General features: G+C 33.7%; 4 protein-coding genes and 1 pseudogene across 9 annotated transcripts; 2 read left to right on the forward strand and 3 right to left on the reverse strand.

Moving 5' to 3' along the window:
• Positions 1-1,013: 1,013 nt before the first annotated feature.
• LOC148205097 (casein kinase 1-like protein 3) lies at positions 1,014-16,505 on the forward strand. The gene is made up of 14 exons (XM_088109828.1): positions 1,014-1,089; positions 1,686-1,726; positions 5,582-5,651; positions 5,727-5,875; positions 6,037-6,132; positions 6,248-6,318; positions 6,708-6,769; positions 6,851-6,914; positions 7,034-7,118; positions 7,332-7,458; positions 14,858-14,940; positions 15,232-15,286; positions 15,612-15,733; positions 16,401-16,505. The coding sequence occupies exons 1-14, from the start codon at positions 1,014-1,016 to the stop codon at positions 16,503-16,505; spliced, it is 1,206 nt and encodes a 401-aa protein (XP_087965954.1).
• Positions 16,506-32,487: 15,982 nt separating this feature from the next.
• LOC148205098 (putative RING-H2 finger protein ATL12) lies at positions 32,488-34,010 on the reverse strand. The gene has a single exon (XM_088109833.1). It carries the CDS (start codon positions 33,780-33,782, stop codon positions 32,583-32,585), a length of 1,200 nt encoding a protein of 399 aa, XP_087965959.1. The 5' UTR covers positions 33,783-34,010; the 3' UTR covers positions 32,488-32,582.
• Positions 34,011-44,045: 10,035 nt separating this feature from the next.
• On the forward strand, positions 44,046-56,136 carry LOC148205099 (putative glycosyltransferase At5g03795). 6 transcript variants are annotated; one of them, XM_088102703.1, is made up of 8 exons: positions 44,046-44,455; positions 45,346-46,670; positions 46,738-46,846; positions 47,029-47,214; positions 53,758-54,558; positions 54,661-54,791; positions 54,886-55,234; positions 55,306-56,136. In XM_088102703.1, the coding sequence occupies exons 5-8, from the start codon at positions 53,809-53,811 to the stop codon at positions 55,978-55,980; spliced, it is 1,905 nt and encodes a 634-aa protein (XP_087958829.1). In that variant the 5' UTR covers positions 44,046-44,455; positions 45,346-46,670; positions 46,738-46,846; positions 47,029-47,214; positions 53,758-53,808; the 3' UTR covers positions 55,981-56,136. The 6 variants fall into 6 exon arrangements, with proteins under 6 accessions (XP_087958829.1, XP_087958830.1, XP_087958840.1 ...); XM_088102704.1 differs by lacking the exon at positions 44,046-44,455 and having other exon boundaries at positions 44,652-45,915; positions 46,610-46,670; XM_088102714.1 differs by lacking the exon at positions 44,046-44,455 and having other exon boundaries at positions 44,652-45,915; positions 46,610-46,663.
• Positions 56,137-66,669: 10,533 nt separating this feature from the next.
• LOC148205100 (uncharacterized) lies at positions 66,670-71,100 on the reverse strand. Its single transcript, XM_088102905.1, has 4 exons — positions 70,770-71,100; positions 67,668-67,753; positions 67,306-67,581; positions 66,670-67,164 (listed from the first exon to the last, which is right to left on the reverse strand). The coding sequence occupies exons 1-4, from the start codon at positions 71,098-71,100 to the stop codon at positions 66,670-66,672; spliced, it is 1,188 nt and encodes a 395-aa protein (XP_087959031.1).
• Positions 71,101-71,294: 194 nt separating this feature from the next.
• The window catches only part of LOC148205101 (uncharacterized), an 11,365-nt pseudogene continuing 10,570 nt past the window's right edge, over positions 71,295-72,089 (reverse strand).

The following is a 72,089-nucleotide window of genomic DNA, read 5'->3' on the forward strand; positions in this document are numbered from 1 at the left end:
GAACAACCTATAATAGATCTATTGAAAGTATATTCACAAATTAATGACAATCATAATTAATTTCACCAGTTTGATATTATAGTTATTATTTATGGTAAAGTATCACTTTATTATTATTATCTACTTAAGGTAAGTATCATTTTCAAGATAGTATTCAATATCACAACATAAGTTCATGGTCCATGTTAATCCTATAAATACAACTAGTATTTTCTAAGAAATACTCTATCACTCTAATAATCACACTCAATCTGGTACACATTCTCCAATATTCACTTTTATAGATTTAAACTCTCTTATTAACAAGTGTCGGAATATCTTTTACAAATTGATTTTTTCGCATTTCAACCCTTAAAAACACGTTAGAAACTTAAAGCTATTCAGATCACATCATCTCTCAAAAAAATCCCATTAACCCTCTTAAAAACAAAACTCAATAAAATTTAATTTTCAGCAGGAAAATCAAAACAAAAGCACACGTTGCCTTCGATATTTAAGACTTCTGGAAGCCGATTTTCTATCTTCAACAAGTTTCTTTTCCTAACAAATATTGGTCTATTAAGGGATTTTATTTTGAATTAACGAAGGAAAAATTCATCTGGTGAAAATATTAATATTAGAGTTATGCTAATCATTTTCTAAGATTAGAAAATTTAATATCCAAATCATAGCATGAAAAGGTTCAATTAATTAAAAAAAAATCATAAAACCATAAAATATGCATTTGGACAAAATGACTCACGGCTGATTTTAGGGACAAGGAATTGAAAAGTGATGCGACTGATGCACGCTACGTTGCCTTGTTGGATATATTTCTTGTCCACCTACGTCATCAACAAACTTTTAAATGTAAAACTGTAATTCCCAAACTAACCCTGCTATGGAATCTATTCTCCTCTCTCTCCTCTTCTCTTCTTCATATATTCCAAACCGATTCAGCCTCTCACAGCAAACCTCGATTTTGGCATTCCCTCTGTTTGTGTATCAGTAAAACGTTGTCGTTTAGAGTTTCAATGGCGAGAATCCTTGGAGGAAAGTATAAAATCGGTGAAAAAATTGGGAGCGGATCATTTGGTGAAATTTACATTGGTAGGAAACTTTTTGCTATTACTTTTTCTTTGTTAAATAGTTTTTTTAATGATACATGATAGTTTTTTTATTTCATTTTACTATTTTTTTATACTTTTAATTTGGTCCTAGTTTTTTTAAAAACGAAATAACATGATTCTTAAGGTTAAATTTATGGTAATAGTTGAATGTTATATGACATTTGTTGATCATGTTACTTTGGCTTACAGTTTAACTTTAATTGATATTATTTATGTCACATGTTACCATTTTCGTGATTACAATCAATTTAGGGAAGATACTATACTTATGTTAAAAAAATAGATTAAATTAAAAAAATCAAATAATGGATTGAAACTAAAAAGTTACTCGTAATATTGAGATAATAAAGAACTTAACCCTTTATTTCTTAAAGAATTTAGTTAATAAAATACTTTCTGACATAAAATATTTACAGAATTAAAATAAAATAAAATTTATTTTTAAAGAACTAATTCAGTAAATAATATTTTAGAAAATATATCCCTTAACTTATATAGTTTTGGTTTATTATTATTATTATTATTATTATTATTATTATAAATTATCTTTTTAACTTGTGTATGTTTTATTCCCAGGATCACATATAGATACTTCTGAAATCGTAGCCATCAAAATGGTGAGTCTTATTTCCTTTGTCTCGTCGTCGCAAATTTATTGACTTCCATTTCCGGCATAATTTGTTTTTAATTTCTTATTTATTATTCGTAAGGGTTGGTGCTAAGAACCGACATAAAACATGCCCAAAGGCACAATTAGTATTTAAATCAATTAAAGTAAATTTTTTATTTAGACTTTGTTTACTTGAATGTATTTGGGAGAGGCTGATTGAGAGAGGATTTGAAGGTAAATTTTGTTGTTGTTTATTTGAGTAGATTTGGAAATAAGTGAGAGTGAATTTAGAAATAAAGTTTATAAGAATTAGTGTAGGATTTGATTTATGTGATAGATTAAAAAAATTTACTTCAGAATCCACTCTCACTTATCTCTAAATCTACTCAAATAAACAACAACAAAATTTACTTTAAAACCTCTCAAACTCTTCCAAATTCATTCAAACGAACAAAGCCTTAAGGATTTAGGATTAAACTCTGAACCAAAATTTTATTAAAAAGTATTTAGTAAAATAACTTTTCCTTCTCGTAAAACAGAAGTGTTTTATTTCAATTTCTAATATTAATCCATTTCCTTTAAGACAAATGAAAATGTAACCCCTTTCTTGCTTCCTTGTGTTGAACACCATAAGGGTATTTATGTTAACCCAATCATTTGTTTAAGAAATGGCTAAATTAGTCAATTTTAGCATTAATATAATTTATCAATTTTTTCATTTAATGTAAAGATTCGGCATACTTTGATTTTTCTTCAAGTTAAGGTGATTCATGACCATTAGTGTTATTAGTTTCTAACTGTAGATATTCCTGGTTGCAAAATGATTAGATTTTTCAGTAATTATTGTTATTTTTTTTAGTATGGTAAATACTTGACTTTTCTAAAAAAAAAAGTGACTTTTGTTTCTGATCTTTGTAAATATATTGGTTTTTTTCTTTTGGTTTTGAGAAAGTTAGTCATTTTTATTTTCATCCCCAATAAATATTTAATTTTTAATTTTAGTTTCTCTAAATATGTAATTTTGCAGTCGTCACAACTTTGTTATTTTTTTCTTAGAAGTATACCATTCTTCATCCTAGTCCATGATAGTGTTATAGATTGATGTTTTACTTGAGATGGCGTAACATTGCTAAATTTAATCAAACAAATTAACAACAGATAGCAAAAGAAAAAAAATCAAAAAGAAAAATAACAAAATCGAAACATTATTGTATTACTAAGTATTCATGTTCAAATCTTTTATTCTTTTTATTATGCTTTTTATAAAAAAATCATGCGTCTAAATATAATGGTTGATCCAGTTTAACTAGCATATTGATAGCCGAAAATTGATCTGGCCGACTGATTTCTAATTTCAAAACAAGCTAAAAGAGTTGGTGTGTTTGGGTAAAATAATAAAAGTAAAAGAAAAAAAGAGAAAATTAAATTATTCACTTTATACAAATAATTTAAATAAATATTTCGTTTAAATGATATAAAATAAATTAATAATTTAGCTTGCTAAAGTATTAGAAAAGTTAAAGCTATAAAATAATAATAATAATAATAATTTAATAATACGGAACTGACCAATTAAAATGACAAACCTGATCAATATTTTTTCCATCGATTGGCAAAACATTTTGTACCAAGTCCGAATTCTTTGTTAATTAACTTTGAAAGTTGTCTTCATGCTATTATTAGAATGGACCAAAATATTTTGATAAGATTTCTTTTACAACATTTTGGTATAATATATGAACTATTTATTTATTTATTTATTATTATGTGACATGTTTAATTAAAATGTTGTAAAAAAAATTTGTCACATATCATTAGAATTTCAAATTATAAACTGAACTTTGACCGAAGAGTTGGTCCTTGCTTTGTCCAAAATTTAAGTTGGATGTTTTATTTTATTAATTGATTTCAGTTCATTTGTTTCGTCAAATTATTCTAAACACTAATACACCAAATTTTGAAGGACTAAAAGTGGATTAAGATGTTTCGTCAACCTATTTTCTTTTAAATTAAAAATTAAAATAAAAAATTAATTATTTTATAAATATAAAATATACAATAATGTTATAACTTAAATTATAAAATATACAATAATGAGTTGAAAATAATTAAAATTTGATTGAAACTTGAATTATATAATATGAAATGCTTGATAGAACTTTATAAAAACAAATAAGTTTACCCTTCATTTCTTTCGTTATATTTTGGTACCCACTTTAATGATCACATATTATATGTAAGCAAAAGACTAGGTAGATGTATTTATAGATGACCAACAATAAGACTACTAAGTATGAGACTGGTAACTTGGGATTATATATATATTTGACAATAATTTATCTAATTGAATAGTGAAAATCAATTGTTAACATTAGTAATAGGAAATAAAATTACTTGGGGACCTTGCATTTGAGACATTGCTAGAGTCATTATAAGATGTTGCTTCTACTTGGGATTTCACACTTTCATAGATATTAGGGTAGAAGAAATCAATTAGGGCTTGCAAACAGGGAAAGGGGATTGTGTTTCAATAGATAGGGAAAATGGTAACGTCTATAAGTGAAGGAAGGATGGATAAAAAAAATTAACGTTTGATTGAGGATAGGCTAACACAAATATGATTGAACATTGGAGAGAAGATGTGGAATTAGCACTGGAGGTTACATGAATTGGGAATTTTAGTGAGATGGAGGCAAACTAAAACGTTTTAGGGGAAAACTTTAATTTAATAACAAAACAAGAATGGGTCACTGATTTACTAGTTTGCTTTATTTTTGTGACTGAAACAAAATGCGTTGCTAAGTAGATGAATATTTCGCTCTCAATCACTAACAATCTCCCTTTATTTCAAAGTTTTTAGAACACATAATATTACTCGTTAAATACTCTTGTATGACTAACTTTTCATTCAATTGCAAATTTGTCACTTATGAAAAATAGGTGACTAGATAGCTCATTATCATATGACACCTATATTTTGAACACTAAAATCGATGGCTAAATAATAAATTTCTAACCGTGAAAAAGAAAATGATTAAAGTAAAAAAGATCGACATTAAATAGAATCCCATAAGTATTTTTGATAGGAGTGAGTTTTTATTTAATTTTATATTTTTAAAATTTGTTATGTCATTGGAAACAAAGTGTACTTATGTGAACGTCTATCCATTTTTTATTACAATAAAAAAATTAATTTTTATCCTAATTATTAAAAAGTATATAAAATAAATTATTGCTAATTTTTTTATTGAAGGGAGCTTTTATTTTTAGTATTTAATTAATTTAAGAAAATATATAAAAATTAAAAATTTAAATCATTTATAAAAATATAAAATTGTAACGAAATGCGTACACTAAAATAATTAGAGAAACTAATCCTCTTTATTAATATATATATATATATATATATATATATATATATATATATATATATATATATATATATATATGTTAAGAGTACATTGTAGGTATTTTTTAAGTTTTAATTGATTATTTGATAAAATAAATTAAAATAATTATAATCATGTTATTAAATTATTTTATTATAATTAATTGATATATACATCTTAAAAGCAATATAATACAAAATATTAATTTTTTAAATTATTCTATTTAATTTTATTTAAAAAGAAGAAAAAAAACTGGTTGTCACACTTTGTCAAGATGGAGCAGCGGATTAAAAACTCAAATCCAATCTGTTAAAGTTTGAGAGGCTGACAAGTTAGCTTACCTATACAAGTTACTTACCTATACTTGTTTGCATTCCACTTTCCATCCATTTTTATGAAATATAGATGAATTCTAATATTTCAAAAGTATAGATATTTCAATTTCTAAAAGCAATATTTTGCTTGTTTTATAGGAGAGCAAGAAAACCAATCAACCACAGCTATTGTACGAGTGCAATTTATATAGTATTCTTCAAGGAGGAAGTAAGTTAACAGAAACTCAAATGCTGTTGGAATATTTTCTATATAGATTGATTCCACATTGTTATGGAATTGAAGGTGGAATTCCAAGAATGAAATGGTGTGGCACTGATGCGGACAATAATGTTCTTGTCATCGAACTTCTGGGACCAAGTCTTGAAGATCTCTTTTACTTCTGTGGCAATAAATTATCTCTCAAAACAGTTTTGATGTTGGCTGATCAGATGGTAATCACTGATTCCTTTTCACGCTCCAGTTTCTTACTTTTCTATGCAGATTCACAATTTAGAAATTAAAAACATAATTATAATTTTTTATTCATTTATAAAAAGAATATATAAATACATGGAAATTAAAGATAAATCTGCTTTTGTTTAATTGACCACAGCTTACACGGATAGAATATATACATTCCAAAGGATTTTTGCATAGAGACATCAAACCCGATAACTTCCTTATGGGTCTCGGAAAGAAAGCAAATCAGGTATTGCTTCATTAGTATTTTTGTTCTTTCAGTTTCTATGTGGATAAAAAGATTATTTAGTATTTTCTTTAGCTTTCAACTTTTAATATATAATGTTGTAATGTAACACTCTCAGATTTACATGATTGACTTTGGACTAGCAAAAAGATACAGGGATCCCATCACAAATAAGCATATCCCTTACAGGTACATATATTTTTCTGTCTAGTTTTGCTATTTTATCTAATCTCTTATTATTACAGATTATATTTCAGGTTCATTAATTATGGAATATGTAATTTCAGTACAATGTATATGAGAAACGATAATAAATTAAAATTAAAGATATTTTATTCTTGGCAACTCCTTTATCTCTGTATGGTATAATATTCGTCATTTTATATACACTATTTAGTATAACTAAGAAGTTTTTAAGTGTTAGGACTTTTCCATACTTGTCCCTATAGTAATGTTGCAAAAAATCTGTTTATAGGTAGATGCATTATTGCTAAAAATGAGAAACCAAAATCAAGTTTATATTTCGTGTCAGATTATTGTTGCTTAAAGCTTGTTCTTACATTGATAAATTCATCCAGAGAAAACAAAGGTTTAACAGGGACTGCCCGTTATGCAAGTTGCAATACTCACTCAGGAATTGGTAAGTACAAAGAATTTTTCCTTTTTTCTCCTCCATAGATTGTAACCTATAATGTCCCTCATTTTTTTTACTTCTTATTAGAGCAAAGTCGTCGAGATGATTTGGAGTCTCTTGGCTATGTTTTAATGTACTTTTTAAGAGGAAGGTATGTGCAATCCCATCGAATGTAATCTTAAAATGAATCTTGATTAATATAAAATTTTGAGTATTATTGCACATATTTTTCAACATGTGGCTTGATATTTGGTTCTTGAATTCTTTCAGTCTTCCATGGCAAGGTTTGCAAGCTGCCACCAAAAGACAAAAGTATGATCAAATTTGCAAAAAGAAGTTATCAACGCCCATTGAGGTCTGTTTATAAACAATTTTCACTTTTACTTGCTCTGATAATAAGAATTAGAAAAACATGGGTAACTTGGTTTGAAGGCTTGAATCCTTGACTTCATAATAAAAAATTATGTTTTCAAAAAATGGTATCGATGATTTATTCAATGTTTAACTCATCATTATCCTAAGAGAGATTTCACTATTAAGCTTAATATACTGCATGTTATCTTCTTAGGTACTTTGCAAGTCATATCCTGTGGAGTTTGCCTCTTACTTTCATTATTGTCGCTCTTTGACATTTGATCAACGACCAGATTATGGTCTTTTGAAGCGTTTGTTTCGTAATCTGTTCACTCGTGCAGGTATTAATTTTTTTATTTCTCGCATGCTAGTTATCCCTCATTGTAGAAGTTAATTTTCTTGTTAGTTTATTATTCCCACCAATATTAATTGTAGCCGTGCATGATATATATTGTTATTGATAAATGATCAACAACAATAATTTATTATTAATGAGTTTTGATTTAGTTATAATGGTTAAGAGATATTTCAGGAACATATTAGGAGATATTCCAAGAATCACTGATAACATATATCTCTTCTTATTATGTAGTGCTCATCTTGTATAAATACTGCATTCATATACATAATAAACTGAATCAATTCATCTATATATATACTTATCTTAAATGAAATGATTGTATAATATTGTTAAGAAATAAACTTTAAACATAATTCAACTTCATAAAATTAGTTTGTATGAGGTTTGTACTTACTATATATACTATAAAATTGACTTATTTCTAATTGAATTGATATGTGACTTGTTGGAAGTCTCACATCGACTAGAGATAAGACCAAATAATAATATATAAGTGGGGTGCAAACCTCACCTTACAAGCCAGTTTTGTGAGGTTGAGTTAGGCTTAAACTCACTTTCTAATATGACTTTCAGTTAATAGTTTAGAAAAAATAATAGGAGAAAATAGAAATTAAGTTGATTATGAAAATTTCCTAATCCTAGCTATCAAAGGTTTGATAAACTAACTCGTTTGGTCATGCAAAGCTAATTGACAAAGAAAAAGTTATGAGTGATTAAGTCCTACGAGGCATTAGGTTGAATGAAGTTATCTAATTACTAATTAAAAGAAAACAAATCATGTTCAAAGGAACTTATAACACTTTTTATCCAAATAAATTAGCTACACGTATTAAAAGAAACAAATAATGAAGTTAAAATGTTCACTAGAAAAATAAAAAGGAAATACTAATACTTTCCTCCATTGCTTTGTAGAGTTTGTCTTTCATCTTTCCAAGAGACGATGGAAAAACAAACGTAACTAAAAGTATGTTCCAATAAAAGTATGTGTTAGATTAAAGACTATAAATAAAACAAATTGTGGGTTTGAGCCTTGATATAACTTAAGATGACTATGTTGGTTCAAGATGTAATTAAAAGAGAGTTTTTGCTAATCATATCCAAAATTCAAAGAAACTAACTTAAAATTAAACTAATGAAGTAATAATTTGTTCCTAGCACTAAAGTTTTTAACTTTTTTTTTCTCCATTTTATTGATTTAGTGGTGAGCTCACTAGTACAAAATAGGGATAAGAACACGGGTCATACGTCTCGATTTTTAGAAAACCGAAGCATATGTAGAAGCGGTGGCATTTTCGTAATTTCGACAAACTTATATGCCTCGGTTGTAAAAAACCCGAAGCATAAAAACCAAATTAACTCGGTTAAAAATAAAATCGAGACCTGATGTTCTGCCACGTCCCACCTAAAACTGGTTAATTTTTTACTACCTCGGTCCTCTAACCCAACCGAGGCATAAACGTTCCAAATACCTCGGTCCTCTGACCCGAGGCATAAACCTTCCGAAATGCAAAACGGAGTATCCTCTACTACTCCCTCACTTGCAACATCCAGAGCACGCATCCAAATTCACTTTCCCCTTGCTTATCCATCCATGCGAAATCCAGAAGCAACTTAACGTTGGCGGCGAGTGCGGCGAGGCATGGCGAGGTGGCGGCGAGGCATGGTGAGGTCGTGGCGAGGTCAGAGCAAGGTGGCGGTGAGATCTCTTCTTCCCTTGTTTCTTTTCAGGTTCAGATGCGATTTATCGTAGGTAGGGGCGGCCGCCGCGACTTGATCTCCGCGGCGTGACGATCCGTGTTTGTGGAGGTGGGAGGTTGTCCGCGGCGTGACGGTCCCTGTCCGCGGCTTCGATTTAGGGTTTCGATTTAGGGCTTGGCGACACTTTGGGAGGCGCGACTCAGGCTTCGTTGGTGGCGGCCGGCGGTTGGCGGTGGATCTCGCCTTCGTAGGGGATGAACCGAAGGGCGAGGTGATGGAAAACCAAAGGCGCGACGATGGACCGACAAGGGCGAGCTGATGGTACGACAACGGTGGCGCGGCGAGGGTTTCGTTGGCAGCAAGGGTTTCGTTTTTGGCAGCGAGGGCTTCTGCGTTTTTGGGTTCTCTGCGTTTTTGGGTTCTCTGCGTTTTTGGGTTCTCTGCCTTCAGTTTCAAAACTCATCATTCAATTTTATTTTTGTAAATTTTGCCTGCAATTGGAATGCATGTTGGAGTGATGAGAAGGGGCGAGAGAAGGCACCACGGAGGAAGCCATGGAAGCTTTGGAGATCCTGCAGGAAGCACTGAATAATGAGAAGAGGTTCTTTGGTCTCTAGACGCACTTCTGCTTGTGTAACCACTCTCTCTGGTCTCTGGACGCACTTCTGCTTCCTCATGCTCCACAAGGTGTGGCAGAAAAAAAAAACCACTTTACTGCCTCGGTTCATGTTTCAACTAAGACAATATAAGACAAGATACTAACTCGGTTTACAACCGAGGCATAAGAGGAAGACTTTTTACCTCGTCTGGATATACCTCGGTTTCTCAACCGAGGCCTATGACCAAAAACAACCGAGGCCATTTCCTTCACCTGTACTAGTGGCTCAAACATTTTGTTAGACGTTTCATTTACTTTATGATTTTGTTATATTTATACCCTTATAGAGAGTTTGAACTTAGGTGCCATCACATCCTCTAATGTTATTGAATTATGGTCTCTTAAGAGATATATGGATTTCAACAATCACATTATTTTACAATTTCCTTTTTTATATAAATACTGAAATATAAACAATATTTAAAAACCTATTCACTAGGAACTATATTTCAATGTAAAGAAAAATGAGGTTAAAAACCCACATGAAGTAAGAAAATATATATATTTATACAAGGATTAGAAAAGTTGGGGTTTTACAATCCAAAAATCATATAATTCATTTGTCACATCTCATACCACATAAAACATGAAATATGAGAACGACTTTTATATATCTAAGTAAGTTTTAATCAATAGAAATTGAAAACGAGGAAAAAAAAGGTGATAAAGATGAAGGAAGGAAGGAACTTGTGATTTTTGTGCCTGCAAGTGGTATTTTTCTTCTCACAGTTCTCAAATTTGTTTCAAACCAAATGAAAAAAAGTAAAAAAAAATTACAATATTTTTTTAATAACATTTTAATTATCTAATTTTTTACTAATTCATTATTTATTTATTATTGTATTTATGTAATTCTAAACTTAACAAGAAAATGACACCACAATGTTGTTAAAAAATTTATATTAATATATCATTATCCAATATATATATATATATATATATATATATATATATATATATATATATATATATATATATATATATATATATATCTTTGTATGTATGTATATATATTAAGGTTATTTATTCTTAACAAGTAGGATAACTTGAGAAAATTACCATTTTGCTGATCAAAATTTTGAAACACACGTCGTCATACAGCCTTAAATTCGTGAAGCAGATCTTAAACGGTTGAGAGAAATCACTCCAAAGAACAAACTTTAAAAGTATGAAATTTAACATTTTTTGCTTAGCAAAGTGGCATTTGTTGGGTGAATGTGTTACATTCATTGGGTGGAGAACTCAAATTCGCTTTTTGGCAAAGGCAAATGATTGAGCAAATTATGTAGAAGCCTTCAATATTCATTTTTTTGCATGATTTTACTAAGAAAAAAAATTCAAATTAGTTGACAAACTTTCTCCATAAAATACATTAAGGGTGTGTTCGTTTGAAGGGAATTGACTATTCACGGTGATTGGCGAGGATGGATTTGGAAAACGAGCGTTGTTCTCTTGCGATGATTTGTGACGATTTGCGACGATGGACCTTCGATGATTTGCGAGATAGCACTGTTGAAGTGATCTCTCTAATTTGCGAGGATTTGCGTTGATTTAGTACACAAAAGACTCATATGCCCTGTACGGTGGATGGCGATGGTTCCGCTGCTCGGGTTTCGGGCTGGGTGTGTGGGGTTTGTTGGCAGGGAGTTCTGGGTGGTGGGAGGGTACGGCGTGTCGCAGACCATATCCGGGGGGTTTTTCCGGTGGATGAGTATTACATGGATGCAGTGGTGATTTTGAGAAGAAAATCCCTAAACTCAAACGAAAAACAGAGGAAAATGAAGGAGAAGAAAATGTGCGCCGTGAATCCGAACGTCCAACGTCCTCGCGTAGTCGTCACGACCTCGTCGCACCGTCACTCCGTCATCGCTGCGCCTCCGCCGCAACCTCGTCGCATCTCGCTGCAACCTCGTTGCATCTCGCCGCAACCTTGTCGCGTCTCTCTCCTCCATCACTGCATTCTCACTTTTGCTCGCGAGAAAGAGAGAAGAGAAGGAAAGAAGCTTCGCTTCTACCGTGCGCGTTTGAGGACAAGGAAAAAGGGCAAAATGAGCCACTAAGAGCGTGACCCCCTTCCAAAGGAATGAGAGTTGGACCCTTAATTGGGTCCATGGATTTAAGCCCATTCTTAATCAAACTGAACAGAAATCTGGGTTTCTCATAAAGCAATAATTTACACTCTGATTAAGGTTCTAATAAACCAAAACTTTTGTTAACCAAACCCTAAACCTAATCAACCCCTGATTTTGAGGCCCCCAAATTGGACCGTGTTGCATTGTTTAATTAGAAGTTTTTGATTGGTGCTTCTGGTATCAACAACGAAGATTCGTGTGTGCTGATTGCAAAGTAATGCAGAAATTGATGTTGTAATAGATGTTGTTTGCAGATTACTTCTAAGCATTGCAAATTACTTTTAAGCATTATAACTTTTTTACTAAATTTATTTTACTTCTAAAAATTATAATTTTTTTAATAAATTCATTTTACTAAATTATAATTTTTTACTTTTAAAAAATTAATTTTAATTATTATTTTTAATTTTTTACTTTTTATAAACATTTTTACAATTAAATATAACATTAACAAATAACATTTTATTTTACTAGGGACATTTTGGTAATTTTAAAATTTTACCAATTAAACAAATTTTTTAAATCTATCACCTCAATCAAATCTTACACTAATTCTTACAAACTTTACTTCTAAATCCGCTCTCAATTACCAAGAAATCCACTAAAAAAAACAACTAAAAAATTACCCTCAAATCCACTCAAATTCATTCAAATCATCTCCCCCAAATCATCTCCCTCAAATTCACCAAAAAGAACAAAGCCTAAAAGACTACATTCAAAAGAGGTTAAGCTATTTTCCAACATAACGTCCTAGACAAGACTCTGCATGCTACAATGTTGATAATAATGATTTTGGAGTAAATAATTTAGGAGAAAGTGATTGAATGGATTTGAGGATAAAATTTTTGTTGTTTATTTGAGTGGATGTGGAGGTAAGTGAAAGTGGATTTGAAAGTAAAGTTTGTAAGAATTAGCGTAGAATTTGATTGATGTGATAGATAAAATAAATTTGTTTAATTGGTAGAAATTAAAGATTACCAAAATGTTCTTAGTTATTAAAGTTATATAAAATGATAATTGTTAATGTTATATTTAATTGTAAAAATGATTATAAAGAATAACAAATTAAAATTAATTATTAAAATTAATTTTTAATTGGTATTTTGTTTCTTAGATACTTTCAAGAAGTTTAACTACTGGTGTAATACTTATATAGTTAAAAAGACATTTTTCTAAATTTTATTAAATAGTTTAACCATTAACATAGAAAAATATTTTGGAATACAGACCTAGAATGATATTGTTCATAATTGTAAGAAATAAATGAGTAATTAAACCTGGTAAAGTAGAGAGAAAATGGACGAGAATAGGTAATTTCAATCCATATGAGAGAATTCACCCTATACTTTATTTTTATTATTAATTAAAACCAAAAAACCACTTCATTATTGTTATAACCTTCATCATCATCTTCTAAATCTAACTCCTCTTCATCTAAGTCATCCTTCCCAATCTAATCACAACTCTCGATAGTGTGTGAAGCGTGGTCATCACCAAAAGCAGGAACGTGGTCTTTGAGGGATCTCTTGTGCTTGAAATCAGAGCTGCAAATGCAGAACCAAAGCCTACCATAATTTTTCTCGTGTGTCCTCTAATCCCCTCTCACAGCAAAAGGCTTGCCACACTTTCTACACCCAGAAGGCTTGCCACATCTTCGACTCCCACTACTGTACACGTTAATGGACCTATGCATCTCCTTCACGGTTCACAGTGCGCCACCAAGCTTGTAAAGCATTACCGCATGGAGGAAAGCATCAACAAAACTTTTACAGGCTTGTGGAACCGAATAAGGGAATCGAATTCCCAAATACATGTGAGAGGAATATGAGAGGGGAACCACAACTATGGGGAACCGAGTACAACCATTCACCGCACTTCTTCTCTCTAGTGTAACCGAATACGAGAAGATGGAGCAGAAGTTTATTTCTTCAATCAACTGGAACCGAATACGAATAGGTGGGAACCAAATACAACCATTCTTGCATTTCTTCGAATACGGTAATTTAAATGTGTATTTTCTCAAATTATGGAGGGTAAAAACGAGATTTCTATGTAAATCATCTCAAATCTATGCATATTTGCGGATGACCACAAAAGTGAGAAACTCGCAAATTCACTCAAATCATTCCTTCCAAATTAGAACAAACGAACATAATGCGTCCCGTAAATCCACGTTCACATTCTCTCACAGTGTAATCCACTCGAGTGAAAGCACCCTAAGTTTTGCTAATTAACATCCGTAACAAAGATGTTCAATTTGAATAGTTCAAAATACATTAATTAACCTTTTGTTCTTCAGTAATTTTAAATATGAACAATAAAAATATAATTCATTGTGCATAATAAACAAACAAAAATTGTTAGTTTATTTAATGATTTTGTTATATATATATATATATATATATATATATATATATATATATATATATATATATATAAAATCCAAAATTGTTAACACAAATTGATTCGTATGTATCAATTTGTGACTCCTTAATTATGTTCCAATTTACTTATATTCTTCATGCAATTCATTATAGTAATGAACCACTTCACATTGTAATGACTGTTTGAAAATGATCTGTAATATCACTAGTTACACTCATTCTCAGCTAACAAGCGACAGAGAAAAACATTCTTAAAATTGTATTATTGATATCCCCTGAATTACCTAAGGGTGTTTATTTATAACCCTTGATCCCCAAAAAGCCCCTAGCTTCACATTGTATATATATTTTTAGTTACATCTTGATTGTTAGTTGTTGCTAAAAATAAGTTACAAAAGTATCATTAATGTGTTTGTGTACTTCATTGATTGCAGTATTGGTGTTTGATTGTACATTGTGGTCTAATATTTGTGTTCTGTGCTAATGTTATAAAATCTTCTTTACCAGGATATGATTCTGACTATTTATTTGATTGGACTATTCTAAAATATCAACAGATGCAACAACAGAAGACACAAAGTCAACCAAATGTCAGTCATTCCTTTCCTTTCCTTCAGTAATTTTAAAACCTTATACATGACTTAATTTAAGTGTTTGAAGTCTTTAATTTTTCTTTCTTAAAAGTGTTTCACAGAAAATTAATCCAATAGTTCGTAGTACTTTTTTTTTTCGTAACTTTGAATCTCGATAGATTTGCTTTTAATTATGATTTTCTCAATTTCATTTACAGGATAATGAAATTTACGTGGGTTTTTTGCATAGCATGCTTTAAATCTGTACTAGTTTATTGAATATCTCACTTGTCTATTTTGGAATTGTAGGCTCCACTAGCTGTGCCTACTAGTCTTGAACCACTGGAGGAGGATAATAATAAAGGTAATGTCATGCTTGTATTAGGTATCTGAAGAATCAATTATTATAATTTTGATATTCTCACAAAAACTCATGATGTTTTTTATTTAATTATGCAATTTTCATAGTTAAAAATATGAGGTGATATTTTATAATGACCGTTTAAGAAAGAAAAAGAAACCAAAACAACTTTTGAAAATATTTGTTGTTGAAAATGGAAAAGTATGTCATTTGATATACAAAGATTTTTGTTAATATGGTTATTTGTTTCATATAGCATCATAGAGATAATTCTCTGCAATAGAATGTTGTTGTTTGAACACATCTGATGCATTATTTCCTTTTTCAGGAGTCAATGGTTCAACTCAACTTGATGCGGAAAGACCATTAATCAGTGTTGATCATCAACGGGTTTTCAAAACAACATCTAATATTCAGAATCATAAAACCAAAATTCAACCAGAGAAACATGTATACTCCTGATGAAAGTTTTACCATTGTTTTCTTGGCTCTGTCATAATTAACGAGTTAGCTAGTTATTAATTTGACCAATTTTGTTGTTCTTTTGAGTGGATTTGAGGGAGTGGATTTGAGGGAATTTGAGAGGATATGAAGATAAATTTTTTAGTCGTTTATTTGAGTGAATTTGGAGGTAAATGAGAGTGAATTTGGAAATAAATTTTTTTAATTTGTCACGTCAATACAATTTTATACTAATTCTCACAAATTTTATTTCCAAATTCACTCTCATTTAACTCCAAATTCACTCAAATAAACGACAAAAAAAAGTTATCTACAAATCCTCTACAAATTCTCTCAAATCCACTCAAAAAAACATGTTAGAGAAAGAGCAACAACGAAGGAATTTGAATAATTTGACAACTATGCCATGTACATAATTTATTTTGGGATTAAATTGTGAGTGAAATACATTCTCAAGGAACAAATTCCCATTTTACAAACTTGATAGAGGTGGCATAGTGGTTAAGACTTAAACATCTTGCATTCACACATTATGATTTATTTAATGAAAAGTCCAATATTCAATTATTTGTGTGATTATAGTTGTTGATTTAACTATATCCATCCACATATTTGACTGAAGTATCACACTCTGACAGTAATAAAATTGTTGCAGACTGTGAACAATGGTTCATCTATGCCCACTGCTATGCCCAGAGTCTCAGCAGAAAATGTCTCAAAACCAGTAAGGCTTCGCCGAGTTTCATCAACAAAACAATAGGTAAGGGAACAACACAAACTAGAATGTTGAAGCTTCTACCTAACTTTTACTATTATACTTTGTCCTTTTTAGAAATTTAAATGATGTAAAAGTTCACATTCAATATAAATAAAAGAAATGTAATGAGTTATAGAAAAGAAAATTTTAAATATGTTTCTAATACTTGAATTTTGATTCATATTAAATTTTGATATATTTTAATGGGTTAAATATGTTTTTAGTCTCTAAACTATTAGCCGTTTCTGGTTTTCATCCCTCTTTCAAAATAAGGTACAATTTGGTCCTCATTCTTTTTGAAACGTTCATTTTAGTCCTCGGAATTTTGGTTTTAGTCCTCATTTGTTGCTAAATGAGGACCAAATTTTTAAACAGTGTTTAGTTTTCGAGGACTAAAACGAACGTTTCGAAAAGAATGAGGACCAAATTGTACCTTACTTTGAAAGAGGGACGAAAACCAGAAAGGACCAATAGTTTAAGGACTAAAAACATATTTAACCCTATTTTAATTTTTAAAATTTTAAATATATTTTAATACTTGAATATAATCTTTTTAATATAATAATGTTAATTTTTTATATGTTAAATGTATTTATTCGGGCTGTAAAAGAAAAACAAACAATTCAAATACTAACCTATAATATATTTGACACAAAAATATTTAATTTAATTATGTTAAAAGAATTATATTAATTTATTTTTAAAGTTTGAAAATTAAAATGTATCAAATATTTGGATACAAACAAATCTCAATTTTACTTTAAAAATTTAAAGACTAAAAATATATTTAACAAAATAAAATAATCAATAAACATTAAACCTTAAAATTTTATGTTGAAATTAATATATAATCTCTTATATGAACAACTTCTACCTTAAAGTCAAATATGATCAATAACAAGATAATTAATAACTCGTGATTAATCTCCTTAGTCTATCACTATTAAAGAAAAACTTATGGACATTCCTTAAATGTTGTTTTTGGTCTTATTCTTTTACAAATGCTAAGCACTACTAAATGTGGAGTCTTTTGGTGAGTCACTATGCTTATTTATGAGACAAGGATTTTGAAGTGTGACATGTGTTTCTAACTCTGTCAAATGTTAAGGAAGATGACATTAGCAATTTTGCTGAGCATGACACAAGCCTATCAAATGCATTGGTGGACATAACATGCTTATAAAGTGAAGAAATGAACCCATTAAATATTTTTGGAATAGTGAAAATAAGCTGTGAAGATATACTTGAAGCGCAATGCATGATTGAAGGTGTTCATTGGTTTCATGCCACAAGAAATGTAGCCATTATGAGAGAGATTAAACTTAAACAAACAAACTAACCATTAACTAGTTGAGAGGATGTTATTTGTTCAATATTTATTGTTGGATTGAGTTAAATATAAATCTATTTATTAAAAATTTGTGGTTAAGCATGCATGGGTGAAGGATGTGACAATCATTCTTTTGGAGTTGATTAATCAATATTTGCTTTTGTTTGAAGCATTTGTTACAAAGGGACAGCTAGCATTGCTTATTTCTTTTTTTCCTTCTTTTTTTTTGACTTAAACGTATTTAATTTTTTTTACTACATAAAGACAATTTATTTAAATGAATATCAAAAATTATAAACCACAAAAAGTGATAAATTGATCCTAAGTTTACAAATTTATCCATCTAGGGTTCTCATCTCTTTAATACTAAAAAAAAAGCAAATACATTTTTACTGAGTCCTTGGAGCATAGCATCATGGGAGTAAGGTGCTTTGAACCTAGATTTTTCAATTTTTGTGTATTCAAATAAAAATTTAGGAAAATTAAATTAGGTAAGATTTTATTTTATTTTTGTTATAAAACATGTCTTTTAATGTTAATAAATATTAAAACAAAAAATTAAATATAATAAAAAATATAATTATTATGATTTTTTTTCTTCTCATTATCTTTTCAATTATTTAAGACACGTGTTTGTTTGTCTCTCATATATTCTCTTTTTGTTTCTAAAAACGAAAAAAAAAATTAAAAGCAAACTCATTATTGTTTTCATTTTTCTTCTATTTTGTTCCATTCTTGTCCTATTTGATGATAAAATATTATTTTTACAATATATTTTGTTTTTTATTTCATGAATCTTTTGTATAATAATATTTTATGAATATAGAAAAAAATTAATTGATATGTGTTTTTTCATAACTATTTTTCTAATTTTTTATTCAAATAATTTATTTTTTAAATATTGAACTTTTTAAATAGGTCCATTGAATAAAATAATGGAATTAGAGATTTCAATATTAAATACATTTTCAAAATTATTTTTTTTATATAGAAACCTATAAGGAGATTTCAATATTAAATCTTGTATTTTTATTATATCAGTGATAATAATTAAATATGTAAATTTAAATATTTTATTTTAAGTTTTTCAAAATTGTTGGTCATCAAAATCCTTAATCCACATGGAATTATCGTTTGAAAAGTTCATAATGTCAAATATTTTTGTAATATTGACGGAATATTCCTTTAAAATGTGTAAAGTACAGATTGGACAATTATGTCTTTTAATTTTTTTTTCTCATTAGATTATGTATATTTGAAAATGTTTTCGCTTTTCTAATATGAAATAAATTACTTTGTTTTAGTTTAAACAAATTCCAAGTTCTTAAATATGACTAAATTTTGTATTGAGCAAATTATAACATATATATATATATATATATATATATATATATATATATATATATATATATTTAAATTAGCTATATTTTATAAATAAAAAGATGGTTTATGTAAGAATTGATAAATTTAGAGAAAGTGGAGAAGACGGTAGTATATAAATAAATTTTTCAAAATTTCGGATCATTTTTTACTTCTTTTCTTCAAATTTTTGAGCTTTTCTTTTCTCCTCCTTCTCTCTACAAATTTTCTCTAGAAATTCTCACCTTTTCTCTAGATTTGGGGAGTATTATGCAGAAAAAGTGTTCGACCAGTGTCAAATTGAGGAAGTGAGAGGGTGAAAATGAGAGTTTGAGATTGGGAGTAATTTTTGGGCAGTGAGATGAGTTTGAACAAGTGCATTGTGACCTATTAGAATCAGGTTTGGAGGATTAGATGAAAAATATTTGGTTTTGGGTAAATTTTAGTGTTCTTCGTAATTCTATAGTTATGCTAGTGTTAGCGCTCGGTCATATACTAGCAGTTATGTTAGTGTTAGCGCTCGGTCTTATACTAGCAGTTATGCTAGTGTTAATGCTCGGTCTTACACTAACAGTTATTCTAGTGTCAGCGCTCGGTATTATATTAGTATTTGGTTTAGTTTTGGTATTTAACCTAGTTTTAGTACTCAACTTTAATATAGTGTTAGGCTTTCCCTAGTAGTTGGCCTTTGCCAATGTTCGGTCAATTGTTAGGTCTTGTCTGTTATAGACCGTTCGGTTCTGTCCTGGGGTGGTGACAAACTGTTCGGTCTCCAACGTTCACAGAGTTCTCGGTCTTGTGAGTGAGGATATGATTGTTGAATGAAATTATATGTTAAGTGATGAAAATTATGTTTTTAAGTACTGTGGAAGAGAATTCCAAGGCGGAATGTCTCGTGGATGGTTATTGAATTATAAAGTATGAATGTGGATATCGTGCTAAGCTGGTGTTTATCTTGATATTCTATGATTACTCATTCTCAAGTAGAGAGGAGTAACTCATGTGTGAGAATGACAAGGGTCCTTTAACCTCAGGGTATCGAGGTAAAGAGGAGTAACTCCTGCCATTCTCACACATGAGTTACTCCTCTCTACTTGAGAATGAGTAATCATAGAATATCAGGATAAACACCAGCTTAACACGATATCCACATTCATACTTTACGATTCAATAACCATCCACGAGACATTCCGCCTTGGAATTCTCTTCCACAGTACTTAAAAAAGTAATTCTCATCACTTAACATATAATTTCATTCAACAATCATATCCTCACTCACAAGACCGAGAACTCTATGAACGTTGGAGACCGAATAGTTTCTCACCACCCCAGGACAGAACCGAACGGTCTATAACAGACAAGACCTAACAATTGACCGAACACTCGCAAAGGTCGACTACTAGGGAAAGCCTAACACTATATTAAAGTTGAGTACTAAAACTAGGTTAAATACCAAAACTAAACCAAATACTAATATAATACCGAGCGCTAACACTAGAATAACTGCTAGTGTAAGACCGAGCGCTAACACTAGCATAACTGCTAGTGTAAGACCGAGCGCTAACACTAGCATAACTAATAGTATAAGACCGAGCGCTAAGACTAGTATAACTGCTAGTATAAGACCGATCGCTTGACCAAGACCGAACGACCAAACGTGCACACTCCGCTTTCTGCATAATTCTGCAAAATTTTGCAGAATTACGAAGAACACTAAAATTTACCCCAAACTAAATATTTTTCTTCTAATCCTCCAAACCTGATTCTAATAGGTCACAATGAACTTGTTCAAACTCATCTCACTGCCCAAAAATTACTCCCAACCTCAAGCTCTTATTTTCACCCTCTCACTTCCTCAATTTGACATTGGCCGAACACTTTTTCTGCATAATACTCCCCAAGTCTAGTTCACAGAGTTCAATCCTCACATCCAATCGAAAACAAAAGAAATTTAACATGCATTTCAATCAATCATACAATTCATTACAAACATATAAACATACAAGTTAAATTATTTAGCTTCCCTTACCTCGAATGAACCATACAAATTCTACACTTCCACTGTCTTGCCTAACCCGTAAGTGACTAACTTCTAAGGCAACCTACAAATTTATGATCGGTGAAAAGGAACCAACCAGAGGATCAAGACATAAAACAGATTCAGAGGAGTAGTTGATGAACACATGCAAGCTGAATAGGGCTTGCATGTAATAGAAAATGCAGGAACCTCAAAGGATGAAGGAATTGAACTTACCAACTCCAAAACAGGAACTTGATCGGTGAAAAGAGAAGCTGTTGGCACCACGAAAGCTCAGGCATGACCTGATTGATGATCAGATGCAGAAAATGTGAGAATTTCTAGAGAGAATTTGTAAAGAGAAGGAGGAGAAAGGAAAAACTCAGAATTTTGGAGAGAAGAAGTGCATGTAGAGAATGACACAAAATTTTGAAAAGTTCATTTATATACTACCGTCAAAACCGATCGGTCCACTCAAATGCATACACCTGTCTTCCCCACTTTCTCTGAATTTCTCAATTCTTACATTCTCCCTAACAACAAAAGAAATTTCGTCTTCGAAAATTGAACTTACTAGAGAATAGGTGAGGATACAATTCCCTCATGACATCTTCCAATTCCCAAGTAAAGTCACCTGTTCTCTTCTCTCATACCACTTTAACTAAAGTGATGGATTTTCCTCTAAGTATCTTAGTTAGGCTCTCGGCAATGTTGATTGGCTGCATTTTGACCGAACGGTCTTCTCTAACTTGAACATCTTCTACTTCCAGCACATGAGAAGGATCCGACACATACTTTCTGAGTTGTGATACATGGAAAATCGAGTGAAGGTTGGCTAGTTGAGGAGGTAAGACTATCTCGTAAGCAACTGGTTCTATACGCCTTAAAATTTGATAAGGACCAATAAACTTAGGAGATAACTTCTTAGACCGAACGAATCTTCCAACACCCGTAGTAGGATTCAATCTGAGGAAGACGTGATCTCCAACAACAAATTCTAAAGGTCTTCTTCTTCGATCAGCATAGGACTTCTGCCTACTTTGAGACACTTTCAACCTTTCTTGAATTAATTTCACCTTTTCTGCAGTCTGCTGAATCACTTCAGGTTAATTAACACCACTTTTGCTTCCTGAAACCAACAAAGATGAGTCCTACACCTTCTTCCATACAAAGCTTCAAACGGTGTCATTTCAAAGCTTGTCTAAAAACTATTATTGTAGGTGAATTCTACTAAAGGCAAAACTTCATCCTAGACTCCCAAATGATCCAAGACACACGTCCTTAAAAGATCCTTAAGTGTTTGGATCGTCCTTTCTGACTGACCGTCCGTCTGCGGATGATAGGACGAACTCATTTGTAACCGACTGTTCATCAGACTCTATAGAGACTTCCAAAATTGAGACGTAAGCCGAGGATCCCGGTCAGATATAATACTGGACGACACTCCATGTAACCGAACCACTTCTTTGATGTAGAGTTGAGCTAACTTTTCCATTGACATCTTCAAGTTAATGGCAAGGAAATGAGCACTTTTAGTTAACCTGTCCACTATCACCCATATAACATCATGACTTTTGATCATTTGGGGTAAATGGGTAACAAAATCCATAACAATGCTATCCCATTTCCACTTAGGAATTTCTAATTGTTGTAACAAATCTCCTGGTCTTTGATGCTCCACTTTATCTCTTTGACAAGTTAAGTATGAAGACACAAACCGAGCCACATCACCCTTCATGCCGGACCACCAAAACGATTCTTTAAGGTCTTGATACATATTAGTCATGCATGGATGCATGCTAAAACGACTTTGATGCCCTTTCTCAAGAATTGATCTTTTCAACTCTCCGTCATTGGGCACACAAACCCTTCCTCTAAACCTTAAGAGACCGTCCGTCCCTATACTGAAATATTTTCCCTTATCTGAACCGACCAACTCCCTAGTCTTCTGTATTTCCACATCAGCCGACTACTTCTCTCTGACTCGGTCTAACAAGTCACTTGTCAACTTAAGACTGCAACACCTTATACCGTTCGGTTCCAACTCAAAATGTAGTCTTAAGTCTCTAAAGCTCTCAACCAAACTCAACTCTCAGACCATCATCACAGAAACATGAACAATCTTTCTGCTCAATGCGTCAGCCACAACATTGGCCTTTCTCGGGTGGTATAACAGCTCAAACTCATAATCTTTCAAGAATTCCATCCACCTCCTTTGCCACATGTTCGATTCCTTCTGCTCGAACAGATATTTCAGACTTTTATGATCACTGAACACTTGGAACTGTGCACCATAAAAATAATGTCTCCATATCTTCAATGCAAACACCACTGCTGCCAACTCCAAGTCATGAGTGGGGTAATTCTTCTCATGAACTTTAAGTTGTCTTGAAGCATATGCAACCACCTTCCCTTCTTGCATTAGTACATAGCCCAACCCTTGGTAAGAGGCATCACAGAAAACTTCAAAAGATTTTCCTGTGTCCAGAATTACTAACACGGGAGCACTTGTCAACCTTTGCCTTAGCTCTTGAAAGCTAATTTCACACCGATCGGTCCATGCAAAAGGCTGATCTTTCCTAGTCAATTGTGTCAACGTCGCTATTATCTTAGAAAATCCTTCAATGAACTACCTATAGTAGCCCGCCAATCCCACAAAACTCCTTATCTCAATGGCCGACTAAGGTCTCTTCCACTGAAGCACCGCCTGCACCTTTGTAGGATCCATATAGATACCTCCTGTTGAGATTACATGTCTTAAAAACTGCACCTCTTCCATCTATAATTCACACTTAGACAGTTTGGCATACAACTTCTTCTCCCTCAATACACCGAGTACTGTTCTAAGGTGATCCTCATGCTCTTCATGAGTTTTAGAATAAATAAGTATGTCATCTATAAAGACAACAATGAATTTATCTAAGAATGGTCTGAAGATACATTTCATGTAATCCATGAATATAGCCGGAGCATTAGTAACACTGAACGACATTACTACATACTCATAATGGTCATACCGAGACCTGAAGGCTGTCTTCTGCACATCACCCTCCTTAACCAAAATTTGATGGTATCCTGACCTCAAGTCTATCTTGGAAAACACAATAGCCCCATACAACTGATCCATCAAGTCATCATTCCTAGGCAATGGATACTTGTTCTTGATGGTTAACTTATTCAATTGTCTTTATTAATATAATATATATAAATAATTTTTGAGTTAAATATATTTTTATTCTCTAAACACATAAAATTAGAATTCTTCTCTCAAACTTTGGTACATTCTAATATCTAAATTTTATAAATGAATAAATGTAGTTTCCTTAACTTAACTACGTTAAACTTTTTTAACGTGTTAAACACATTTTAGACTAATATTTGAATCGTTTACACTGTTTAACATATTTCACTTTAAATGTCAATGTTGAATATTGTTTAATAAGCCTGAAAAATTAGAAGTGTTGGATTAGAAAAACTATATTTATTCATATTTTTATAGCTTAACCCAACTGTATCAAAATTTATGGCAATAATAAATTTCAAATTTCGCATCGAAGTTTAGAAACTAAAAACATATATAACCTAATTTTTTTAGGTAAAACTATGTAAATAGAGAAAATAAATCAATTTAAACATATTTATAATGGCATCAACACAAATAAAGCTACTTTTAAAATTGTACATATAATTCACCAAGGAAATAAAGAAATCCTAAGAGATTTATTCTATTTGATAATATTTTTTATATTTGTTCTTATAATGTCCTTATAAAATGTTTCTTCAAGCTTCTTTGATCTAAGATCAATGTATCCTCTCTAACCAGAATGCTAAGGTGGGGTACTTATAAAGACACTCCAATTCTTAAGTTAATCATTCATTAGATATAGAAATTTAAAATATGATAAAAAAATTGAATGAACAGTTTTATCTCATAAACAATCACCTTTTCTTATACTTATTTTATAGGTCTTTACTTGAGAGAATCTACATAAGGTAAGTTGCCTAAGACTATTTAGGGTATTCTAACTTGAATGTTAATTATTTGGTTACTTTAATAATGTTCCTTAATTAAGGTCGAGATGATGTTTATCTTAGGAGATGATGTCATCTGGATCTTATCCTGTACAATAGTGCCCTAGACTCGTAATCATATTGAGAGTCTTGATTTGTATGGAAAATTTTTCGTTTCTCTAACTTTCCTCTTGTCATATCCTAGTCTTTAGGAACGTAGAGAGATTAAGACTTAAAGGAAAGCAATTGTCAAATATATGGGCAAAAGTGTAGGAATTGGTATCGCGCAGTGGAATGTTTAAAAGCGTGTTCAGACACAAAACCAAGAGGGGAGGGATAAATTGGTTATATTAAAATTTTAGTTTTCCCTTTTAATTTTTTTTTTCGATGAAGGGATAGAGAATGTCGCAACCGGAATCGCGACGGGACGACGATCCAAAATAAGAACGAGTTTCGAGAAGAGATTTGGAGTCGCCACCATAGTTTATTATGGGAGACTACGGAAAAACCATAAAACGATAAAGCACGGTCCACGAAAACCAGATTCTGGGTTCGGGAGTCGGTTACGCGTGAGGAAGGTGTTAGCACCCCACAACGCCTGCCCTAAGGCAGTACCTTTAACTAAATGCACGAATATGATGTGATTTTCAAAATGTTTAACTATCCCCTAAAATAAAATTCTAAAATAAACAAAACATATTTTTTAGTTTTTTGGGCCCGACAAGGATTGACCTTGCTCCTACGTATTCTCATTTTTGGAGATTGGAAAGCTTGTTTGAGAAATTCTTTAGAAAATTTGTTTGGAAAATGATTACGGATAAATTTGGATTTTTGGGAAAGTGAACCTGACAAGGTCTAGCCTTGCTCCTACGTATCTCCACTTTTGGTGGAGAATCAAGGATCACGTAGTTCTGGCTGAAAGACGGTTTGTTTCCTTGAAAGTGTTGATGTTTTTAGTTTTTGAAGATTTTATATTTTTTTGGCATTTTTTGTAAAAAAGAAGGTGAAAAGGGTTTTAGCACAAGGACGATGCGAGCGATCACACATGCGCTTAACCTTTAAAACATATTTTTATAATTTTATTTGAGAAAGAAGAAAAAGTTTTTAGCACAAGGACGATGCGAGCGATCACACATGCGCTTAACCCTTTAAGATATATTTTTATAATTTATTTGAGAAAGAGAAAAGGTTTTTAGCACAAGGACGATGCGAGCGATCACACATGTGCCTAACCTTAAAAGTATTTTTTTGGTATTTTTTATAAAAGAAAGAGAAAAGGTTTCCAGCACAAGGACGATGCGAGCGATCACACATGTGTTTGACCTTTAAAATATATTTTTGCATTTTTATGAAAGAAAGAGAAAAGGTTTCTAGCACAAGGACGATGCGTGCGATCACACATGTGCCTAAACCTTTAAAATATATTTTTTATCATTTTTTATAAAAGTGCATTTAAAAAGTAGATAAATATTTAAAATGGGAACAAAAGAGAGAGAGAAATAATATAAAAATAAAAATAAAAATAAAATAAAATAAAAAAAAAGAAAAAGATAAATAATGAAAATAAAGTAAAAAGTAAAAGGATAAAATAAAATAAAAGTAAAATAATAAGTAAATAAAAGAAAAAATGGGTGCGGAGGTGCTAAATAAGAAACATGGGTGCTTAAACAAAAAAAAACGAACTGGGCCAAAGCCCAGGCGGGGAGGGGTGCGATAATGAGAATAAGGGGCGTAGGAAAGAAATTCGTTTTTTAATTTTTAGACACAGAATGGGCCTGAGCCCAGACCAAGGGAATGGATAGAGGGTGCGCGGGTGAGAAAACAGGGGGTGCGCGAAGGAGAGAAATGTTTTTTTTTTATTATATACATATGAATATTTTTAAGCTGGATCAGGCCCAGGGCCCTTTTCACTTCTCAGATTTGGAAAAAACCCTAGGGGTTCTCATGTCCCAACTCATTTCAGACGTGCACTCCAGAGATTCAAGCTTCTCCCCACGGACGAGAAACCCTAGAGGCACTCCACGTACTCTGCCCAACCTCCGTTCAAACGGCCGGCCACCGTGACGGACCCCCGCTCAGCCCAAGGCGTCACCGGCGACCAGGCACCACCAGAGCCGCCGCCAACTCTTTCCCCCTTCTTATTCGCGCGCGGGAAGTTCTCTCCCTTCTCCGTCGAACACCGCCTGAGCGAGCCCAGACGCCTCGAACCAAGAAACCACCGGCGTCGCACGTCACGGCCAAGGTTGCTGCCGGACATCGCCCTCACTGAAACTGGCCGCCGCCGCTTCCGGACCAAGCTTCGCTCTTCCTCTACTCCTCGCGCACAAGAGAGATGGTACTCTCCTTCGTGAATCGCCCCTTGGGCGAGCTCAGACGCCGCGCCTGTAAGGGCTCCCGTTAACATCACCGGTTGTCGCCAGGGTTGCCTCCGGTCACCACCTCGACGTCTCCTTCTCTTATTTGTCTATTTTCTATTTCTGTGTTTGGGTTTTGTTTTGTGTATGTATGTTGTGCTGTAACCAGTGTCTGATTCTGGTTCTCTGCAATGGGTCTCTCGAATTTTCCAAGTGCATCTGAAGGGGTGATCCCTGTGATAAACACGGTTCTCTCTGTGGCTTGCGAGGGAGGGAGACGAAGGTTGGAGTCTCTGTTGTTACCGTGGGCAAAGACTAGGAAAATGAAGATATAAGTTGAGGAATGGTAGGTTTCCGGTGATGTGCGTGATAGAGGGAATTGGTTAAACAGATGGGTTGTGTTACTGGTTAAACATTAAGCATGAAGTCTGAAAAGTCAATCTGCCGTCCTTCTTTGAATGCACTGGACACGACAGAGTAGAGGATGAGTTGTTTCAAAAGGCAAGCTTCAAACCATGAGACTTGTGACTTGGCCGGTTTTGATACAAGTGAAAAAAGCGGCCCCGATATTAAAGCTAGCTACGACAAAGGTTGCCACCCAGATTGAGGGAGACCTACAGTTTGCTGGGAAAAAAAAACTTATGTTTTGTGCTTTGATATGAGAACTGCATCTGCTTCTGCGGTTTGTTTTTTATTTACATGTTTTCTCGGTGCAAGCATTACTTATAACTGATGAATCTTACATTTTGAGTGCGATTTTGATGAACAGGTGAAGTCACAAAAGAGGCAAACGACTATGTACTGATCAAACGTCCTTCATACATATCCAACAGACAACATCATTCATTCATACCCAACATCATTCATGCATATCTAGACACACAACAGAGGGCATACATTCACATAAGGCAAAGCCAAGAGCTTAGACAGAGAAGCTTACCTTCGCAGCTTCAAACAAAAATCGTTCTTTTGGTTCTAGCTTCCTCTGCCCTCTTCGAGTGATCTTCCTTTTTGGTTGTCTCACCCTCTTCCAAGCTTAAGAAGGTTGAAGGCGAATCCCATTCGGATGGGTCTTCTCTTGACTACTAAGTAGCGGTGATGGCCATGAGAGTAAATCTCTGATGTTCTCTTATGGTGAAGTCTCTCCCTCCATGGTGATGATGAAAACCAATTTTTTAAAAACCACCAATACTCCTCCTGCTGCCCTCTTCCTGGAGATCAGGGCATATCTTTTGACCTGTGATTTTCTTCTTGTCTTTTTCCTTTCTTTATGTTTAGAATAGATCAGTTGAGAAAAGCTGTTCAGATACCCTTTCCTTCTACGATGCATGATTGTATGAGGCAGCTCTGCATTAGAATTTTTAGCAAGAGGAACAAAAGTTTTCTTTCACTGCAGGAACATTTTAAGCATTACGGTATAATAATGTTGCAGGTTGGTAAGCATTGCCTAATGCTTTTCGGGTTGCAGGCAGCTCAGTTGACCTTTGCGTTTAGTTTTTTTTCTTTTCTTTTTGCAAAACGTTAGAAATGCATCAAATATATTATTTAAGAAAATCTTCAATAAAGGAAAACTTTGATAATTAAAACAAATAAAAAAAAATAAAAAAAAAATAAATAAGTAAATAAACACAATAAATATATACGTAGATTAAGAAAATGATAAAAATACTAAACAACAAGAGAAAACCTATAAAATAAAACAAAGGCAAGAACCAGGGATAAAACATAACAATAAATAAAGGAGAAGAAAAAATACAAAAATACAAAAAATAGAAAAATAAAAGAATAATAATAATAATAATAATAACAGTAACAAATATAAATAATCCAAAAAAGGAAAAGAAAATAAAAACAAAAACGTTTTTTTTTTTTTATATTTCTTTCCAAAAAATAGATGTATATGAAATTTGTCTTTCTCTTCTAATATTTTATTTTATTATCTCTTCTTAATTCTAGAGGTCTTCATCTATTCCGACGAAATTGGGTATTGACAGAGAAAATCACACAAATAATTTTTATATTAGTTCGAATCAAAAGATTCTACATCCAGTTGTTAATCACTTTAAAATAAGTAATCAACCTTTCACTAAAATTGGTTTAACAATACAATATAAGTAATGAACAAAGTGAAGTAGAAAACACCTCTCTTAATCGATAAGAGATGAAAGTAACACCTTCCTTCGACACATGATGGAATAAAGAACAACTTGAAACAACTTGGTAGAGAACCACTTCCGTAACGCCCCAAATTTTCAGGATGTCACGGGTTAATCAAAAACTAGTAAAAATTTAAACATAACTTTGCGCGAAAATGTATTTTCAAAAATCTCAACATTTAACATCATAATTTATTTCAAAACATAATAGTTCTAAAAACATTTGTCCAATAGAAATAACGAAGGAAATAAAACAACTTTAATTACTTTGTCTAAAATTCAAATGCAATAACTTTGAATAAAACCCCAAGTTTGTACCTCGTCATCTCCCAAATCTATCATGCTTCAACACCATCTACAACATCATCAGTTCATGTGTAACGTATTATTTGATCATCACCGATAATTCCATTCATAAACACATAACACAAACACGTATGGAGTAAGCTACCGCTAAAACAATCATAATAACATGACATAAACATACTGATTAAATCAACAATAATCAAACACCCCATATATTTTAGTAATAACAATAGGATCTCTAATCCTCTAACAGAACAATTCTATCAAAACGAATTACTTGATCATCGATCCTTGATCTCTAATCCTTGATTTCCTCACTAACATTGCACATACACCCTTGGTCTATCCACTCATTAGCACCTACACTAACTACTTACTATAACTATTATAGTAACATCGCTATCACATCACATCATCTGGAGCATCTCAACCACTATGATCACCATCATAGATACACCACCTTCATGACTATCCTAGTCATGAAAACACCATGAGTATCACCATATCATAAACACCACAGTGGAAAGAATCAGTCACACTCTTGTACCCTACTTCACTGACTATAGTCGTTCCTACAACCCCAATACTTTACTTGGAAAATAATATTAAATTGATTGACTACTAAAGAAAATATAACAAAGAGGGATAGTAATTTAGGAAATGATCTATGTGTTTGTGTGCGGAAAGTGTGGAAACAACTAGTCACTTATTTTTTTAGTGTAAGATAGCTAGCACAATATGGAACATGTGTGATGTTTGGATAAGAGTTAGTAATGTAAACCATAATCAAGCAAGGACACACTTCAAACAATTCTACCTAATGGAATTAAGTTTAGAAAGGAAACATGATTTCGATGGGGGTGTGGATAGCCATTATATGGTGTATATGGAATGAAAGAAATGACATTATATTTAGAAATGAGAGGGTTGATGTATTGGAAATATTATGTATGACGCAGATAAGATTTTAGGCATAGAAAAGGAGTAAAAATAAATAATCTATATTTTTATACTCCGATTAATACTTTGACCTGTGTAATGGATCAAAACACTGGTGTGAAGAGCAATATTATAGTGGTCACAAAGAGAAAAACATTACACATATATACATAAATAAGGACATTTGTATATGGTTTTCAAGTTGTTACTTTGTCTTCACTTTGCCTCCAATAACATGAACGTTACATGTAAGACAAAGTCATTTAATAGAAGACAAGCTAATAAAAAAGTAACCCATAACTCAGACTATTTAGCTCAGAGATTTATTTTGTTTTTGTATATGAAAATTAAATGTGAGAAAAAATGGATGAGGAGAGCATCCTAGGAAAGCAAAGTTGTTGGCTATTGACATAAAACAAAACAAAAAGAAGTATCTTCAACTCCTAATGTTGCAACAAACTTGAGCTAACTAACAATGGGTTGCTACAATGTACAACCAGATGATCATGGGATTTACTATGTCTAAAGCTACCAAACTCATTTCTTATGTTAGGCCAGATTGTAATATGTTAATACGAACAATCTGAAGCGTTGGTAGCAACATCTTGAAGTATGATCCTGCACATTAATGTTTCATGTATGTGACAATAATAGACTATATGGTATAAGATAGAGATATTTTGATGTCAAATGTAAATGTTTTAATCATGCTTATAGAGACGTAAAGTAAATAACAATGTAAATATCTTTTGTATAAGGGTTAGAGCACCTTAAGTTTCAAATATATATAGTATATATACTTTACTGATAAAAAAAGACTAACTGCTATTTAGCATAATCTTTTCTTGTTAGCATTGACTTTTGGCCAATACTAAATACCTATTTTATTATAATGTGTTTAACTTGTGATTGGAAACCATTCCTCAGTACCATTAAGTTCATGGATCTATTTAATTATGTTCTAAAAGAATTTAACTAAACTAGTATATTGCTTGAAAAGCTTTGTTTCATAATTTATTGAGATAAAATTAAAAAAAAAAAGTTATCATATATTCAATGTATCATCTTAAGTTATTAACTTATACCCACATAATATATAATAAGTATCTATTCAACCAGAGCTTAGTTTATTTGTTGGTTTCATAACATTTTTGTTTACAATTTCTATCGAAATTATTAATATGGTTTCTCAATTTTTTTAAATATAGTTCTTATATTTGTTAAAACGAGTCAACATGGTTTATTTTGTTAAATTAATGCCTACACCGTTTAGAGAGTGACAATGTCTTATTGTAAATGGCACATAGCATTGTGTAAGTCCAATTACCTTACTATCACATTAATTAGATAAATCCAATTACAATGATCATACGAAGTCATCACTTATATGGTCACTTTCTAAACAATAAACAATGTCAATATCAATTTAATAGAATGAATCACTCTAATTTTCTTTAAGAAAACTACAATGAAATTTTTTGAGAGAACATAAATTAAACAAGTCCCACAAAAATTAGAACAAAAGACTATTAAACCTTTTATATATCTTCGATTAAAAGCACAAAAAGTAAAGTTTACACTTGTTGCTGGATACAAAGTTGTACCAAATCAAACATCCGAAGCTAAATGTTTTATCTCTAAATCTGTTGAATTTCTTTCTTGTCCTGCAAACCATTGCACTGTTCGTTGAGCAATTGTCAACCAAATCCTTCTCATCCTCTCCTCCCTCTCGTTATTCCCACTTGATGCCTCACCTGGTTCCATTCTATTCTGCTTGCATGTTTCTATCAACCTTGGAATATGAGCAATATCAGACATAGATCTCTTCTGAGCTATATTCAATAACGTAAATGAACTTTCATCCTCGTTGAAAATAGAGGAAAGGCTCGGATTTCCACAAAAAGTTTCATTAGAGGGAGAGAATCTTCCAATTGAAACATGATGAATCATCTCACTCTTCAATGATAATATGTCCGAAGAGTTAAGATCACTCCACCTGCTTCTTCTAACAACATCAGAGACAACAATTTTGTGATAGAACTTGTGCACGTGTGTCCCATTTGTTCCACAAACCTCTTGGTCAACGAGAAGGTTTTTCTTGTTGCTCCAACCCAAATTCCAAAACATGCTTCCGATGTTAAACCTTGATGATGATGATGAGCCTTGATGGGAAGAAGGTTCCCTGTGTACGAAGATTTCAAGGTTAGTGTCATCGGTTAAATTTGAAGGAACTCTTAGGGACCTTGAACTGATTGAGTAGGTGAAGTTCTTGATGTCTAAGGGGTCAATATTATTCCTGCAAAGAGGGCATGTAGAGTGACTTTCTAACCACTTGTCAATGCAATTCATGTGGAAAGCATGTTTGCACTTTGGCAAGAGCCTAAGAATCTCAGTGTCCTCAAACTGTGACAAGCAAACTGTGCACTCTAGGCCTTGTTTGGACCCCTTAAGGGAAGAGAACATGAAAAATGGGAGTGCTTCAATCACTTTCCTGTCTATCCCTGAATGTCTTGATCTTGATTGTGTTTGTGCTTGAAAATTTGGTGAATCAGGGCTCCTTCTGTTGGTAAGTTCAAGAGGGATGCTTCTGCGGAACCTTATGTAGACAAGTAAGAGAAATGATATAGTGAACAATATTGAGAGGGCCAATACTACAACCATCTTGCTTGGACGAACAGGTTGAGGAAGATCTTGCATGCTATCTGTGTCATTGTTTTGTGCTTGAACATTAGAAATGAAAAAAAGAACCGTCATGATGAACACCAGTAAATGGTTCTTGACAGCCATGTTCATGAAAATTTTGATCATGCCACTAGTGATTCTCTGGTTATGTTACTTTTCCCTGATATAAAAATATCTGGGTGGAAATGCATAGCAAATCATATTTAGAGCTATATCTATCTGTATCTGATGAATGAAGACAATGAGAAAGTTTTCAATCTCGGCTTTTAATTGTTTCAGTCCCCAACTAGGAAGGTTCATCTGTTTGTTGGTTTATGCAACGAAGGCATCAAAAATTAATTAAGAATATCTTGAGATCAGTGACGACAAAAGGGTACATCATCCTGCAACTGTGACTGATGGAAAATATAGAAATTTATGTATAAGATTCAAGTTAAAAATGTGACGGATCGCAATATGATATTTTCTTTTTTCATTCTTATTATTATTTGTTTTTCTATATCTCTTGTTCTTTTCTTTTTCATGCATAAATTATCACAGTTTCCTTTGTCTTCTATTTTTAAAAAATGTATTTTCTGTCTCTCTTTCTTTACACCAAAAAAAAAAATAGTGATAAGTATTCAACTAAATATGTATCGTTAGGTAGATTTCTTTATCACAACAACTAAGGCATCGTTTACTTTTCTATTTGAAAGATCTATTTGCATGAGATTCAACTTTTTTTTCAATAATCTACTCTATAGGTCAAGTTGTAAGGTTTGACGCTACTTAAAATATCTTTGTGCCATGTCAAGCCAAGTTTTTAGAGGGGTAGTTCTGGAAGTGTGGGGATGCCTCCATAAACAACAAAGGAAGTGTAGAAACCCTTTTTTGATACAAAATTATAGGTTTAACAACTTTTATTTTGGGTTTAATAATTTATTGTGGTGTCCGTGAGATGCGCCTTCGGAAGAAAAAAAGTAAACGACGAAAACTTTTATTACGAAAATTTTCTATCAAAATCTTCTAATGAAATTTTACAAAATTGCAACGTATATGCTGATTGTCACTTGACTTAGTTAAGGAAACGCAAATAAGTTAAGAAAAGGACTACAAGGTCATACATTCTTACCTCAAAATTGCTATAGCAACATATCATAGATTTATGGATAGAGTGTTCAAACACCTTATATCAGAAAAAATATTGAGGTGTATGTAGATGATACAGCGGTGAAGTTATCCTTAACTAACATTTTCAATATGGATGAAATACATGGAGTAGATGGAGGTAAGTTTATGTGATTCATGTTGATGCAAGAGGGATCGAGACAATCTCATAAATGTCAGGCTGTGATTGATATGACACTAGTACGCTAAAGGAAAACGACAGCGGTTATTTTCGCTTATATGCAGTGGTTCCGCAACCGAGGCATATACAGGCGAGACAAAAAGGGGTAGGCTTTTTGCCTCGGTTCTGAACCGAAGCAAAAAGGTGTGTGATTTTGCCTCGGTTCAAATCCAACTGAGGCAATAGAGGTTTTTTTTTTTCGTTTTCACCATTCGCCATATGAGTTGTTAGCCCTTGGCCACAATCCATCAATGCCTACCACTCCATCTCACACCACCATCATCAAAGATTCCACTACGAAGAACAAAGAACGAGAACGACGCGCTCCCACCACCACCTGCAGAGAATCAAACTCCACCACTCCTGCAGAGCATAAATTAAACATATAGCAACCTAAACAAAATCAGAAAAAGGAGACGAAAGGAAGTTTCCTCCTTCGCTGCGAATCAGAACAAAGAGAAGAAGAACGAGAATGACCGCCCTTGCGCCCTCGCCGCGTCTTCGCCGCGCCTCAATCACGCCATTAAAGATCCGTTCGTCGCGCCTCCATCAGAACAGAGATGAAAAAGGAAGCGTCCCCCTCGCAAACGAAAGAAAATGGGAGAAAAGAGAGGAGCGGCGCAACTTCTATATATCTCTGTTTGCGAAATTTAACCCTAAACACATGTTATTACCTCGATTATTTTTTTAACCGAGGCAATAAGGGTCTACGGCCTCGGTTCTATAAAGAACCGATGCCTAAACGCTCTCAAAAAAATAAAAAATAATTACAAAAATGTCACCGTGCCAGTTTTAGGCATCGGTTCCTTTTGAACCGAGGCATATACCTTTGCGCGATAATTACAAAAACGCCACCGCACCAGTTTTAGGCATCGGTTCTTCTTGAACCGAGACATATACCTTTGCGCGATAATTACAAAAATGCCACCGCACCAGTTTTAGGCATCGGTTCTTTTTGAACCAAGGCATATACTTTGCGCGATAATTACAAAAATGCCACCGCACCAGTTTTAGGCATTGGTTCTTTTTGAACCGAAGCATATTCATTTGTGATAACTACAAAAATGCCATCGCGCCATTTTTTGCTTCGTTACAACTTAACCGATGTCAATTGCGCGAGTTAAAATCTTGTTTTTTTACTAGTGTGAGGAGCCACAAGAATGTTAAAGAGATCCAATAGCTAATACGAAGGTTGATGACTATCACGTTTCCTCCCAAAGTTACTTGACAAAATCAGGACAATGATAAAATAACTGACGAAGTATACCAAGTTTTTGTTTAGGATTGCCAGTTCTAGGACTATTTCAAGCAAGTCGAGCAAATCTTGACATCCTTGCCCATCCTTTGGAATCTATATTACTAGGCCACTCTTAGTCTATAAAACGGCTACCATAGATGCCATCAGTGCAACTCTTGTTCATGAGACTTATAATGAGAAAAAACTCATATACTTCATAAGTAGGACTCTTCAAGATGTCAAAACAATATACCAAATGGTGGTGAAAGTGTGGTTATCCCTTATCACCACAATAAGAGGCTGACACCCTATTTCCAAAGCCATATTGTAGCCATCAAAACCGACTACTCGATATAGAAGATCATGCAAAAATCAAACCTATATGGAAGGATGTTGTCATGGTCTGTGGAATTGTAAGAATTTAACATTCACTAGTAAAAAAATTGTTTTTTAACGCGCCATATACACTTCGGTTTTACAAAAATCGAAGCATATAAAAAAGCGGTGATATTTCTGTAAAAATAGCGAAGTTATATGCCTCGGTTCTTTGGCAACTGATGCAGAAAGGCTCTATTGCCTCGGTTATAAGAGCAACTGAAGCATAATAACTTGTTGAATCCACTGCAAGCCAGACTTTTCATCTGACACCTTTTCTGAAAGGGACCTACTGCCTCAGTTTAGAGGGGAACAGAAGCATAAAACGCTGTCAAATCCCTTTGCAACCACTAACGTACCCTAGCATAATTCAGGGGAGGACCTATTGCCTCGGTTACTCACAAAACTGAGGAAGTATGTCCTGTCCAAGGCTTGACAGTTTTGCTAACTCGAACGTTCTAATTTGTTTTGTCAAACCCTATTGATTCGGTTCCTTTAGACCCGCTGTCAAAAGCCCATTATGCTTCGGTTATAGCGCCAACCGAGGCATATAAGTTGAAAATAATTTCAAATTTACCATTTGCTTTTCTATTTTGATTTTTCTCTAAACGTTTTAGGCATCAATTGTACTAATAATCGAGGTAATAAGGGGTATATTGCCTCAGTTGTTGGGTGAACCAAGGTAGTATGACTTACTTATGACCAGAATCTCAAAAAATTTTAACCTACGCTGTTCATTGTCTTCCGCCCAGATTCGTTTCCTACTGCTTCCTCTGCTATTTGTTGCGATCTTCTTTTTCTTCGTCGCGCAAGAATCACTCTTCTACTTTCTCGCAGCCCATTGGTGCTTCGTCTTCCTCCATTGGCGCAATGTCTTCCTTCATTGGCACGACGTCTTCCTCGTGGCCATTGCCACCACCTTCCGGGCCATTGCCGGCAGCCATCTCGTGAGCCATTGCCACCACCTTCCGGGCCATTGCCGGCAGCCATCTCGTGAGCCATTGCCACCACTTGTGTTTCTCCCCATTGCCCACCATTCGTTTTCGCCACCACCGTTCATCGTCGCTGTTGCCCGTTTGTGCCATTACGCTCCCAGGTTCCTATTCATCATCATCAATGAAGAAGATGCATGGTTATATGTCTGCTTTATTTAGTTCTGTAATGGTATATTTTAATGGTAGATTTGTGTTAGTTATTTGGTCTACAGTATAATATATTTAAAATGCTTATCTAGAAATTGAATTTGGTTTTTAACAAAATAAATTGGCATGTTAGTTATGTAGAAGATGAACTGCTTTCAGAATTTTATCATATTTAACATTTAGCATATTAGGTCTGGTTATAGGATAACTGAGACTTATTGGTATCTTGATAAATGATAATGTTTTGCTTGATTTTTCTGGATGCACAGATGTAGTATTGTGCAACTTTAGAATTGTGTTATTGTTAAAGTAAATTTCGCAATGTGCAACTTTGCATATATGCAACTTTATATATTAAATGTAAATTTTGCCTATAATACTAGTGGAGGATAATTATCTAATTATGTGATTACTATCTAATTAATGTGTTGTTTGTTTTTGTTCAGATAATTACTAGCTTTTCTTCCTTTATATGTCTTTTTTAAGGCCTTGTATTTGGGCCAAGGTTTTATTTTGGGTTGTTTTTTAGTCAACATGAACCTCATGAGTTGTTTTTTGAGTTCAATATAAGCTTGTTGGGTGGGAGCAACAAATTAAAGGTGTTTTGGGCTTGCTTGGGGCTTAAAATAACTTTTAGAATTTGGAGAAGGCTGACATGCATTTTATCTAGTCACATTCAAAGGAGAAGGATCCTAAAGTATAAAGGCAGGATCAACTTCACATTCCAATAGGAGAAATTTGGCGTTTCGAAACCCAGTATAAGAAAAGCTTAACATTGAGACCATTGATGATGGAAACCCATCTAGGGAGCTTGATGGAGATCCATCTAGTGAGCTACAACTTGACCCATTGCTAAAAGATTGGAAGAAGAAGGGTTTCAAAGAACTATACTTTTATGGAGGTTAATTTACTAACTTTTCGACCTTTCTCTTCTGCTTTGTTAATATGTACATATGTCTTTTTTAAGGCCTTATATTTGGGCTATGCTTTTCTTTTGGGTTATTTTTGAGTCAAGGAAGAAGAAGGCTCCCAAACATTGTACCTAGTCAAGGAAGATTCAATAAGCTTTTAAAGTTCAATATATTTATCTTTGGTTCATGTATTTGTGTTCCTTCTTTGTTAATTTTTTGAGTCACTCCTTCTCCTATAAAAGGAGTGCTCAACCATTGTAAAAAGAGAACTTGGAATATATGTTAGAGAATTACCAACATTGCATCTTCTCTTCTCCTAAATTCACTTAGGATAGTCTTCTATCAAGAATTCTCTTTACCCTTACTTGTTGGTTGTCCTAACCTCATTCAAGAAGCATATAAAGACCACTCTACACATACCAATTCCTTCATCAATTCATTGCTTCTGCTCATCTTTCTTCATTTCCGTGGATACTTCATATAGTTGCTTGAAGAGCTTTCCATCAATTGTAATGGTAAAGCTCGGCGGGACATTCACTAGCCGCCAATTTGTGTCAGGAAAATAATAGCCAAGGACAACCCAATGAACTCAAAGAGATAACCAATATATCAAATTTAATGAAATAGTCATGTAAGAAAAGTAGTGGTTAAGCAGATAACAATCCAACAATACAATACCCCGGTTCAAGAAAGAACATTCCAGAAAATAAAGAAAGCTTAAGGACACTTAAGACTTTAAGTAGAAGGAAAGATTGTAGCCAAGTGGGGCGAACTATATCGCATTACAAACCCTTTTTGAAACAGAGCCTACAAAGCCAAAATAACTTAATGAAAAACTAATCAACGAGGTCACCTTATAAGACAAATCTCAAAAGGAACTAAGTACGAGGACAAACGTTTACTGATAGAATTCCTAAGACAACACAAAGGCAAACATTTGTTAAAAAGTTGCCTAAGACTAAACCCACTAGAATAACCTAGTAAAAGCTCAACAATGTTTGCCAACTCAAAGCAAAATACCAAGGGCAGTGACAAAGCAATCACTATTTTGTTTTGGATCTTTTATAAACCCTTATCTGTTTTGTTATTTTTTCATGCTAATAATAATTCCATCTAGAGATGAGCTATGATCACACATTGCAAAACATTGCAAAATGTAACCACAAAGAAGAAAGCCAAAGCAGAGAAAGTTGAAGGACAAAAATACTTGTAAGAGCAAAGAAGGCACCAACCGCAAGGGAGGTTTCCTTCCTTAGGCTTCTCTTTTGAACGCACAAGGAGAAATATCCACTCCTAGAGCTATCAAAATGGGTAACCCGGCCCGACCCACCGCGGGTTGGTGGGTTAAACGGGTTGACTCACTTAATTACAAGGTTTTTTTAAAAAAGAGTACAATTTGATTTTAATTCAAATGTAAAAAAATTTCACTCTAAAATGATATTAAACTCCGAAGACAATTCAAAATAAATAAAAAAAATATCATACAATGCAAGTGTAATCCAAAAACAAGCACAAAAGGCGAATAAATAATTTCTAATATAGATAATTTTTGTATCATTTATCCATTTATAAGATTAGACTCTTGAATGGATAAATTCATAATATTTTTCTCTCTTGAAGCATCTTCTTCTTTATCCCCATCTATAATACAATAAAAAAAATGTTAACTAATAATATTGAAACACAAAATAATAAAGGGTTAAATATGTTTTTAGTCCCTGAACTATCAACCGATTTTGGTTTTAGTCCCTACTCAGAACTTTGATGGTTTTTAGTCCTTATTGTTTTGAAACTCTGAGTAATAGTCCTTAAAATTGGACGGTGTTAAGTTTCAGTGGATGTGGCAAACGGCGTTGCCACGTGATCACTGATATGCTCTATTCTCTGTCTGCCACATTGGATGTTTAAGTGTTTGAACTGAGATTAAGTTAGTTAATTACGTTGTTCATTGAAATCAGATATAGGGTTCACAATCTGTGAAATTAAATTTTTGAATTGGGGGTACTACCGTCTTCCCCTCTTCTTCTCCAGTGGGAGTACTACCGAAAAGTGACCCTGTCTCTTGAGTAACACACTCCAGGGGCACTCATCTGAGTAAGTTGAAATGTACCATTGGCATTGAAAGCTACACATCTCACCCTTGAGTTGATGTGTCCCCTACCCGTAAGTGTGATGTTAGGAAATTGAATAGAAATAGGCTGACCCATTGTGTTGAGAGTGAGGTTTCTTTCACTTGTATCCGTTACATTTGAGGCATCGAAAACCAGAAAACCAACAACAGAAGAGATGAGTGAGTAACCTGGCAAATTGTAGTAGAGGGTTCACCAGTTGCCCAGGTTTTGGTACACAATAGCCAACCTCTTGACATGGGGAATGGACACGGTTCTTGGTGGGATCCGAAAGTAGCTAAAGTTGGCACCTTTGTTCCAGAGCCTTCTGCTTCTAAGACATACTATTGAAATATCCATACCAGAGCCAACCAAGGGCATTTCTTCCTCCACCCTCAAATTTTAATTTGCAGCTCTATAAATTTCAAATTTACCCTCCTGAAATTAAATTCATTATGCATTTACATTTGTTGGTGTTGTAGTGTTTGTAAAAGTTGTGGTGTGCTCAACGGTGGTGCCTGGTGGTAGTTGTTGGTGCATCGGAGTTTTCGGTAAGTCACGGCTCCTGGTTTAGAGTTTTCAATTACAGTTTTGAAATATGTGGAAACATTTTTTGAACATAACTATTTATGTATTTTAAAATATATATTTAAAAATAGATGATTCATTAGTCATTTTGTCCTCTTCACTATCATCCATACATTCTTCAGCCGAAGCTTCTTCTACTGCCATTTTGTTCCTCTTCACTGTCATCATCTTCATTAACGCTTGACTTTCACGACCACCGGAACGACCACCGCAACCACCACCGCAACCACCACCACAAGGACCACCAAGATACAATGCTTCCTCTGAAAGGTTTCCACTACAATGCTTCGAGTAAAACTAATTTTCCCCCAATTCAAAAACTTAACTTCACAAATTGTGAACCTTATATCTGATTTCAATGAACAACGTAATTAACTAACTTAATCTCAGTTCAAACACTTAAACATCCAACGTGGCAGACAGAGAATAGAGCAGATCAGTGATCACGTGGCAACGCCGTTTGCCACATCCACTGAAACTTAACACCGTCCAATTTTAAGGACTATTACTCAGAGTTTCAAAACAATAAGGACTAAAAACCATCAAAGTTCTGAGTAGGGACTAAAACCAAAATCGCTTGATAGTTCAGGGACTAAAAACATACTTAACCCAATAATAAATAATTAAATTAAATTAGGTGGTTGATGAGCCAATGAAAACTAACCCATATAGAAAAATTACATTTTTTTGCAAAGCCTACCTAAGTTGGTAGCACAAGTTAAAGTTTGCTCGGCAACACATGAGCCTACCTAAGACAGTAGCACCAATTAATGCTTGCTTGAGATGACATCACATACTGTTACCAATAAGGAGTATTGGTAAATCTTGAAGAAAATTGTTTTGATGATGCATGATGCTGCAAGAAGTTTTAGTTGAAGAAGATATTAGAATTATTTAAAAGCAATTTGTAGAAATTAAATATAGTAGGAAAGTCTTGTAAACTTTGTAAAACTTGCATTTTTAACTGCCATAATCGATTATGGAATGGCAATAATCGATTATCACAAGTCATCCAGGAATAATTGATTATCACCTCATATAATCGATTATCACATTTTTGAAAACCTGTAACGGACTTGAATAATCGATTATCACTTACAATAATTGATTATTCGTGGCAGTTGAGACTTAACCTTAGATATTCAGAACAACTAGGTATATATTGGGTTTCTGTGAAGATCACTTAAGTTGTTGTTGAACAGAAGCTCTTGCAGAATACTGTTTGTCAGAGGAAGTTCTCAGAAGCTATAGTTCAAGTTCCCTTGCTTGTTCTCGTGAACAGGAGAGGCTCGCGTGTCGTGTGTCGATAGTCGGAGCAAGCTCTCTTCGAGTTAGCAAGGTGCTCTGCCTGGTCTCGTGAATAGGAGAAGCTCGCGTTTCGTTTGTCGATAGTCGGAGCGGTTCTCTTCGAGTTGGCAGAGTGTTCTTCTTCCGGTTCGTTCATCGAAGGAAGGTTTATTTATCTGCTTTATTCACTATTTGTTGTAATCTGTGAAACATCTTTTTAGTGGAATTGTTAATCACTTTTTATAGTGATTAACGATTGGATGTAGATTCTGTTGAATCGAACCAGTATAAAAATTACTCGTGTGATTTTCTATTCCCTACACTCTTTATCTTTTACGCATATCAATTGTTCGATAAATTTTCTGAAAGAAAATTGATTTTCTAAAAACGGACCAATTTATTTTAAAAAGGGTGACCGAACACGCTTTTTGCTACTCTAGTTTTATTCCGCTGCGTTACACTCTGTTTGGTACCAACCAACACATACAAATCCTACCTAAGTCGATAGCACAAGTTGAAGTTTGTCTCGATAACTCATGAGCCTACCTAAGACTATACCACAAGTTAAAGTTTGCCTCATCAGTAGATGAGCATCCCTAAGTCGATAGCACAAGTTAAAGCTTGCTTCAACAACAAATAAAAAGCTTGTTGAAGATGGCAACACATGCAAAACAACACAAAAACTACCAAAGACGACAATTCAAAATGTTTGAAATGGCACCTATGTCAATAAGCTGACCACAACTCGACGAAAGGGTTAGTTAAAGTCACAATGAGATATTCCAACTGCACATAAAAACCGACTTCAACTCGGTCTGTGGGCCAATTGTTGCTGGGATAAAGTTATTTTTCACCTACATAAGCAAGTTGGTCACAACTCTACCAAAGGGTTGATTGTCATCCTATCAAATTCAATTATTATACATGTCAAACTTTTGATCTTGGAGGAATTGTGTAACCAACCCATAAAGAAACTTAAATGTGTCATTAAGATAAAAAATTTTACTTTTAATGATATTTTCAATTATATAGTTGTGGTGTCCTAGCATCGATGATGTTATTTGTCATTATTTCATATCAGTCTTACACTACAAGAAAAATGATTATTACCTACCGATAATTATATACGGATTTTGATCCATATGTAACATGAGTATTATATACGGATATTATATACAGATCTTAAAAATAAAATTATATACGGATATTATATACGAATTTTATATACAGATATATCCGTATATAAAATCCGTATGTATTTTTTGCGCATGGTGGCAGAAGAGTTTCCTAAGGATAATATCCGTATGTAAGTATAGAAGCAAGTGTTACCCACCGATGTTACATACGGATCTGAAAATTAATTTTATTTCAAAAAGATTGAAATTATATTTCATTCGAACCTTGTTTGGTGGAATCCTCGCTTGAGGTGTGTTCTCTCGAATCTCTCTCGATCCCTAGCTCTGCATTCTCCACTAGTTCTCCCAAATTTCTCTGCAACCCTAACCTTAAGTCTCCACTCTCTACGCACTGATTCTCTCAAATGTCTCTGCAACCCTAACTTCAATTCTTCACTCTCCATGCACTCTCCACTCTCCACGCATTGATTCTCTCAAATCTCTCTCGAACCCTAACTTCAACCATCCACTCTCGATGCATTGAAACTCTCATCTCTCGAACGCACTGAAACACTCGAGTTGTGTTCGTGTGAAAAACCTTTTCCCTAAATCTCCTTGTTCCTCGTTGAGGAATCTCGTTCAGCACCTTCGTTTCACCTCCGTGGTTCAGTGGCGGTCTTCGTTAGGATGATGCTAAGACCTTCATTTGGTAAGTAATCCTTTCTTCCTTAATTTTCGTAGTAATCTCTAATGCTAGTATTGCGTAAAATCGAAAAAGGGTCAACCCTAATCTGTGTTTAATTCATTCAGGTTACCCGCAGTAATTCGTTAATAAGCATGAAAATATTTTAGAATTAGGGATTTACTAGTTTTTCTCTATTACCGAGTAATATGATAAGCAATACTTTGCTTTTTTTTGGATGTTATGGGTTTGATTTTGAATTTCTTAATTTGACATCTGAGTGGGTTCAGCTTAGTTTTGTTAGATTGTAGAGATTTGATTTTGGTGAGGAGGGTTTTTCCTTTTTCAAATGAATGCATTTTTTTCATTTACTTTCAACTGTTTGGATGCTAGACTTTTGAGTTTGACTTTCGAACTCCGAAAAAAATTATGAATTATGGGGAGCTTTGGGGAAGTTAGCGCTTGTGTTATGTTGTGGAGGTAAAGGTAGTGGACAATAGTAGTGATAAAAACTGGTTCAGAGGTTCAGTGGATATGAATATTGTTGATTGATGAAAAGAAAGAACACAATTTTTCTGGATATTGGAAGCGATGCATTTACTCTTTGCAAGCTGAAAGCACTTCAACCAGGAAAAAGGGGAGTTGTCGTGGGATTAGTGGAAGAGAAGCATTTCATTCTCCTTTCTTAGATGGATGGTGACGCTGCAGAAGGTTTTTAGTTTTCTTGTCTATGTTGAAACCGAGGAGAATTTTGAAGAACACATGGTCTTCTTCTTGTTTTTGTCTTTATGTTTGAACCAGATTTTTATTTTTATATTAGTGTTATTTTGCTGTGAAGAAGTGTGCATGTTGGTAGCTTTTGTCATTTTCATTTGGTGATTAGATTGTTGCTCACGGTGATTTGTGGTTTCTTTTAGAAAAAGCTGATTTATTTGAGTTGAAAGAACTTGCACAAGGTGTCAAATTATTTTCTTTCTTTGATGAAAGAGGAGAGCACGGTCATTGAAAGTAAGTGGGGTCACGGCTTGAGTTGGTGCAGCTGCCATGTGGAGAAGAATTCATCCACTTTAGAAAGCAAAACTGGAAGGGTGGTTGGTGATTTACGTGAAGAAAAGAGAAGTGGCTTACATGATGCATATTTCTTTTATTTCTGAGTTGGTGCAGCATGGAGATAAGAGAAGCACACTTTCATTTGTTTAGAATACTTTCAAATTTTTTATTCCAGCTTAGGAGTAGTTTTAGTTTATTTTATTTGCTGCCAATTATTTTGATTCCTTAAGTGTTCACGTTTTTTTTGCAATTGAGAAAAAAAAAAGAAGGGGTGCTAGAATGAGGAGGGCTATTGCGTTTGCCTTTAGGGAATGAGGAGCAAATAGGTGTTGCACGTAGAATAGATGGAGTAAGGGCACGGTGATTAATTGCATTTCAAGTGGAAGAATATGCCAATCAAGGGCTGCTGCCACGTTATTCATCTAGGAGCTAAAAGGGTCTTCTTTTAAATTATTTTAAATGCTTATTCTTTGGAATGGTTACGTGAATTGGTATATGATGTGTCATGCATTATCTTATTTCTATGTATTGCATTTTAGTGGATTTAAGCCAATGGGAATTGAAATGCATTCTTGCTGCACATGCTATGCTTCCAACGTTGGTTTCTAGTTGAATGAAGAGCACATTTAATTTTCTTGCATTTAGTAATAGGGATGTTCTGGGAAAGGAGACATACGGTGATGGATGTTTGGGTGGTGCTGGAATATTTTTTTTATTTCATCTTCTTTAGAGGAAGTAGCTCATGCCGTTACCAACAAGGTGAAATTAAAGAATAGGATGAAATTTCAGGGATGGTTGTAAACATTTTATATCTCTATAGAAAAGAAAGCATGAAAGTGGCCAATGGCTTGAAATTGAAGCTACCGAAGTCACACCCAATCGTGTTGACACCTGTGTAGTTAATGCTTTTGGTATATATATTACACTTTTATTCCATTATTCACCATTAAAGTGACTTTGTGTAAAATATATATTGACTTTGTGACTGACATGCATTTGGTATTTGAGTTCTTTTTCCAATCCTTTTTTGCTTAACTTAGTGCCACCATTTTATAACTGCCATGATATTTGGTATTTGACTTGAAGATTTGACTTCTTTTGAGCCCTGCTTCTTCTTTTCTGTGTTGGCAGTCTATCTGTGCAGAAAGAACCGTAGGGATGCTTTTCTGTGCTGGTATTCCGAGAGTTAATGGTCTAACCTTTTTGTTCAAATTTTCATACTGGATTGAACTTCATTAAACTTTTCTTTGTCATTGCAGGTTGGAAAAGCTATAACAAAAGATGATAAAGCTCAAACATAATTGTTCTGGTTGTGATTACAAGTTGCTAAATTAGTATTGAAGTCCAAAGTGTTATTACTACAGAGAGGTATATGATACTATTATACCATTCTTTTGTAATAGGTTTGGTTTCTGGAAAGTTTTCTTGGCTTATGCTCAAGAGCAATGATCTATTGCTCTGTAGGAAAACCAATAAAAGGTTTTGTGCTAGGTTTGGTTCCTCTTTTCCTTTTTCTTATCCTCTCTTCTCATTTCTTCTTCCTCGCCTAGAAGCCATCAAATCCTGGAATCCATTGTGCAATGGGACGTGAGAGGAAGCAATTATGTCCGGAGAGAAACAAAATTAGCAGAGTTAAGAAGGGAATGAGTGGGAGAAGAAGTGAGAATCACATAAAGGAAAGAGAGAAAAAGAGTCTCAAGAGCTAACGAAAATAGGAAAAGAAAACAAAGGCCAAGGTATGGGAGAGTTAAATTGATTTTGATCTTGTATCTTGTTGTTCTATGAATTGTAATGGTGTCTTTGGATTCTGGAAATTTTATAATATTGTTGATAATAACTGAAATAAGTGTATGAATGTATTTATTCTGAGAAATAGATGTGTATGGGTGTTGTTATCTTTGTTTGGGCTGCAGTTAGTGACATGTATGAGTCTGAAAAAGTAAGTATATGATGTATGCTCTGTTTTGGGAATGAAATATTAGAATGGGTTTTCTTTATGGGATGGTTATATGTCAAGAATAAAGGAGTGTATGAACGTGTATATATTTGAACTGAATTAGTTAGACTGGGGATTCCCACCAAACCGATGAGCTACGTTGATCTGGGTTGGAGTAATTCATGACTGATTTATGTAAGTATTGTGCCTTGATATTGCTATGTATACTGTCTCAAGAGTTCTGCATAAACTGTTGTTGTTTCAGAATAAAAATCTGCTGAAAAACTGTTTTGATTCAAATGCTGCAGAAAATTATTTGCTGTTTTGATAAAAATGTTGCAGGAAATTATTTGATGTTTGGATATAAAAATGCTGCAGAAAATTGTTTGTTGTGTTGATTCAAATGCTACATAAATATTTTATTGTATTAGTTGGTTAAAATCTTGTTTAATATATATTTGTATAGTGTGGATGCAGGGCATATATATTTATTGTATGGGATGTTAGTCATGATTGATATATTGTTATATATATTACATTTATTAAGTTATATATTATATAGCAAGCTAAGATAAGTTTTCGTTTCAGAATTTGGGTGTAAAATATTATAATATATATATATATATATATATATATATATATATATATATATATATATATATATTAGATGGTTTGTAATAAACTTTTTCCTTTGGGATTATTAGTATATTATATTAAAAGTATTAACTGGATTGCTGCAAAATTAATTATATTTGGATGTTATGTTAGATGATTTTTGGCAATTTGTTAGTTATGTTGACTTTTATCAGCTGTTGAAACTCATAACTATTAAATGCAGATGCAGAATCACCTATTTTTTTTTTTATAAAATCATAAGTTATATACGGATTTTTCCGTATATAATTATATACGAATTGTATATACGGATTTTCCGTATATAATTATATACGGATTTTATATACGGATTTTTCGTATATAATTATATACGGATTTTATATACGGATTTTCCGTATGTAAATTATATACGAATTTTTCCGTATGTAAATTATATACGGATATATCCGTATATAACTTATCTACGCTTATTTTATATACGGATTTTGGAGGTTATATACGGATTTTGACCGTATGTAACTGTGATTTTTCTTGTAGTGTTATACAATAGTCATATGCACTCAAAAATCCTATAAAAGATGTATTACAAGAAGTATGTACTCACTCAAAAATTCATATATACTATCTTGTACACATTCACAAATCTCAAACTCTTTTACGTATAAGAGTTTTTTTACAAATGAATCTTTTGTTATCCAAGTCATTATCAAGACCTACATATATAGCACTTTATTAGATTTTCTTTTCACGTGTTTTGAAGATAAAATCAAAACATTTTATATGAACTTTAGAGGCTAAATAATGAAAGAATTAATGTACAAATCACATATGCTTGTTTAAGACACTTTTGCGCATTTGTTGATTTCTCAAACTAATTTTCAAAAGCACGATTTCTGTCTATGGAAGTAAAAAAGAAATTCATTGTGACAGAATGCTTTCGCTTTGTCTTTTATTTAAGAGCATTTTCAAAACATGCTTATGTTTATGTTTTTTTTGTCGTGCACCTTTTGTTTGGTTGAGGGACAAACTTTTATCTCTCCAAGCACCATTACTGTACTTAACACACTATAAGGTTGCGCAAGTGTTAGAATGTTCTTTGAAAACTGAGACGTCACCTATTGAGTAAGATGATCTTTCATGAGTCTGAATGTAACATTTGAAAGTTTTCTACTAATGTCATACTCATCTTAATCTTTATAATGTTTAATGCTTCTTGAGACTATATCTTGTTTAACGACAAAGTGTCCAAAGACGTTGATGTTATTGAGATTCATCCAAAACATGAAATTGTTACCTTCTATGAACTCAATCTGTAACATCCCAAAAATATAGTATAAACTATATAATAGAATAATTGCATTTACTAATAATTCAGATCAGTCTTACACTAGAGTGGAACGAACGCTTATGGCCGAACGACCGTATATAAAAGAGTTACAAAATTAACTAAATAGGTTAAGAAAGTTTAACCGAACGGTTTACAAAACTTATACCGAACGATCAAAATAAAATCAAAAGGGGAGGTGATTGAACGACCACCTCACTATACTAGACTACTGACCGAACGTCCCATTGTTCGGTCTTCACTTCTACCTCTACCAAATTTTCTTCTTCCAGCGCCTCTTCCAGCAGCTCGTCTCCTTCTGCTCACATCCACACGGATGATCATTGCTATGACAAGGACGGACGTACAAAACAAGACAACACAAGAGAAACACAGGGTAAGCTTATGTAATTTAATTCATGTATAAACATACATTTTTAAACAATCCAACACACAAGATATATTTCATCATACATTTCCTATGAATCATAATACTAGACTGACTGTCCGGACTGTATGAAATCTGTGTAGCTATAGGCGTTCGTGCACCCGGGTGATATAGTAACTGGGATACACTCAACAGCTGCCACCCGAGGTTAGTCCTATCTGTCCAAAGTACCCCTAAGGACTAGGACCTCCTGTCGTTTCCACACATGACCTACCCTCCTCTACGTGAAGACGAGTACTCACGAAACAGTAGGATGAACCGCCAGCTTAGCATGCCCACAATCATACTTTACCAATTCAATAATCATCCATGAGTCGTTCCGCCCTAGAACACTCGTTCAAATCCAAAACATTCCATTTATCTCATGTTTTCTTCATCTTTCATTAATAAATATCTCATTTAACCACCCCGTACAAAGATTCAGAAGGATTCCAAATAACGGACGTCAACCCGAACTCAAAACGGAACCGAACATGTAGAGCGAGACCGAGAGATCTTAAACTTCAGAATAGATTAAGGCCAAGGGGTTGATATCGGGTTGAGAAAGATAACTAGTACAATCATATATCACAAGAACGAATGGAACGAACGTTAATTACAACAATGAGCCAATGAGCCAATTAGATGAACTGACTTTTGAGAGCTCCAACTGAACATCAAAAAGATCATGCCAAGTACGAAGACTCTAGGATGGAACCAATGGATAGGGGCACTTCAAGACATTCAACACTAATACTTATAAATATTCACGTGAAGAAACCAAACGCTTATGAATGCTTAGTTTATTTGAGTTTAGTATCAAGAAATCCAAATGTCAGTCAAAGATTGAACACTATAGTGAGCGAACCCTAGAGGGCTTGAACGAACGCTCTTATTATGAAGTTTAGCTTAAGAAGATAGAACGAGTGCCTAGTGTAAGACCAAACACTTGTTTGGGACGAACACTTGATATGAGACCAAATGCTACTAAACTTAAAGAGAAGAGGCTTGATAATTATACTTAGATACTATTGGGATAGTGTTTAAGAAAATCTACAATATACAATTACATACATACACACACACACACACACACACACACACACACATATATATATATATATATATATATATATATACACACACTTAAGTTTATAACAGAATACCAAGACAGAACTATGCTTGACCGAACGCTCAAGCATGGTATTTAAAAATGCAGACGCTCGTCCTCAACTAGGATTCTTCCCAAATGAAAGAATCCACTTCTAATCAGGTTTACTAGAAATACCGAACGATCAATGACCGTTCAGTGATGAACATACCCTTTCATAGGGAAATTTCATACCAGAATTATTTATATTCCAACTCATTTCTTAACATATAGTTTCATAACTTTATACATTCATATCAAAATAAATTTTCATATTTCATACCATCCAAACATAGAAATTTCATATATTTCATGCATCGTAACATATCTCAATCATTTTTCATATCTAATCAAGTCAACGAACGTTCATACAACACATAATCATACAAATTAAATTAATAAGCTTCCCTTACCTCTGAGCGTGAACGAACATCCTAGAGGCAGAATTACTGTTCGCCTGACTAAAATTTCTTCTACCCTTACGTTCAACAATCCTTCAAACTAAACCAAACAACAGAAAACCCACAATGGCTCAGACAAGACGAAACCATGCAACCAGAACTTGGTGTGCATGTACCAGATAACGAACGGTTAACGAGAAGAAAACTTACCAGTTCAGAACCCGAAACCGTTCGATTCAATCTGAAGCTTTGGATGCCGGAAGTGCTTCTACGGTGCCTGAACGGTTATCGGAGAAGAGAAAGGGTGAGTTTCGGTAGAGAGAAGGGAGGGCTTTTTGGAGAGAAGAAGGAGAAAATGAAAGATCAGAGTTTTGGAGAAGAAGGTGCATGCAGAGAGAGTGTGACGTAGACTTCCAAAAACTCAGTTTTGCTTAAAACACACGTCCGCTCATCTGCTGACACCTGCATTCCACTATCTGATTTTCGGATCCTCGTTATTTGACACTTGGCGTCCGCTCAGAGGGGTTTTGGGTGCGTTTTTAATGGTTCTGACACAATCAAATTTGAAAGTGAAACTGTGGATCCATATAAAGTTAGAGTCCAGTTAAAATCATGATCATATGTATGTTTTAGACAGTTGTATGAATGCGGCAGACATTTATATGAAGATAGTAAGCCTCAAAGTAGTCATATTTTTTCCTTTCTGTTGAACATCCTCAATATGCAAACATTGACAAATAGATATAAAATTTGAAGCCTACTTCATTTGTTTTTGTCTAAGATAAGTGATAAAGTTTGCGCCAACATTTTCTCCGTAATTATTATAATCAAAATTTAAAAGTAGATTTAGAAATCATGATTCGTTACGCAATTAAACGATAATATGTTTAAATAAACACAAAATTTATCTACTTTTTGTAGTTCACTTTTTCTTTTTGTTTGTATTTAAGTGTCTTTTATCGTATAAATTATATTTTTAAAGAGTATATATATAAAATATTATTATTACCATTATTATCGCTGACTAAAATTTAAACATACTGAATGAAGTTTGTGATTAAGTTTTTTTTTCATTAGTTATTGCGTTAATTTCAACTTTTATATCTCAAGCCACAACAAAGTCAGACGCCAATTCTTACATATTTAGAGGTGGAAGGTTGCTAATAAAGTAATAAAAGCTAAGTAATAGGAAAATTCTCTTCCAATATTCTTTTACATGTAAATTTTGATGCTAAAGGACACATTTTTGCCATAGATTTTTTTTGACATTTTTTTTGTTGATTATAATTTATTGAGTATTATAAAATAAAAAAAATTAAATAACATGAATAAGTTTCATAAATTTCTATAACTTTTAATAAACTTTAGTTAGTATTAAGAGAAAATGTATTGTTAAATGTTTGAAGTTAATAAGGCGACATAGTCTTGTTTTGTTTGCAAATGTCAACTTGGAAATTCTGGTAGCTTTCTTGGTGCGGTGACTCATGGGTGTTGTGTCAGAATATGATAACTTCTGCCATTTTCCTTTGAAAATTTTGGATATATAAATTCAGTCACATTCTTATGGTTTCCAACTTGGAGAACTCAACCTGTTAATGAAAGAGCGTTAAAGGAACGTAACCTCCAACATCATCAGTGTCTGTGCCACACGTAAGGTTCCGAGCCAATGTTTAACTCTTGTTTTACTTTCATTAGTGTTAAGTTAAATAACTCTTCACCCACCTCACCTCGGTCTTTGCATGCAAAAGAATGAGTGAAAAAGAACAAATCTTGCAACCTTGATTCATTGATTAACATCAAGTGGGCACAGGATTCTGTTTTTCTCGTGCGTATATCCAAATAGGTGCTCAAATTTTTAAGTGCGTCTCTGCAAGTGATTTCTTTTGTGATCTTTTTTTCTTCTTAATTTCATGTCTTGGAAATTATAAAAAGAACTTATTCTTAAAGTAATTTGCAGTTTGGAATTAGACCTGTGGGTTGCATTGAGATTTGCATGCTGTATAGGTGTGCTGTCATTAGAATTGAACTTTTCTTGTTTGCATGTTATTGTAAACTGTTAGTTTGGTGACTGGTAAGTGGTAAGATAACTTCTTGGTGCTTTTTTTATTAGGAAGATACTGCATTTGTTGTGTTTTTTCTGATCTTTTAGGCGCTTGCTTGAAAATTAGGAGATCAGTTTTGGTCTTTTCCCACTCTGTTTGTTGATCTGTTAATATTTTTCTTAGGCCATTTGCATCTTAGTTAAGCCACAACTTTTTCACCTGAAACAACCAAGATTTTGAATAGAGTGAACTGGGGAAAAAAGTATATTCATCTTTGTTTGGACATTGATAAATCTGTTTCTAAAAGTGAATTCTGATATAATCTTTAATTTGGTTGCCCCTTTTTGGTTTAACAGTACATTATTTTTGTGGTATTATCTGTAGAGGGGCTATGAACATTCTCTTCAACGGAAATAGTTGAAGAATTTCAGCTAAATGGGTCAAGAATTTTTATCCTTGTTTCAGCTGGAAACAAAGAGATTGCTATGGCTTATTGGCATTACCTATGCGGTCATCTTAACTTTTCACTACCTTGAGTTTCCATATGGAACTGTTTTAGTCTCTGTGTTCTCTGCTGACAAGATACCAACGCCAGGAAGTAGTACTTTCAAGTCTTCAGATGTGCCCTCCAAATCCAAATTGGTTAGAAATGTCACACTTTTCAAGCCATCAAACTTTGCTGCTGACCATGCCTCTGAGATTGCCAATAAAACTTTGATCTCTGGGCAAAATGAGACCATTCCAAGAACTAGTTTTGTCTTGGAACCAGGACACAAATCAAACAAGTCTTTAGGATTTGATGGTTCTGACCATAGTTCCACTATCGGAAGTATTGTAAGAGCAGACAGAAAATCTGAATCACAGCAGGCAGAAGATTCTCAAACTTGCAGTTTTAAGAAAACTATCAGCTTGAATTTCTCTGCAAACCGTTTCCAAGAAGACAACCTTTCATCACCTGAACAAAAATTTGAAAGTCCATTTGCTTCTTCGAGTAATGTGAGCACAGATATTACAACTGCAGTGATATCAAATGATTCCACCATATCTTTATTTCAGAAAGATAACATAACTAAGGTCAGTGTGCCTAGTGAGAATAAAGATTATCATAAACCAATTCCAGAAGTTACAACAGTATTTGAAATGAAGAAGTTACTACTTCAAAGCCACACTTGGTATCGCTCTATGGTATGTGAGTAAATTATGAAATTTCAGCTTTATTATAATGTGAGTAAAAAATTTTCCTTTTTGATATTACAGTGTTGTTTTATGTTTTTAATTTTCTTTTAGAGACCTAGGTGGTTTTCAGCTGTTGATGAAGAGCTACTGCACGCCAGATCAGAAATTGAAAATGCACCAATTGTAAAGAAGGATCCAAATTTTTATGGTCCAATTTATCATAATGTTTCCATGTTCAAGAGGTAGTATTTGATCAATTCCATGTTGAGGATGCTTGGCTTTTATTAAATATTTGACATTTTGAATAGTCTTGTGAGTGTAAAATTTTCATTTCAGGAGCTATGAACTAATGGAAAAGACTCTAAAAGTGTATGTATACACGGAAGGAGCCAGGCCAATAATGCACTCGCCATTTTTCACTGGACTTTATGCTTCTGAGGGATGGTTTATGAAGCAAATGGAAGCCAATGACAGATTTGTAACGAGAGACCCAAAGAAAGCCCACTTGTTTTACTTACCTTTCAGTTCTCGAATGCTGGAGGAAGCATTGTATGTGCAAGGTTCTCACAGTCATAAGAACCTTATTCAATATCTGCATAACTATGTAGAAATGATTGCAGGAAAGTATACTTTCTGGAACAGAACCGGAGGTGCTGATCATTTTCTCGTTGGTTGCCATGACTGGGTATGCTTCTTCTGATTCAACACTTTTCTGTGTTAATATGTTATGATACAAAATACTAGTCCATTATGCAGGCCCCTGGAGAAACTAAGGTTGAAATGGCTAATTGCATAAGGGCTCTTTGTAATGCTGATGTGAAAGAAGGATTTGTTTTCGGGAAGGATGCGTCTCTTCCGGAAACGTATGTCCGGAATGCTCAAATCCCCACTAAGGATCTTGGCGGAAATTCAGCTTCAAAGAGGACAATTTTGGCCTTTTTTGCAGGGAGCATGCATGGATATGTGAGGCCAATCTTGTTGCAGCACTGGGAAAACAAAGACCCTGACATGAAAATCTTTGGGAGATTGGCAAAGTCAAAGGGCAACAGGAACTACATTCAGTACATGAAGAACAGCAAGTACTGCATTTGTGCCAAAGGCTATGAAGTGAACAGTCCAAGAGTAGTGGAAGCCATTTTCTACGAATGTGTTCCTGTTATAATATCTGACAACTTTGTGCCACCATTTTTCGAGGTTCTGAATTGGGAATCCTTTGCAGTTATTGTTTTGGAGAAGGATATTCCTAATCTGAAGAATATACTCCTTTCTATCCCGGAAAAGGAGTATCTTCGATTGCAGATGAGGATCAGAAAGGTGCAGCATCATTTCCTTTGGCACAAGAACCCTGTCAGGTATGATATATTTCATATGATACTTCATTCCATTTGGTATAACAGAATCTTCTCTGCACCAACTAACTCTCGATACTAGTCAATTTCTAGAGCAATTTTTCTCTGTACCAGCTTTGAATTTGTTTGTTCATAAATAAGAAAAAATGTATAGTTTTCCAGTGCTGATTCAAATTTTACTGTTGTCTTCCTCTCAATATATTGGCATGACTATCTTCTAGTTGGGCATTCATTTTCAGTAATGTTTTTTTTAAAAAGAAGGTTAGGTACAATGGTTTATTGGAAACATATGGTATACTAATACTGGACTCAAACAACTATATAAAATTTTTACAAACACATAGATGGTACATATTTGAGATAGCATTAAAGAGAAAACTAATATTTATATAAATACTAGTTTGTGTCACGGGTGTTTTTTAATAATATTTAATATTTAATAATAAAATTAATTTTATAGAATTGATTGATTTTATATATTAAATTTTGAATTAGTATAATTATAATTAAAGTAATGAATAATAAAATAATTATAAAAGAATTTTATATCTTAATTTGAATTATTATTAAATACTCTTTTATAATTTTTTGAATAACTTATTATATTAAGTTTGGAATAGATTTGACAAATAAATGATTTTTGTGTGAAAATATCATTATATATTATTTATAAATAAATAATTCATGATTATTTATGATAAATAATTTATTTTTTCTAATAAATTTAATAGTTAGAAATAATATACAAAATAATGTATAAAAATTATTGTAATAAGTGTTAATTTGAAAATAATATATTTGAATTTACCATTATACAATGATACTTAAATCAATTATGAATAATTCGTTATAAAAAGTTTTCATTTTATTCAATAAATAATTATGGAGTTAAATTTTAGATAAGATATAATAAATAAATATATAAATAGAGTAATAATTATACTGGAGTTGCTTTTTGGACTTAAAGAAAAGTAAGTATAATTCTTTCTAAGCAATAAATTATATTTACATGGATGGACAATATTTACTGGTTATATCAGGCAATGAATGCAATGGGATATATGTTACATATATCTTTGTTTTTAAATATTTATATATACATTAAGTTTTTAAGTTGGAGGTCATACATTTTTTTTTCCATTGATAAGTAATTTTAAGTATTTTTTTTTTAATTCTAGTAGGAATAACATATAATTGATATGTGTGAAAATTATATATGAAAAATTGACTTAAGTTATTGTAGATTGTCATGATATAGAGAAATTTTTAAAGAAATTGAAAATTGTCTTCTTTTTTTTACATTTTAAAGTCATTAATAATTATACTGGTCAAAAATTAGATTAAAAGTTTAATTACTTATTTTGTTCCCAGTTTCGTTGAAGTGTGTCAATTTGATCATATCTTTGAAAAGAGTGTCAAATGTATTCTTACTTCGTAAATTTTGCATCAATGAAGACTCTTTTGTTAAGTTGAAACAAATAGAGTTAAGGGATTGGTGATATGGCAGAAGACAATGTTAACGTGTTATTTTGTAGGTGTATTTGTGCTACGTGTGAGTGAATTATTAATTGGGAAAAAATTAAACTTCCTTGAATTAGGGATTTTTTAAATGAGACGAACTTAGGGCATTTGTGAGAGAGAACCGAGAATCGTGATTGCATAGACTTGTTCGTGTACATTGCGAAGACAAAATCAAATGCTTTTGGAGGTTTTCGTTCACAAAATGTTGTTTGGGGATTTGGAATCGCATTTGCAGAGTTCGTGTTCAGGGGGTATTTCGAAAAGCATCATTTGAAGGTGCATGTATGTTACCTTTTGTTGTGTGTTTCGTTGTGGTCTTTCCAAAAAGTTTGATTTATGTTTGGTTTATTTTTTTATTATTCCTCATTATTTGTGCTATTTGTTTGTTTGTGGTGTCCCATTGTCATTGTGGTCCCCCATGATGGTGTGTGAAAATATTTTTTTATGTTGTGCTTATGGTCCCTAAACAAAGTTCTTTTACTTGCTTATGGTCTGTTAATGATGTGTTTATGGTTCCCTATAGTACTATTTTATTTGTACTGTAGATAACATTTCGGTTACACATAGATTAACTATCAAAATTTCTTGTACTTTATAATCTTAATAAAAATATTAGTTTTATGTTACTTGGATAAAGTAAATGTAGTTTAACAATTTTAATATTAGTTGAGATGGCCAACTCAGACATTAAAGTCGTCTTTCACCACGGGAAAAATTTGAGAATAATGGGATATTCAAATATCACTATGGTCAAACCATTACTTTAAAAATTGACCCAAATCGATGGAGCTATTTTGAAATTTTGTTCATTCTTAAGGAGATGGATTATAGGAATGTAAAGGAGTTGTGGTATTCATTGGGTCATGGTTCCTTGTTAAAAGATTGTTTGGAACTATTATTTGATGACAAAGGTGCATGTCATGTTGAATGGTCAAGCTCACCTTTATGTTATACACATGGTGTGTGAGCCTCAATATCTTGATATATTGGAATACTTTCATGAACCTGAAGTTGAGAGACATAATGGTGAAGCAAAAGTTGAGAGAGAGGGTGGTCAACCCCAAGTTGAGATAAAGGGCGGTCAACCCCCAGTTGAGATAGAGGTTGGTGAACTAGAAATTGAGTTAGACCCAGAGGAAGAGGATGATGGTCCTGTTTTGGGACAGGTGACAATGATGTTGGTGTGAAGGCAAAGGGGGAGGGAGAGGATGTTGGTGATGTATTGGGGAAGGGTCACATTGATGTTGGTGTGGATGTAGAGGGGCAGGGAGAGGATGATGGTGTTGTTTTTGGGGAGGGAGAGGATGATGGTGTGGAGGTAGAGGGAGAGGCAAAGGTTGTTGATGATGTATTGGGGAGGGTGACATTGATGTTAGTGTGGAGCTAGAGGGGGAGGGGGAGGGCGATGGTGTTGTTTTGGGGGAGGGCGAGGATGATGGTGTGGAGGTAGAGGGTGAGGAAAATGAGGTTGGCATGTATGTACCTCTACTTGTGCCACCTTAGTCAATAATATGTCTGAATCTTTTAACAGTGTCATTAAATGCAAGGGGTAAACCCATCATCACCACTAAATGCCACTTTACTCCTAGGGTTTATAACTAGTTTCTCTTCTTCATAAACACTGGAGAGGAATCTAGGACATTCGAGCCAACTTTGTGTTTGGTGTTTACCAAGAACATCTTCGCGTCTAGGTTTTGAAAATCATTTGTGCTGCTTTTCTTTATGAGAATATGCCTCGAGAAGCATCAATTCCAATTTGATTCGTTTGGAGTGTCGTCCATCAAATTGAGTTAGGTTTAAAATGTACTTCTTAAATGATATCAAAGTCATAAATTTGAGTCTATCATAATAATATTTGTTGTTTGTTAAGTCAATAGTGTCATCCATTATTGAGTCATTATTAAACCACCATTTAATGTATAATCTCACGCCTGAAATATATATACCCAACATAGGTATGTTGGAGATCTCACATGTAAAGATGAAATAATTTTATAACATATAAAAAAAATATAAACCTTAATAATTATCATTCGTTCCATTGCTAAAAGTAAATAATGTGTTACTTTCCAATATATATTATTATGATGAATTTAACAACTACTAATCGAAAGAACAAGTTATATGACTTTTTCTATTATAATGTGCTTCTAACTTTTTCTCGCTTAATATGAAACAGTAATTTCACACTTAAATTAATGTTAAAATTTAAAAATAAAAGAGACGGTAATAAGACAGAATTACTTAGGAGTAAAAGCTGTATAAAAGTTAATGCAAGTGCAGATGTCACCTGAATTCAATGTGAATAGAACATGAGATAATCTTAAATTTGGTAGTGAGAGACCCTACTTCAAACATATGTAAATTAATGTGGTAGAAGTGTGCCCTCTTCCACATGTATGGGCAATGCATGTGACACAATAGCTATGAAGCGGTGAAAGCTGCATGTTTCAGTGACGACTCACTCACTCATTCACTTCCTCATTTTTTACCCATCAATAATTAAATTCAGAGAACCACCCTGCAGCTACTTATTTTTGTCTTTGATGTATACAGTTATAAAATCCATGTAACACCCGAGATATTGAACTGCGTTGCCGTTTACTGTACATAAATGCAAGAGTGTGCAAATATGGGTGTGCCCTAAGTTTCCCTTTCTGTGCCACCAGTTATCATTTTAAAACTTGAAAAATCCTTATCTAGTACACAGAGGCCTGAATAATGGTTTATAGGTATTATATCCATTTGAGTGTACCAAAGTTTCAATATTGACAAAAAAGTAAGTATATTAAACAGACAGTAGATACTCCAATCCATTTACAATATATTAATAAGAAAAATTCCGAGTCTGGTATTTTAAATACTCAATCTTTTTTACATTGTAAACTTTTTCTCCCACGTGTTAAGAGAACATACATACACATTAAAGCACAACCAAAATTGAATATAGTAAATTATTTCACAAGACATTTAAATCTTCAAGTTCTAAACGACTTTTTAGTACATGATTTTATAGATAAATAATAATACTTTGACAATTTTTTTACAACATTTTAACATTATTTACGTATCATTCTGTGATTATTAGTCTAAAAATAATCCACAATCAATAATAATAATCATAAACACTAACGTGGACCAATCACAGAATGACACATAGATGGTGTTAAAATTTGTCAAAAAATTATGAAAGTATCATTATCCTGTGTTAATAATTATTGTTTCTGATGTGTTTGTATTATAAAAATTTAATGAATGTGTTTTTTTTTTGTCATCTATTCTAGATATAATAATCACACATATGAAGTATATTGTTATTTTAGAATTTCAAATTTATTTACGAGTTAGGATTTAAAAAAATATATTTAAATTGTTTTTAATCTATTAGGTGTATTCTAACAAGTCATAATCGAAGGTTGAAAAAGTTACATTAATATCCAACTCTACCTATGTAATATCGTTATTATTCCTCATGTAACTTAAAACCAGTTTAACAAATACGTTATATAAAATGTATTATTTATATTATGTTTCACCAAATTTATTTTAATTTGTATGTAAATGTAAATGAATTCCGACCAGTAAAAAGCTTTTTTTTAAATGTTTACAGAAAATATTGATAGAATCTTTATTCTTGGACTTTGTTAATCACTAACCCTTAGTTTCATCTGTCAAATTTAGTTTCATCTGTCAAATATATTAGTATTTTCAAGGATTAAATATGTTTTTAGTTCCTTAACTATTAAGGGATTTTAGTTTTAGTCACTTTTTTAAATTTTGGTACACTTTTATCTTTAAAAGAATTATAATTTTTCGTTTCCAAAACTAACGTGTTAAAAATAGGCCGAGCTTGTTAACGTGTAACGTTCGACGTCTGACCAATGTGGTTTGCCATGTTGGTATTTTTTTGTTTCCCAGGAGGTCGTCCGCTGTTTCTTCTAGGTCTCCACCGTCGTTCTCTCATCCACAATCGACAAGGATGACGCTTGAAACGCTGCAAGGGGCTCCTTCACGACGAAGAAGGAGCTGTTGGAGAAGAAGTGGAGGAGAGATCTAGGACAGCAAAGAGTCGTGACGCGCCGAAGAAGCTCTGATAGCTTTCGCAGCAAGGGAAGACGACGACGACGAAGCTAAACCTTCAACGACGTCGTTTGGCGGCGGAAAGGAGTTAAGGTTTCGCATGGTTTCGTCTTCGAAGGTCGAAATCGAAGGTTTCGAAAACCGTTGTTGTTGTCTTCGTTTATATGCCACGGAATCATGGAATCAATCCACCACGATTGTGTGGATCGAACGAATTAATCACAGAGAAGAAAAACATCGAAACGATTCACACTGGAAACAAACTGAACTAGCTCCACTGTGAGTGCCACGACCTCGGAGCTACCAGAAACTGTTTCCTCCCCAGCTCCCAACAATGACACCGTCTTGTTCAACTGTGCTCGTCATTTCCCCGAGTTTGAAATGTCAGAAAGTGCTTTCTTGGTACCTGTAACTGATTTTCCAGAAGCTTTGTTGGTGATTCTTTGTTCAGTTTCAAGATTCTTAGACTTCTGCAACTTGGGCACCTGATTAACAAAGGGGTTTGCTAATGTTTAATGAACCATCAAGGGCTTTCTTTCCATCAAATTGGTTGATGAGGTTCCCTGCATTGGATAGATCTCCAAGTGGTTTTCTTCCCCAGCTCTACCTTTCCTCTGTCCTTGTAAATCTGCCTTCCCAAAAACAGATTATGCTCCTGCGCCAGTATCATGAATAAGCCTAATATTCTCCATTAAGATCCTTAAACTGAATCCCAATATTTCGAGTGATGCTTGATGCAAATGCTCAATTGAATGAAACGAGATAAGCCGTCAAATCATACGCTCGACTAAAAGAAATAGAAAACTCCACTCAAGATTTCAAATTTTCCAACCCAAAAACAATCAAAGATTTCAAAATCCAAAAACATAAAACCCTCACATTTTTCTTCTTCTAAACTTACCGGAGAAAAAAAAATGAAACAAGATCTTCTTCTTTCACACTACAGAGAAAGAAATAACAAAATCTACCAACATGCACCCAAATAAAATGAAAATTTCACAACAAAGCGAAAGGAAAACTTACAAATAACTCCTTTCTTTGATTTATGGATTAACTGCTTCTTTTTAACTACTTCTTTTGCTAACAATTCGCTCTTTGACTTCTTTATTTCTACCATTGCAAGTACGATGGTTCTGATCGACGAGGTGGTTGCGGCGGTAGACGGGGACAAAGATGGAAGAAAGGAGACGATGCTCGTGAAAGAGAGAGAAAAGGTGAGAAAGATTCAGTGAGTGTGAGAAAAAAAAAATTACTTGGCACACACCGTTAGTCATCTTAGTTAGTTTTTAACGCCGTTAGTTTTAAAGGATGAAAAATTATGATTTGTTTGAAGAAAATGATCAAAGTGTAACAAAGTTTGAAAGAGAGAAAAAAAAAACAAAATCGCTTCATAGTTTAGAGAATAAAAACATATTTAATCCTACTTTCAATTTTAGTACAAACCTATTATAAATTCTTTAATTTTTTATTAATTAATTAATAACCAGTGTGTGAAATTTGTTGAGAAAGTAACGATCAGGGAGTTATGAAATCGGAGTTAAATGCTTTCATTTCTTGCCCTTCTTAGAACAAGGAATCCAATTCATTAATTCACCAAAATCAATCATAAATGGGAATGACCTTGTCGGGCCGTGAGATGATCATCCATGCTCGAACATGGCCCGTATGTGTCACCATTAACGTCGTTAATCGTTTTCTTATTAAAAATGTGTGGCAAATGGTTAGGTTTCAAGAGGTTTCTTTTGCACATTGTGAGGAAATAATCATGAGCCTTATTAAAATATGTACTGTATAGTGAAAAAGTTTAAATTTATGGATCCATCAAGAGACAACAGCTCATTTTAAAGGTACAGTGTCAACTTCTACTCGCTAGTAGGGATACTCAGGAGAACGTACATAGAAAAACCCACCACGAGGAACATTAATGGGTGATCGTACTCATCCAACGACAATAAAATAATACTTTTATTGCAAAATATAAAATAATTTTGAATAAACCAATTAAAAAATAAAAATCTCACTTTTTTATTTGGTATGAGAAGAGTGTAAGTAAATTGAATGGCATATATGTAAAAATTTTCAAAATTAATTTTCCTGTCGTTATTAACGCTATGTCATATTAAATGGGTTTCTTAACTTTCTTCCTTGTCCGAATTTGAATCATTAATTCGATAATTGGCACCGTAATTTACATAGATTTTTAATGTGTCAAGTCTAAAGATAGGACTCATTGTTCATTTAGGTACGTGTGACATCGATTTCAGCCCCGTACGTATCATTCTACAAGTGTCAGAAATTAATAAAAAAATATAAATAACATCAAAATATAAATGTAAAATTTATATTATATTTCTAATTATCGAGGATTCTTTTTCTTGTTCAAATTCCTGTTAACCAAATCAATTTGATATGATTTCTATATAAATAGAATTAGTAAATAATTGTTTTTCAAGCTAAATTCAAGTGTTTTAAGGTAAGCTTCCACAACTAACACAATATTTTTATATGCAAATCATCTATGTTGTGTATGAATTTCGTAAATACATTTAATTTATTATATTGTCTCTTTATGTGAAGCAATTAACAATTCATCCATTTCTTTTCGTACTTTTGTGTTTTTAGATAAAGATAGAATGATGTAAACGGGGATTAAATATAACGAAGAGAAATGTTGAAGATGAAAATAAAGATGATTAAAGTGAAAGTATTTAAGAAACTGAAAAAATTAAAGTGCAAAAACATAAAGGAAATAGAGTTAATAGGTGACATGAATACAACATCATATTAACATGTTTTTACCTTAATCTATGCTAGAAAGGTTCATGTCCTAGAGAGGGATTGCTCCCATGATTGCCAAAACTGAAGAAATTGTTGTTTAATAGACTTGATTATGAAGAAACTCTAGAAGAAAGAAACTTAAATCTGAATACAAAAAAAGTTATGATATGGAGGAAAAGTAAAACAAAGAATGTAATGGAAATTAGTTAGAAAGAAGATTTGATATTATCCTCGACCATAAAGTTTAATGGTCGGTTGATCATGGGGAGCATGATTAACTCCATTAGCAGGATCATCAAATGGATGATGCATTTTGAGACAAAAGTGAAGATGACGTGAGCAGTGTGATCAGAAGATGGTGTTGTTCCATAGGAAGATTTGGTGTGATCTCTAAAGTAGGACGTACTGGACTTGATAACCCAACGTTAGCTAGAGTTGAGGCATCTGGGGTTAGTAGCATCTTAGGAACCTTTAAAATGTAATGGGGCTACTTCTTTAGTTTTCTTTACAACTTTTCCTTGGATTTCTTCATATGAAATGTCTAAATCTTGTAATTTGGTATAAACCCTTTTTGGTAAAAGTGAAGATTAACCACTAAAATTCTTGTATATTGACACTTGATGCATGAGCATCTAATCTTCCATCAAGAGTATAATATTTATATTTTTAAGCTATCTGAACAAATTCTTCAATTCCTTAGACAGATTGTTCAACTTTTTAATCAAAAGTTTTTTCAAACTTCTCTTTCATTGTAACAACAGTCATACCTTCTATCTAAAATGATTGAAAACTTCGGTCATATTCTATGATAAGTCGAAGGAGAAAAATTTTGATATAATTAAGAACATAAGTCCATGTCACATAAATAATAAATCGAGAAACATTTTACCATAAACAAGTTCTGTATATTCAACATTAGCTTAGCTCTCCATCTCTATCCCATGCTTTTAATACGGAAAATAAAATAAACTAAAAATTAATTTCTCAATTTGGTAAAGTAGTGGGAAATAAATATAAAGTTCGTAAATAAAGAGTAATGAGTGGTGAGGATTGAAGAATGTGTGCTATTTGGAAGTTGTGATGTTTTGAGAAGAAAGTGAAAGACAGAAACGGTCGGTCGGCGAAAAGGAAAGAAACGGTGTATACATGGCTTCTCATTCGCTAATATTTATTTCAGGTTGAGTTGACGTTAAAATTAATTGAATTAATGGTATATTAATTCGAGTATTTAATTTGTTTTTCAAAAACACTAAAATGATCTATACTATTTTATAGTATAAAGAAGATTTTTCTTTTTTTCATTTTTTTTCGATTTTATCTTTTAGTAACCATTTTTGTAAATTTAAATTATCTTTATCTATATATTATATTTATATACAAGATGATTTGTTTTATTGTGTATATATATATATATTTTAAGTTTATCTGTTTAAGTAACTGTTATTCTAAATTAAAATAATTATATTATTATTTTTTCTTTATAAATAATCATTAATTTAAATTTTATTAATTAAAATAACTATTTAACTATTTTATCTTTTTAACTACTAATTTTTTCAATTTCAATAATTATTTATATTAAAAAATGACACAATTTTTTTAATAGTAATTTTTATTAAAAACTATTTCTTAGTGTAATAGATTTTTACTTAAATGATAATTATTGGCGCTCCTGGTTTCAATGCTTATGTGAGGAAAACAATTAAGATTTCATAAGGTAGAATTGCAAGGAACACACTAATGTCAATTCGAACAGAATTTAAGGATTGACACTGACAGTTTGGATTGGAGGAAAGTGCAGATTGGCTAACTCTTTCGGTCCATGACTAAAAAGCTTGAAACAGTGACTTAACAGAGAGAACAACTTTGTGCACCTACAGGAAAAAATCTTAGCAATTAAATCGGGAGTTAAGCTCCAGAATGATATCTGACCAAAACAAAAACGCATAACCAAGTGTATTACTTTATCTTATTAGTTTATGCTGCAAACCCTTGGCTTTATATTTAAATATCACTGAAACAAGACAACATAAAAAAAACGTGTAGCATTTCGGTGCTGGCCAGTCAAAGGGAGAAGAAATCAACACATGTGACTCAGCCAATGATTTAAGCACAACTCAAGTATCAACAGGAAAAAGAATTTTATGAGACAATTTGTTATAAGATGAAACAGGGAGCCTGAATTCGAGGTCAGTACCTCCTAAGAAAATTAAGAGAAGAAAATGAAATATATTTTTCTGCCTTTCCAGAACACAGTACAACAATTAAAATAATTACTCCAAAGATTCTTCTAGGACAGGTGGCACACAGGCCAAATAACACAATAACAAAAACCATAACTAACTTCTTCTAGAACATCCGGCACCAACAGAAACAATTAAAACGTGATATATTAGTGATGAATGAAATCAGACCACCCAGCTGGTCTTTTCACCAATTTTTTGGGTCTAGCACCCTCATCCAAAGGACCTTGCATAACAATACCATCCCCTTCGGCAGGGACCTTGTCTTCAAGGTCATACAATGATTTGAGTTCCTGCCATTTTTCCCACGACGGGTCATCTGGAGACAACCTATTCCACTGAACCAAGGCAAAACAAGTGGGAACACCATCCACAGGAGCTGTCTTAAAATCCAAAACAGCCAATGGAGTGACAAGAGGGCTGTTCTCCACAGACTCAGGAGGAAGATGATCAATACTTGGAGGAACGAGTCCTTCATGACGCTTCAACATAGAACAGTGAAATACATTGTGTATCTTGGACTGTGGCGGAAGCTCAATCTTATATGCGACTGGTCCAATACGTTCAAGTACTTTATAAGGGCAATAGAAGCGCTTGGCTAGTTTATGATACCTGTGTCCAGAAATTGAAACTTGTCTGTATGGCTGAAGTTTCAAATACACCTATGTCCCAACCAAAAATTTCGAATCCCTACGCTTCGAATCTGCAAGCTTCTTCATTCTGATTTGTGCCTTCAACAAATTGGCTTTGAGGAGTGAAAAAATCTCCTCACGGGATGTAAGCACCGAGTCACAACCTGCATTAGAAGAAGTGCCTTCAATGTACGCTGGTATAGAGGGAGGTGGCTTGCCATAAACCACTTCAAATGGAGTCAATCGAGACCTAGAATGGATTGAAGTATTGTAGTGGTATTCTGCCCAAGGAAGGTATTTGAACCAATGATTAGGTTTGTTGTGGACGAAAGCTCTTAGGTATTGCTCAATGGTACGATTCATGACTTCGGTTTGTCCATCCGTTTGAGGATGGTAAAAGGTGCTCATTCGGAGAAGGGTGCCACTGAACTTGAACAAATTAGACCAAAAACGGCTAATTAAAATTGGATCTCTATCCGAACGATACTCTTTGGCAACCCGTGGTGTTTGCAAACCAAATTGACAAACAACTCTGCTACCTTATAAGCTGTGAAGTCTGAATGTAGAGTGCCCAAATGGACAGCCTTTGAGAAGCGATCCACTACGACCAATAACACAGTGTAACCATTAGAAGGAGGGAGGCCAGTTACAAAATCTAGAGAAATGTCTTCCCAAACACCCGTTGGGAGGGGTAACGGATGTAGAAGACCTCCGGGACGCTTAATACTATACTTAGTTTGCTAACAAACATTGCACTAAGATACAAATGCCTTAACGTCCTTAGCCATAGACTCCCAATAAAAATTTGCACTCAACCGTTTCAGAGTTTTGCTGACCCCAGCATGGCCTCTGATACGCTGTCGTTGAAGCTATCAAATTAATACTACTTTTCAAGGCAACTTTAGTATTGTCAAGTAGTATTCAAGAAAGTAGATAGGGTTAAAGTAACCCTGAGTCGTCTCCCAACGAATACGGAATTGCCTTTTAATATTTGAATCTTATGAATGCAATGCAATGTTCAAGAATAAAAATGATGTTTGGAGAAGGTTTAAAGAACAAATAAGAAACTTAAAAACGATTATAATGAAATAGGTTAATTCCACTACTTTTCCAAGATAGATTCATCATTGGTTATTCATAGATAATTGTTCAAATGATTATTATTTAAGTTTCAAATTAATTAAAGTACATTCTTAATTAATTTGAGAGCGATTATGCACTTAACCAAAGTAAATTCTCAATCAAATGCAAAACCTTTCTAGATTATTCACAATGAATTCAACCAAAGTACATTCTCAATCAAATCCTATTGTGTTTAATCATGTCTATTCTTAAATCGCCTAACCAAATTAAAAACTAATCAATCAAAGTAAATTCTCAATTGATTATAGTTGAAATTATTACTACCAATCAAAGTACATTCTCAATTGATAGTAAAAACCATTTAATCATATGAAAGTTCCTAAATTAAATCAAAGTAGATTCTCAATTAAACTTAGAAACCCTAGAATTCATATAATCAATATGCATGTAGATTCAAACACATTATGATGCAAAAATCTTTGCTTTTAATTTGATAGAGAGATGAAAGACATAGAGAGAGAACAACTTAAATCAATAATCAAAATAAACAATTGCATTAACTCAATCTAACCTCAGAATCCATAATAAAATTACAGTATAATAGCCCTAGATGCTTAACTCTCAATGAATGGAGTTGAATACAAGATGAAATAAGAGAGAGAGAAGTGGTGAATGAATGAATGAAGTGAAGTCCTTTTCTGCCTCCCCTAGGTCTCTTTATATAGGGCTTGATTAGGCTTGGACTCTGAAAATTCAGTTGACATAATTTTTTATCTTATATCTTCCAAATAACTAAAAGATTTAGATAATTATAACATTATTTGGAAGATATTTTATGTTGATATTCCCAAATTAAATTAATTCAACAACTGAATTTTATCTTTTAGCTTTTCTTACTTTCCAAAATTTCACAATTGCCCTGAAATTTCTTCTATCTGCACTTTAGCCCCTTCAGAATTCTCCAAAATTGCACTAGAAGCCCCTATTGACCAGCTTTCACTAAGGGAGGGCGTGGCCAATGAGAGTCTGCCACGTGGCAGCCCTCTTTCTCACCCAATTAGGGTTTTCTGATGCAAGGCAATTCTCTATGCCGTCACGTAACCTATGCTTGCACCGTGAATGAAGAACGCTTCTTTGCTTCTTGCACCAGGATTTTTGAATGGAGATGGCTCACGGCTTCTGAATTGGATTTCTGTGTGGTTGTTAAATCTGGTTTCTTCTTACAGGTGATGCATCGTGATCAATGGAGAAGAAGTTCATGGTGGTGATGCGAGGGAGGAGAAGATGATGGTGTTTCGAGTTTGGCTAACTCGCAGAGGCGCGATGACGATGATGGATTTTGAAGCAGCGGCGACATTCATGCACTAGGGTTTGGTGAAGGAGATGGCGGCGAGGATGTGGCATGGCAGCAAGAGGTGTTCATGGCGGAGAAGATGAAGATTGTGGCGGCCTGATGAGGAACTCCAGATGAAGGAGGTGGAGTGTCGTCGCGATTGCTTTTGGTTTCTGTTGTAGTTTCCTGGATTTGCAGGTCTAGCTTTGATGTAGGTTCGTGTTGATGGTGGGGAGCGGCGGTGATGGAGAATGGTTGTCCGGCAAGATCATAGTGGATAACGGTCGTGGTGGCGGTGCAGTTGCTGTGCGTGACAGTAGCTGTCGATGAGGAGGGTGGCGACGGCGTGAAGGTTGACGGTGGTGTTGGGTGAAGCGGCGGAGGCGGTAGTTGACGGCGCGTCCGCGGCGGCTAGGGTGGTTGCTGGTGGCTGACGGCACCTAGGGTTGGATTGGGGAATTAGGGTTTCTGGGGAGAAGATGATGATGTGGCAGAGGGGGGTGATGTGGCAGCATGTGGTTGGTCTATTTGGTGTGCAGAGGATTAATGACGTGGCAGAATCTGGTGGAGAAACTTAGGGAGGTGTAGTAGAAAAGGCTTAGTGTTTGGGCTTGGTTGTTGGCTTGTTTCAGAAATAGGAGTGTATGTAGGAATTTTAGGTGGTGCAAGGGTAAAGTCTGTCTATTTGGCCCATCTGTACATTATTTTCCAAATAAAACCTGATTTTGGGCCTTGAATTGCCATTTGGACCAATAGAACTTATAATTTCAGCTGCACAAATAAACGTAAGAACATCCAAGAATATTTTATGTGCTAAAACTCACTTTTTACGTTTCTTTAATTCCCAAACCCAACAATTCCAATCATCACAAATCCTCTTTAAATCAATCATTCAAGCACATGAATTTCATCAAAAAATTAATTTTTAAAGCATAAATGTGGGCATAAATATGCACTCGTCAGCCTCCAATAATTGTTTCATGGAACCCTCTTAATAATAAAGAAATGAATTTGGACTTGTCGCTAAGCCAAATTTTGCCACGATAAATAAGCAATTCACCATTCCAATTGAAATGAGGATACGAAGAAGGATTTGAGAGATATTTATCCCTCATGAGGATGAAATCTGGGTCAAGTAACTATGATTCTTTTAAATCACTCAAAAACACAAATTGAGGGATAGTGAGCATGTGCATCTAACCCTGAGTAAGGTAATCAGATCGTGAAAGGGCATCTGCAACTATGTTCAGCTTCTCTGGTTTGTACTGAATTTCATAATCATAACCGAGTAACTTAACAAGATAATGTTGTTGTTTTGGGGTCTGAATAACCTGAGTCAATAGCTCTTTCAAGCTCCTCTGATCAGTCTGGATGATAAAGAAATGGCCCAGCAAGTATTGACACCACCATTTCACTGCACTCGTAATGGCATGAAGCTCCCGAACATAAGCAGAGGACTTGGATAAACGAGGGCAAAACACTTTATTGAAATAGGCAATCAGATGATTGTCTTGAGTTAATACTGCACCCATCGCCAATCTAGAGGCATCAATTTGTACATAGAATGTTTTAGAGAAATCAGGCAATGACAAAAAGTAGTACTAGTCATTGCGGATTTCAATGTATCAAATGCTTGTTGAGATATGGAAGACCATGTGAAATTCCCTTTCTTGAGAAGGTCTGTCAAGGGTTGGGCAATTGCCGCATAACCATGTACGAATTTGCGCTAAAACCCTGTTAATCCCAAGAATCCATGCAATCCCTTAATGCAAGAGGGAGTTGGCCACTGAACCATAGCTTGGATTTTTGCAGGGTCTGGAGACACACCCCCTTCAGCTACAATGTGCCCCAAATAGGCGATCTTTAATTGGCAAAAGGAACACTTATGAAGGTTCAAATAGATCTGATTGTGTTCAAGTATCTCAAATACCTGATGAAGATGTGACAAATGCTGGGCAAAATCAGTGCTGAAGACCAAGATATCGTCAAAAAATACAATAACAGTCTTCCGTAACAAGGGTTGAAAGATGTCGTTCATAGTAGATTGAAATGTTGCTGGAGCGTTGCACAAGCCGAAGGGAATTACATAATACTCATAATGACCGTTGTGTGTTCGAAAAGCCGTTTTGTGGACATCAGTGGGCTGGAGTCGAATTTGACCGAACCCGGAGGTGAGATCTAATTTTGAAAAACAGCGTGCAGATCCCAACTCATCCAACAACTCATCGACAATGGGAAGTGGAAATCGGTCCTTGACGGTGCTGGCACTCAAGGCGCGATAATCCACCCATATCCGCCACGAGCCGTCCTTCTTTTTCAAGAGTAGAATTGGGGAAGAGAACGAACTTGAACTTGGTTGTATCCACCCTGATACAAAAATTTTGGAAACATGCGTTTCTATCTCCAATTTCTGAGAGTGAGGATACTTGTAAGGCTGGACATTGACAAGATGAGAATTAGGGAAAAGGGGAATGGCATGATGAGTTCCACGTGATGGGGGCAGAGATGTTGGCTCAGAAAA

This window comes from Vigna umbellata, chromosome 1 (assembly GCF_029865625.1).
Source record: "Vigna umbellata cultivar VRB3 chromosome 1, Vumbellata_1.0, whole genome shotgun sequence".
NCBI classification, from domain to species: Eukaryota; Viridiplantae; Streptophyta; class Magnoliopsida; order Fabales; family Fabaceae; genus Vigna; species Vigna umbellata.

Bases quoted from the DNA above. Each gene is read 5' to 3' on its own strand.
- LOC148205097 (XM_088109828.1), top strand. From the start codon at position 1,014: ATGGCGAGAATCCTTGGAGGAAAGTATAAAATCGGTGAAAAAATTGGG. The intron at 6,770-6,850 runs GTAAGTACAAAG...ACTTCTTATTAG, and splicing joins CAATACTCACTCAGGAATTG to AGCAAAGTCGTCGAGATGAT. The intron at 15,734-16,400 runs GTATACTCCTGA...AAATTGTTGCAG, and splicing joins AAATTCAACCAGAGAAACAT to ACTGTGAACAATGGTTCATC.
- LOC148205098 (XM_088109833.1), bottom strand. From the start codon at position 33,782: ATGATCAAAATTTTCATGAACATGGCTGTCAAGAACCATTTACTGGTG.
- LOC148205099 (XM_088102703.1), top strand. From the start codon at position 53,809: ATGGGTCAAGAATTTTTATCCTTGTTTCAGCTGGAAACAAAGAGATTG. The intron at 54,792-54,885 runs GTAGTATTTGAT...TTTTCATTTCAG, and splicing joins AATGTTTCCATGTTCAAGAG to GAGCTATGAACTAATGGAAA. The intron at 55,235-55,305 runs GTATGCTTCTTC...TCCATTATGCAG, and splicing joins TCGTTGGTTGCCATGACTGG to GCCCCTGGAGAAACTAAGGT.
- LOC148205100 (XM_088102905.1), bottom strand. From the start codon at position 71,100: ATGGGTGCAGTATTAACTCAAGACAATCATCTGATTGCCTATTTCAAT. The intron at 67,754-70,769 runs GTTAGATGCACA...TATTGGTCGTAG, and splicing joins ATCTGATTACCTTACTCAGG to TGGATCGCTTCTCAAAGGCT. The intron at 67,582-67,667 runs GTTTGCAAACAC...AATTTGTTCAAG, and splicing joins CAGAGTTGTTTGTCAATTTG to TTCAGTGGCACCCTTCTCCG.